Raw genomic sequence first — 72,089 nt, forward strand, 5'->3', positions numbered from 1 at the left:
TCTGTTTCGCAGGCAGTGTTTGGGAAGAGCACCTGCCTCTCCAGTACCCTTTTGCATCAGCAGATCTCCAAGAACTTTACAAAATGAAAATAAATGGAAGGAATGAGGCAGATTTTGGGCAGTTGGCAGGAGCGGATGAGTAGGGAAGCACTGTTGATCAGTGGATCATCCTGAGAAGAGGCAAGCAGGTGGAAGAGCTGTCATGTGAAAACATAGTGTAGCAGGTCCTGGAGTGATATCCAAGCTCCCTGAATCCTCTGTGGCTGCTGCTACTGCTGAAACACACCGAGCAGACATGTTCTTGTGCTGTTCCACCTACAGAGAATAAGCTACTGCTACAAGAAAGCACGTGCTGCTTTCAGCAGCTGTGGTTTCCACAGGAAACCTAAACATTTCAGCCCCTATGTGCCATACAGGTATGACTATGATGCTTTGGGGGTTTCCTCCTCCAATTTTTAAAGAAAATCACTTGTAAAAGCTACATTAAAAGAAAGCCATGAAATCAAGCACTCACATGTTATGAAATGTAAGAATTACAGTTACGCTCTTTAATTCTTTGTCTCTGCATGATACAAACTTTAACTACACTCCACCTGCTACACTTTAAAGAAATATGTTACTGCTTTCCTTTACTGGTAATTTACTAGAGAAAATAATACACTAAACATGAATGACATGTTCAGTGATTTAATATTACCAAAGTAATAATGTGATAAAATACTGTGGCATTACTTGTTTGCTCCTTATACTGTAGCTACTGTACTGTACTGTACTGTACTGCTTTACTGAACAGCACAGAAAGCCTGAAGCTTGAAAGTATCTTTTGAGGAAAAAAAAAAGACATTTAGCCAATAAAAAAATTTATCTCAAAAAAAAGCAAAGGATATTGACTAATTATTTTGCTTTCTTGTCCCACACGTTCAGCTAGAGAAGAGGAGCCTTACAAAACTCATATGATACTAAGCAGCTTGTCTTGTAAACCATAATTGTTAGTTTGTGCTGTTTGATCGCATTTCCCCAATGTAAACAAGGTCCTGATCCTTAAAAGCTCATGAATAGTGTGTCTGTTCATGTTACACACATTTACCATCACAGAACCATACAAAAATGAGTAAATCATTGTTGTTGCAATACCGTATTTCATGTTCTCCCCTCTTTTGTTCCTCTATTCACCTCTACTTCAAATTTTAATTTGTTAGGAAATTATATGCTTAATATTTTCTGGTCTATTCCTGGTGGAAGATGCAAACAGCTACAGATATTTACTGTTCTCTTACAATCTTACAAATTTAAATTTAAATTTAAATCATTATCTAATATCTTGTACCAGGAGAACGGCAGTCTTTGTCTTCAAAGACATTTATTAGAAATATTTCTAGTTATAATGTAGTCATTTGCCTCTTAAGACTAGATTCTTTTGCTTTTTACTAATATCAGGTGGTACTAACTAAATAGTCCTGTTGCCTTTAGCAAGACAACTTAAGGAGAAAATTCCTTTGATACCAGAATGTCAAAACTAGGCTCTTGGTTCTTTAAACAACGATTCAAAGTCATGCTGCCCTTATTGCTGGTCTTCAGTACTAAAGATTTTCTCATGCCTGGCTTCATTTTGACTTCATGGCTAAGGTTTCAGCTAGTGATGCTATCAGACAATAGCAGAATGCAATTAAAAATGACGACTGGAAAAATCCCTACCTCCTTCCAAAGCTGCCAGGTTAGGATAAAAGAAGAGCTATAATACCTACTGTGAAGCAAACACAAGCATTGAAGCTATCAGGCGTATATCTGTATGTTGATTTGCTCATTACTCTTTAGGGTTTTGTTGTTTCAAATGTAAGTTGAGAATGGCTTGGTAGTGTGGCTTGAAAACAGAGCGAGGTTCCACATCTTTTGAAAATTGGCTATAGTATTTTATTTTATTTTATTCTTTTCAACCACAGCAATTCTCTGGAATTAAGTATTGCATTGTCCTATGAATCTCACCAGAAATGACAAGTGTATGCTGTCATGGTCAATACATCATATCTAGTCATTTTGTCAGGGAACTCAGGTATTTTTTGTTAGCATATGCTTCTTCTTCTATGCTATATGGAGGTAAACAATGGTATTAATAATTATGGAGAGAGAAGGGGGTAACTGGTAATAGCAGGGATATCATGGGCATCTCTGTGAGGTGCTAAATTGAACCCTATCAGTGAAGAATAATATTTTGTTAAAGTTGAGATCTGAAGTCTAAAAATCACTTTTGATTAAATTGTAAAATAGTATTTTCTAAGCTGGGTTAAGTTACTTTGAAGTTCAGATACAAGACAATATTCCAGTTACTCTGATCATGTTTGTTGAAGGTTAAAGACTACATACCTCTCTCTAATTGTAACTCACTGAGTGCATGATAGAAGTACTGAATTGGACATCTGCTGCTGTCCTCTTTGCCAGTGAGGCCACTTTAAAAAGCTGTCTGCTGTGCTTTCAAAGAAAACCATTGCTGTGCTTCAGTGCTGAAGACAATAGTAGAGGGCAAAGATGTAACCTCTCGTCTGAACGTTATATATTCATATTACATCTCCTGCAGATGAGAAACTGTCATTGCAATGAAAAAGAAAACAAATTTTTGAGCAGTGAATTCTGAATGATTGTTTCAGTGAGAAATGAAGTGGCAGAACTGCCCAGTCTTAGTATTATTCATTAAGAAGTTTCATTATGGCTGTATCTATCAGCCAACCAACATCAGATCCTCTTGTGCTAGACATTATAAAACCAAGAGCTGTTCTGAAAGTTGGATTATGCAGAAAAACATTTTATACTGCTGAAGTGTGTTGCTTGGAGGAGTGCTTAACTTTGTAACTTTTTTAGTACTAACATTTTTAGAGCGTAATGTAATGGTGTAATATTAATTTCATACAAAAGCTCAGACTATATAGGCCCTGCTACAAAGAATCAGAACATCAGCCAGAATGTGTTGCTTGTTTGTGACTGGAAAGAGCCAGAGAAGAGGCAGAGACAAGTGGTCACAGCTGCAAGGGAAGGGTGGAAAATGCTGACTGAGAGAGACATGAGGAATCTTTCTGGTAGAAAATACACTGGAAGAAAGTTAGGAGTACTGAATAAATACACTGGAAGAAGGTATGTTCTTCCTCAATGAAGCAGAACTTTGTCACTGCCAATTCCAACTCTACCTTGACTTGGTTTTTTGGTGGAAATAATCTGAGAGGCCATGAGTACTGGCTCAAAAGGGGTTTGAGACATTTCTTGGGTTTGGATCAGAAGAAGAAAGAAGATATTACTGGTTTTGCCCTTAAAGTTGTCATGTGTTTGTCCTTCATTAGAAAATAAAATTAAATGACTATGCTTTTTCTTCCTTCCAGCCTCCTATCCAGATGCTCCGCTGCAGATCAGATGCCATGAAGGGTAGGTGTCTCTTCTTTCCAAATGCCTTGTTTAATCTCCTCCTTCCCTTCTGTTCAGTTTCTCTTATACTACAATAAACTCTGGGCTTTGTCCACCAGTCTGTGTGTATATATTAGGTCCACAACCTTGTTTGTAGCTATGATGACCTCTGGGGAGAATATATCACCAACTTTTCATCTCACTACAGGAGTGAAAGTGAGTAAAACACAGTTGTTTTGTCTTTGAGCAATGGATTTTATGAGGAAGTTATCTCGGTAATTAAAAAAACCCAACCCCCTCCGCCCCAAGAACTCTGAATGGCTTCTCTATTAATCACTACAAGGGCACCATTGACTTACCATGTTTCTGAGAGACAAGCCCCTAACAAAGTAGACACAATTTTTTTCTAACTCAAAGAACATTTCATTTGCCAGAGTCTAATAGCTTTCGCTCATAGGTATTACAATAATAAACTGTGACTGAAAAAAGATAATAAATATAGGCCTGCACACCTTTAATACATGACTGAATTTTCTACGTTTACCAAGCTATTTTAAGTGTAAAACAGTACTATTCAGGTCTCTGAAGGACAGCAAGATTGGGCTAACCCAGCCTTCTGACTGATCCATCTGGATGTTAAAGGCTGCTGAGAGCTCATCACTGATGGGGTTACCAAAGGGCAGCTAAGCCACAAGGCGCATCCCTGCTCTTAGTCCATGGCAAAAGTGAGATGAGATGCTAACATCAACCTCTTCCCCTGTGGAAGTGTCTTAGGAAATGTTTTTCTCACATTTGAAACAGCTTATAAGTAGGAATCTGGCCAATTACCCTAGGTCAATCAGTGGCAGCTCATAAAGGCATTGCAAATTGCTATGTATCTGCTGTGACCAATGGATGTCTTACCCACATATCGGGAAGCTGGGCATGGCTTTTGCAGTAGAAATTTGTGGAGTATGGATATGAGTGATTCCAAATTTTTTGCCCTGCTCTGCTGCCGAGATTTGGCTGAATCCTTAGATATACTCCTTGTATAAGTACTAGATGTCATTGGTCCTTCAGCAACTCTTACCTCTTGTCCAGCTTGAGCTGTGGGGTTTTGGGGGCAGGTTTATCTTTGGCAAGACATTTGTACCACAATGACATGCCTGGGCTCTGCCCCTGGACTCGTGTCTGGCTGTGACAGAAATGCAAGCCTTTCAAGCAATAACAATGCCTGAACTTCTCGGATAAAACCTGCAGACACCAGAAAAGCACCAAGTTAGCCCAGCAGGTGAGACCTTAATTGAGAAACAGAAATTCAGCAAAAAAAACTAACCCAAGGCTTTGTTTTGAGATACACAGGAGAGGATGCTGGCACCAACATGCTTACACACTGATATTCAGCTCTTAAGAAAAAAGGCTGAGAAATAAGGACTTCCATGCAACATAAGGTAAAAAAAATCCAAATTAGCCAAGTCTATTTCTGTTAATTGTTATATTGAGGACTCTTCCACGGCCACAAGACATAGTGTATGGCATACAAGGAATTAGCTTCTATTACTGTTCTATCTGTGGCATGAGACTCCTACCATGGCAATCTTCATCTCTGGAGTCAGATGTTCTTCCCCAGGCAGGAGGAAGCCCACATGGGCTACCCACCAGAGTGCTCTTACTGCCAGCATTCAAAATCAGCACCAACAACTGCAGACTACTTATCCACCGCCATTAATCACTAAGGATTGAGAGCAAATATGTAAGGAGAATGTAATGAAACAGGTGCAAGTAAGTGGAAAGTGGGATAAAACACAACAGCACTTTGCCAAAGGTATATTTTGTGAAGCAAACCCAGTACCCTCTGTGAGCAGTGAGGTTCTTGAATAAGGAGAAGGCAGGAGATCCGCCATGACTAGACCTCAGTCAGCATTTGGTACATGATTTCATGGAAAGCTGTTACAGGAGTTGGTGAGGTGCTGCAGAGTGGGTAAGAAGTTGGCTAAAGGGAAATGCCAGAGAGGAAATGCTTCTCCACAGAAAGATATTCCAGAAAGATCAGGCATTATAACTATCTAAAGTTTAACAGGTTCATCCACACACCAAATCATGAGGTGTACTGGTGAAATTTCCTGATGGCAGGGCTGGGAGGGACAGCCAGGAGAAAGGTCAGGGTAGCCTGAAAAAGGGTTTGCCCGAACTTGAAGACTAGAACAATGACCAAAGTTCAAGCACCAAGCAACAAGATTATGTACTTTGGGAATAAACCATAAACACATTGGGTTTGAGGTGTGTAACTGTGACTTACTAGGTAGGACTGAGTGGCATATACTTGTCGGTCACCAAATGAACATCAATAGTGAGAGGACTCAAGGAAATGGCCTTAAGCGGAGACAGGGGAGATTCAGATTAGACATTAGAAAAAAAATTTTCAGTGTTATGGTGGTCAGGCTGGAATAGGTTGCCCAGGGAAGTGTTGGAGTCACCATCCCTGGAAATGTTCAAGGGGCATTTGCATCTGGCACTAGGTGATGTGGTTTAGTGATTTAGGGTTTGCAAGCGGTAGTGCTGGGTGGATGGTTGGACTTGATGATCTTGAAGACTCTTCCAACCTTGATGACTCCATGGTAGCCATGGGAAGGGCAGTGAGACCTCACGGTAGCGGCTTTCACCCCTGAGCTATTATTATTTCTACTGCTCACTGCTTGGGTACATAAGGGACTTTGTGTTCCTTACAACACAAAACTGACATAAGGGCGAATCAGACGAGGCTTTTGGCCGCGTAAGAAACAACCACTAAAGACAGACAGCGCTTCTCAGACTGCGCGGCTGCTCCGGTCTCTACCAACTCCTCTCTCCGGACCCCCAGAGGGGACGTCACTCTGCTTTTTCGCAAGCCCTTTTTGCCCTCGACTCCTCCCGCCTCCCCAGTCAAGTCTCGTCGGAGGCAGGCGAGGCAGGATGGAGCCTGCAGGCCTGGGTACCTGGGCCGCCCGTGCCGCTGTGGGACCCCGTGGGGCCGGGACGCGCTGCCCTCATGGAGCTCGAGGAGCCCCGGGCGACCCCGCGGCGCTGCCCCCGCCGCTGCCCCGCTCCACGCGCCGCGCGGGGGAGGCGGGCCCGCCCGCCGCTCCGCGTCCTATTGGCTCACCCGGGGCACCCTCCGCGCTCCGCGGCGCCTGATTGGCCGAGGCTGCCTCTCTGCCCCGAGCCGATTGGCAGACCGCGTCGAGATCCCGCCGGTGGGGGGCGGTGCTGGGCGGGGGTGGCCGCTCTGTCACCTGCGGCCGGGGCGGCCCCGCCGCGCTCCGCCGGCCCCGCCGGGGCGGCCGCGGCGCCGGCGGAACGGCCGGGGAGAGCCGGAGAGACAAAGAACATGGCGAGGGGAGGAGGAGCCTGCGTTGCCTCCTCCGCCGCGAAAGGCGCTTCGGGGGCGTACAATGCCCGGCGCGGGGCGGGCTCGCTTACCCCCGCCCCCTTTCCCCGCCCCTGTGGCTGGGCCGGCGGGGGGCTGGGCTGGGACGGGACGGTCTGGGCTGGGCTAGGCTAGGCTGGGCTGGAGGCGGACGTCGGGAGCGGGCCCACTGCCTGCCCCAAGTTTCGCCCGGAGTGGGAAAGTTGGGCGCGGCCCGGCGGGGCCCGGCCAGGTAAGGAGCGGGCGGGGGTCCGGGCCGCCTGCGGGCCGAGCCGGGCCGGGCCGGGTGCCCGCTCCGCCCGCAGCTCCCGGACCGTGCCCACGGGCGCCGGCCGGGGCCGCAGGTGCGGCGGGACGAGGCGGCCGTCCCCGGCGGGGGTCAGGCAGCCCCTGGGGCTGGGAACTTTTTAGGAACTTTGAAGGTTACCCGCCCTTGTCCCTATCTGGGCAGAACCGCCTCTGCCCGCGGCACCTGGCCCGAAAGGCAGCGGGGTGCCAGGGCCGGAGCGGGAACCTCCTGAAAAACTCATCCTAAAATCGCGTGGAGTTACAAGCCTACCTGTGGAGAGGTGCCGGGACCGCTGCCCTTATGGAAGTAAAACCCTGCAGCCCGTTTTCCTCTGGCGTCTGCACAGAGTGCGGCTCTCTGCTGGTTTTTCTCAACTCTCAAATGATTCTTTAGCTCTGGTCTTGAATAAATATTGTTCATGTCAGAATGATTATAGTACTGTTGTGAGGCCTTGGTCAGGATTTTAATCCTTTTAGTTTGTACTGAGATGGAGACCTTTTTTTTTTTTTTAGAATAATGATCTGATCATCCAGTTTGAGAGGTGATTTAAATGAATCTGTACTGAGTGTTCCGTTTTTTCAGCATTAATTTTAAGATGTCTTGAGCTAGTTAGCTGAAGTTTGAATTCCCAGAAATGTTTAGAAGTGAAGAGATAAATTGCTGGGCTGCCTAAAGTAATGATTAACATGTTCATAATTAATTCAGTTACAGTGCTGTCCCCCTCTTCCTCCTCCAGATTTATATCCAGGCAACTCAATTGCATATCAAAAGCCTCTTCTCATTTTCATATAGTAAATTATTAGACTTTCAAACTGTTCTTGCTCCTTTTCTTCTCCCTTTCCTCTCACCCTCAACAGCCGAAATGAAATTTTAGGGTAAGTGTCCCTGTGTACTTGGTTAGACACAAGTAATAAAGGTAGCTTAGCAATAGAAAAGCCAGGAGTGTAAATAGCCATTATTTTCTATCAATAGTTAATTAGTTATCATCTTTATATCTGCATGTGTAAGTATTGGATGGGTAAAATTTTAAGATGAAAGCGGCACAGTAGCTCTGGAAGGTACTGTTACACATCACCCCAACTTAAGAAGAATATCTCTTTAAAATGTGTTGACATTTAATTGACCTTTGAAAGTTCATTCTGTTAATCATACTCAAAGCACTAAAGCTATGGTTGACTGATCTGGTGTTCGTACATTCAGCCGTGCTCAGCATATAAATTCTGCAGCATAATTGCTACTTATTGAGCAAGAGTTTCTTTTCTTCTCCGAAAATGAGAAAGTTTTACTTCGCCTCCGGCTGGGTGCTACGGGTAGACCTTGTGAATCCAAATGCTTTTCTGCCATCAGTTGATGTGGCGGGTGCGGCCTCCAGCCAGGCAAGAAATTCCTTTGCTGAAACTGTGGTTTTTTCCTCCCTGAGGCCGCACATAAGGCAAGGTAACCTTGAGGGTTACTTCTGTATCTACTTCGAGTCAAAACACAATGGGGCACTTGGCTTTTTTTTTTTTGTTTTAAGCTCTTCTATACTCCAGCTGTTTGGATGGAGAAGGCAGAGTTTAAAAAGCTTGATTGCAGAAGATACATGCCCCCCCCAAAAATTTGGCTCTTAAAGTCAAATCTGATGCACCCATGTTAAAACATGTACTACCTGCTTTATGGCTGTTGTCCATAGCTTTGTTGTAACTAAAACTCAATACCAAGAATGGAAGCATTACGTGTGAACTCCCCATCAAAATATCTGGGTAAAGATTAATTTCTGCTATGTTCACTTTGTATAGGATAGGTTTCCTGCTGAAGTTAATGTAGTTGGCAATAGTTTTTGTGTGTTGAGATCTCTTGTGTCATATCTTGAATTTATAAGTCTGTCTTTTGCCTCACGAGAAATGAGGGAAATACTAAATGTTAAATGCAGTGTCTGTGATTCCTAATAGATCATTAGCTCTTTGCTGTTACCATTGAAAACTAATTAATAGCTCTTACTCTTAATTATAAATCTACTTATAAAGTTAGAGCCCTGGCAGTGCTGCTGTACTTTTCTAAGCTGTTTTCTCAATGCTGCTTTTGTATGGGAATCCCCTTCCCTGACCATGAAGTCAGATGTGATGTTCAAGCTGCGTGTGCAGCCAAGTAACTGCCCTAACACTGCATAGGGCTGGGAGCTGTTAAAGCCCAGGGAGGGAGAGGGTGTCCTCTGAGCAAGTATTTTCAGCAGGACTGAAAGCATGCAAGTGCTGTGAATACTAAAAAGTGATCCTGTGGTTGAGTTTTGTTTATTTTAGTACAATAGTTACAAGTGCCACATGTGATTCATTTCACTGATTCTTTAGAAAGCTGAGTGAAGATAATAGACCAGCAGCATGTCTGTACTTTCAGTACAGTTGACAGAAGGAGGAGGCAAAACATCCAAGGTAGCTTAAGGGCTGGAGTGTGCAGATGCTTGACCTGCAGCTGCCCTGATGCCTGTAGCCCAGAGTTGGCCCCTGCTTTGCCTGTATGACCTGCAGGGAAAGGCCATGCAAGGTGTCCTCTGGCTACCCCTCAGAGGAAAACGATCAGAGTGTCTCAGGGACCAGTAGGACATGTAGAGAGAGATCTGCTCTGCAGCTTAACTTTTATAGAGGCTTATGTCTTGAGTCTAGCTAGGTAAAGGTGTCAATCCATCTGTATTATTTGCAGTTACGAACATTGTCCCGGAATGAAATGCCTGAGCAGAGTCCCCTTTTCCAAAGGTTCTTCTTTAGGTCATATTGCTGATTTGGGAGAGTGATTCGAATATGGTGCCCTCCCGGGTGGCAGAAGCTCCGGGGCTGAGCCTCTCCTGTTGAAAGCACTGGACAAAACATGGATGGCATTACTACGCAGTCACAGGAATTCAACTGGAGTAATGAAAGCCGGGTTCTGGGTTGTGGCTGAGACAGGTCTAGAGAGCAATTTAAACCTGAATGCTTCTTGACCCAGTGTTTGTGTTGTACAAAAAGGTTTCTGGTGCAGCTGGTCGATTCACAAACTCCTTATTTCATTGGGATAAAGGACAGATCTGGAAGTTGCACTTCCAGAGGCATGTTCTTGCGTTTCAGCAGTTGAGGAGCGAGAGGGCAAGCAGGGAATTTGAGAACTGTGTGGTGGTTTGGTGCTGGTTCAAGCAGTGTTATGAAGGCTTCAGTGTTGGCACAAGTACCCGCTGGCAGAAAGTCGTGTGCTCGGAGGGTAGTAGCAGCCAAGCACGGATGTTTGAAGTTTTAATAATATCTAAAACTTTATCAGGCACCTAAACCCTTGAGGGTTAAGAGGGAGAGTCTTACGAAACTGATGGTTGATGTTCTTTGTATCTGCACTCTGAGGAGGATAATGTGAAGTTATTCACTGAAAACTATGGCATTGCATGAAAGGAATGTAACACCGGGCCATAAATTAACAGGAACAGGAAAAGCTCATTCTGAACTCTGGTTTATTAATTCAACCATTTACATATATAACCCTTCACACCAAAAACAGGTACTGTATAATTGTACCTTTTATAACAACAGAACCTACCACAGCAAATAGATTTTTGCACAGGAAAGTTTTCCCTTCTCTTTTAAATTCAGGTGTGTAGAAAATAATTATTCTCTAAGACTGCTTTTGCCTGTAACACTTCATGTTGAAGTAAAACACATTGATAATGTGGTCTTGATCAGTGTTAGATCCGCAGATGCCTTTCCTCTGTAATCATTTAAAATTTTAGAAGCATGTGCTGGGAGTGCAAGTGTAGACAGGTTTAGTTGTGTTTTAACATACTTGCCGGTCAAGGTGAGCCCAAGCCATCCTAATGTGACATGCCTGACATAATCCCCAGGGAATTAGTTGTTAAGACATTTGAGAAATAAAATCAGGTTTTGCTTCAGTGTTTTTCTTCAGTGACACATGTTCTAAATAAAAGCTTTTGCAGCAAGTTGATTATAAACTTTCTATGAATCTAAGCAACTGAGAGCTGTTATTGGAGCTGTCAAGAGATGTTCTAATAGCTCTAATTTTTAGCTGACTACAAAAGCTATATTTATCCACCAGGGATTTTCCTTGCTAATAACCATCAAAAAAAGGTTTTTTTGGTAGGAAGCCGTTTTATAGGTGTCCTCCTGCTTCCTTATCTGTTTCTTTTCTTTAACCTCTGGGCAGTTATTTCTGCTGTCAGAAGCAAAATGCGGTTACACGACCTGTTTGCATCTGTGGAAGGCTGTGTGGGTGCAGCACTTAGAGTAACTCTTTTGTTACTTAAACTGGAAATTTTGGGGTAACGGTGTGGAAGGAGGATAATTTTAAGTTGCCGATGCCTGAAGTTAACAGTAGGGTTTCTTCTCAGTTTGTGCCTTCTTCCTACCTCTCATTTCTCACATGCGGCTCTATTTTAGCTGTTCCAGTGGGGCTCACTCTGCCTTTTCCTCTTACAGAACTTTCTAGTGTGTGCTTTCTTTGCCATGTCAGTGTTGATTACTGTGTTTTTTGAGCACTTTGGAGCTTCCACAGTGTCTTAACATTTATGCATTTATGCTGGTAAGCCCTCTCTCCCCTTGCTTCACTGCTCAGTCTAATGCTTTCTCCTCACTTTGTAGGACTGAATTGTTCCTCTCTTTTAACTTGATGGATTTTTTTTTTTCCATGTGCTTGTTAGTCTCTCACAGCTTCTACTACTGGAAAGTTGGGAGGAAAGACCTTTTCAAGGTGATGAGGATACAGGTTAACATTAACAAGATTCAGGTTCGTGGCCCTGTCAGTATGATGTCAGCATTTTGTCCGATAGGTCGGTGTTTAACTACAAACTGTGGGAACAAGCAAGTGTTTAGCTACTTTGAGGCTGATGTTCAGTCTCATTCTGTTCCCACATTCCATAAGCCTGGTCACACCCAGGGAAAGGGGAGACTGTTGGAAATAAGTGAAGAATGGGACTTGAGTAGATGTATTGCCGTAGTCTGTATGTGTGCAAAGGTTAATGCATTTGCTGTATATGAACTCTAGTTTCATTCTTTAAATGTTGCTGCCATGTTTTACTTTTGTAGTGCTGTGAATAAATAAGCATTTTCTAAATTAATTTAGCACACAGTGTTGTTAATGAAGTTGCTTTCTAGACACTTTTAGTGGATGTTTTGCTTAACGTAGTACCCAGAAGTTCTCTTGCATCTAGCACTAATTTATGGTTATGTTCAAGTACCTTTAGGACAAGAGTAATCAATGCATGTGTAAGCTGAAGCCATGCAGACTCTTCTGCAACATTTGGGGTTTGTTCACTTTGGAGCACATTAAGTGAAAACAGTGTTGTGGCCAGAGGTTGTATTTGTTTTGATCTACTGGAAATGAAGGACAAGCATTATGATTGTGCTAATTATTTTGAGAGTCTTTATGGTCCAGTTGTGTGTTTGAGCTCTGTACAAGGGAAGGAGTGATGGGAGAGAAAAATGACCTTCCCTGTATTTACAGGGGAGTTGGGATGGGTGCCGTGTCATGGCTATGGGCAAGCAGAACTGACTCCTCAATTAATTACCTGACCCTGAAATCAGAAATATGAGGGTAAACGTGTAGCATGTGAGGTGTGAGTCCCTGGACCAACAAAAGGATCAGAGTTCAAGTGTGTGCTTTTCCCAAGAGTACAGCAAGGTATAAAATATGTTCTCCAGAGAACATATTTTCAGCACAAATTACATGTCCTGAATAATGGACATAAGAAATGTGAGTTAGGAGACAGTTTGCAAAATACAAGATGAAAGCATTCTAAAAATTCTAGGAGGATGTTGGGGCAGAGTTTTGTGTTCAAAGATGGTTCTGGTCAGCCCAAACATGTTTGCTCCTGTGTACAGGGATCTCTGATATGTGCCATGCCTGTAGTGTGTCCCCTGTGCCAGAGGCTTGTTACCACTGCAGCTGTGTTTTGCCTTCCTTTTGAATATGGACAATACAGCTGAATGAGTTGTGTGCTATAGGTAGTTTGATCATGCTGTCAAATTTAAATAAATGTTCTTTGCTAAGCTTGGGATCTGTAATGTTGTGCTCTCGAGTAATGCTGCTCCCAAATAGCCATGAGAAGAAATTATTGCCATTGGGGACATTGCCATTTGCTGGTTCAATCAATATATGCTCTTTATGCTTGTTTTGACCCAGTACATGGTCTTTGTACTTACCTGAAATAGGAAGCCATGAAGTCAAGCGTTCTGTGGTGGCAGCTGGCACAGCAATGCGTACTTAGACGTGGCTTCAGGCTGGTTGCTGCTCCACTCATGGCGCTCAGTTCTGCCAGCAAGGAGAGCAATGCTCTGCACTCTCTGAGCATCATCCATTTCTGCCACCTGATAGGAGAGGACAGTTGAACCTGTTGCATCTTCCTTTCTGGCCGCTAAAGGTTTGTGGGATTCATAGCGATGCCGTCATGGCACTGAAATAGAGAGCAGAAAACAACGCTGTACTGTTTGCTGATTCTGTAGCGAGCGTAAGTAGTGCTGATATCCCTCTTAGCCTTCACTTGTTGCTGCAGGTCGTTGATTGATGGAGAAGATGTGTTTATCAAAAGCATCCTTGTTTCATGTGGTCACATGCAGAGCGGGTTCAAGTACCTTCCAAAGGTGTCAGGAGTGCAAATTGATAAATAATAAACTTTGAGTATATACATTTGAGTTAATAAGTCCTACATCCTGCACTTCTCTTGGTTTTGTTGTGTGCTCATAACTAAGATTTCAGAACTGTCGTGTGAGTGTTGTCCTGCTACTTTTGACTGGTATACTGTAGTTCCCCTTGTGTTCTTTCTATGCTCTTCTCAATCTCTATTTCTGTATTTCTTTGGTTTCCTCCTAATAATCTAGTTCTGTCTTGTGCGTCTGCCCATCCATCTGCAAAGGACTTCTGTATGTCCCTTTTTGTCTAGAATGATTGCATGAATAAATTCCTTCTCCATCTTAAAGGCATAACTAAGAGGACTCTGTGGGGATTTTGCTTTTTTGAAGTGATGCTCAATCTCAAATTTATTGTATGGTTGGTTTTGGTTGTGTAGTCTGTGTGTTTCTTAACATAATAAATAAGAGAAGTTGTTATACCTATCTCTGGGAAATTTAACTACTTCAGTATACGTTCTGAATACTTAATGCTGCCTTAGCAGTTAACCTGTATCTCTTCTAATTGAGAGACAGCTGCATTCAGGAGTAATGTGTCACTTTAAACACATTCTGAGTTTTAAATGACTGCAGCAGAAAAAGGCATAGTTTTAATAATGGTTGTTAAAAGCTATCTGACTTCTTGCAATTAGAACTATGTGATCTGAGCTGCTGAACTTCTGGAATTACAATAACTTCTGTTCATGTATGTGATACGAATTCCTGGAAATCTAAGGAGCAGTCTTTGGCAGAGGAAGAATGTAATTCTCCCCAGAGGTGTGGGTATCTCTCATGCAGGAGATTGAAGTAGGATCAGCTGGTATCCAAGAAGTAAGTTCTTGGGCTTTTTTCTACAGATATATTGCTAGTGAGGTACACCTTAGTAGTCATTCACTTGGATAGATTAAAAGCTGATTAAAATTCTTAATGATTAGACATTGAATTTTGGGAAGAGGCTCAGGAAAACACACTACATGTTGTTCCTGATTTTACCAATAGTTTTGACATCTCGTTCCCAAATATTTGGATATTTTGTATCTCATTTTGGTGCGTAGTTTCAACTGCCTGTCTGTAACTGCCCTTCTTAGCGCTGGGAGAGCCTCCTGCTTCAGGCATTTTAGAGTGAGTTCAAATGCAGTTGGGAGAATCAGATTCCTCTGCAACAGTTGGAGATACTCATGCTGTATCATAATAGCTGTGAACTTGAGTTCATATAAGTAATGTGTGCTTAATCTTCCTGTGCTGCCAGTGACAGCAAGAGGAGGAGTAATTTTTCCCATATTTAATGGTCTTAAAGTTTTTGACAAGCAAAAAAGAAAATGTAGACTACAAAGCTAGTTAGGAAATAGTTTCCACAGGTTGTTTTTTTCAAATTCTATGCAACTTTGAATTTGCATTTTTATCTGTTGGTATTCCAGAGTTAATCTGATATGGTTAAAAACTAATTTACTTGTCTGAGTTTCTATATCACCTCATCTATATTTATATGGAAGATAACAGAAAATGTAGAGGCCGTGGTTTTGAATTCTAGGAACACTTGGAAAGTTTTGGCTGAGTTGCTTTTTTTGTTAGTTTGTTTTTGTTGTTTTTTCTTTGTCACCAATAATCCATTCATCTGGCTTGGAAATTTCAGAAGAGTGAGAGAAAAACAGTTGAAAGCTTTTTTTTTTTAACTGGAGAAGGCTTAAGTGCTACCAGTTCACCCCTTGCTCCTTCTGTGACATGAACTGTAAATTCATGAAGACATTGAAAAGTTAGACTGTTGTTCCTTTTGTCTTACCTTTATTTGTTCACAACCTTACCAAGATGAACATGTCCAAGACTATTCAAGTCTTGGACACTTTATTCTTATAGAGGTGTTACGGAAGACTTTACAAATTAAAAATCAGTGTAATAAAGATAACTGATGGAATTCTCTTGCATAACAGTCCCTACTATGTGATAAAGTGCCACAGTTTTAGATTGACCTTGCTTTGACTTTCATACAGATATAATCTGTTTGATGTGTTTTAAAAGTGGAAAGGAAGCCATACATGGAGTAGAATTGCATATTGTTGCTGATATAATGTCCTTCATCTAATTAATTAAAAGTATTAGGATTTTATAGGCTCCCTACTTTGTCCCCCTTAAAATTGTGGATATTAGCCCAGTACATTTACAAATAAAACGCTAATTTCAGTTTCATGACTAGGTGTAATTAAGGTGAAATATTTTCATTTTGCAATCAGTGCTTTGCATTTGAGGATTTTTTTGTTGGCCTTTTCTGTTACAGTGTGTACATATTGTTTTACAAGATAAGTGTTTTTCTTAGCTGGCTTATGCTAAATAATATAGAACTTGCCAAAATAGGAACTCTTTTTCTTTTTTTTTCAAAAGTATTGTTATAGTAAATGTATTTTCCTGCCATCCTGTTCAGTGTCCAGTACCTCCTTGTATTGTGAAACTTTGTGAAAGTTGGGGACCTTGCTGAGAGTTTCATAGCTTGTCATGGTAGCTCTCCTAAGGAGAGGGTGAGTGGATCCTGTGGCTCTGGTGTGGTATATAGATGCCAAGTGCCAGGAATTTCTGGAATGGAGAGTTGTGCAGCACTGATAAAGTTTGCTTTGTTTCCTTAGTGACTTGACCCATTGAGAAAATGTGATTCCCTAGGAAGCTTTAATAGCTCAAAGTTGGTATTGAATAAAGGGAAAGGCCTCAACGTAATTCTGCATGTTTTCACCTGCTGCCTGAAAGATTAACTTTCTTAACCTTAGTATAGAAAATATAATCCTGAGTTTTGAAAGTGATTTATAGATATCCTTCACACTTATCAGTTTGAATAAATGCACCACAGGCTTCTGAATCCCAGCTACAGTCTTTTCATAATCTACTCATCTTACAGTGTGGTAATTTCATTTGGGGGCAAGAAAGTTTCAAGGAAAAACACCTTCTAATTAGAGTGATATAATCACTCTGCTGGCCTGCTGCGGTTTCATATGACTTCAGAAAAATAGTTGAGTGATTAATCTTTAATTTTCCCCATCATTAACTTAAGAAGGAAATGGGAGATGGAATGGAAAACAAACAGCAGAACTGTACAACCAAGATGTTGTTATGCCAAATCTTTCTGGCTTTTTCCTTTGGTGAGAAGTGCTATTCTGTCAGCTACATGAAGTGTAGCAGCAAATGGTTAGCTCAGAGAATTTGTAGAATCCTAGCAGGTTTGAACTTTACTGGAGCCTTTGCAGAGCTTGCTACGCAACTTCTTGCCTCTTCCTCATAGTCCTCAGTGGCCTGGGTGGTGGGTTTTTTTCCATGGTTTTATTTTGAAGCAAATGCTGCATAAACTAACTTCTAATATCATATAATTCCCTTGCACCCACTTTTTTGTGGGGCAGAAGCCATCCCAGACATTGTAGTGAAATACCCTTAGGAAGGATTTGATTCTATTTTCATGCCAGTCAGTTACTATCTTTAGTTTCTGTGCTGATAAGTGAATTTTATTGTAGAGTAATGCAGTTTTTGTATGAATGTGACAGGATTGGTCAAGTCTCTTGGAGAACAAAACAAACGCAACAGTGGAAGCAAGTTGCCCTTTTTATATGCTGTTATTTAATTCTTACTGGATCTAAAATAATCAACATAATTCTAGAAGTGTAATGCTTGAACAGAAAATATGCCTGGCTGTTTGCAAATGTTCCTCTATTGTACTTTATTTCATTAAGTAAATACTTACGAAAACAGTCCCGTGTACATCTGCGGGCAGCAACATGGCAACAGAAGTTGTAGTGATCTTAACTAACCTGCTTGGAGGCCTCTGCATGTTAATAATATAAAATAAACAGCCAAGGAATGTGTATTGCTGTTGACAGTAAGCGACTGTAAACATCCTCGACTGGAAGCTGTGAAGCAGCAGATGGGGCTTTCAGTCGGATGTTTGCAGCTGCCAACTGCCACAGACTTCAAGAAATGTTTGACACCTAAAACATAGTTGTCTGTTTAAAACTTCTATTTGGTTTGTCACAGACATACGAATTAGGCCAAACTTTTCTACCTACTGCTTAATATTTCTTGTGGTGTCTGTGTCTGAATATCTAGAAGTCATCCAGTCTCTGATAGGAAAAAGCAAAAATGAAATCAGTTCTAAGTTTTCATAGCTGCTTGGTTCTACAGGTTGCTTGGCTTCATTTCTAGACTCTACTAGAAAGTTTTTACAAGATTATTTCACATCTCTATTATCTTTGCAGTGGCTCCTTTAGAATTTGAAATCCTAAGCCATGGAGGAAGCAATCACAGGAGTCCTGGAAACTAGAAATGCACCAATTACAGAAACCATGGAGAAAAAAAAGCATTAAAAAATTATTTTTTCTTGGAAGAGGCCCAACCCTGCACAATGATGGGGACGTCAGGGAGATTTCATGTGGCCGGGTTCACCTCTGACGTATCACAGCATTTCAACTGTTTGAGGTTCAGTTATTCTCGCCCTTCACCCTTTCCTTTCCTTCTCCTTCCTTCCTCCCTTTCAAAAAAAAAAAAAAAAAAAAAGAGAGAAAGTTCTAAAGGCTGATTCATGGATTCATGCTTTTCTAGAAGTCACTTGAGACAATTTCAAGACTCCGGTCACGCCAACTAGGTTTATGTGTGGGTGGACCCTAGTGCTTAAATATGACCCCAGGACATAGAGAACAGTTTATGTGATTGGGACAGTATTTAATCATCATTGCTATCATACCAAAAAAAGAGCACTGAGGTTGTAGCACATAACTGATTTAATTTGATACTGAAAGCACTAGTGTATTCCCTCTTGAGAGAAGATATGTGTCTGCTTGGTGTGTATGTTAAATACCTACGCCTTTGGTAAGGAGAGTTTTGTTGTTAACTTGTTTTTTCTTGTTGTCAGTATCCTTTTTTCTCAAATATGTTTGTAGGCGTGTTTGTGTAAAAGTACGAGAGGACATAAGCTAAACATTAATCTGTCCCTTTACATTCCACGTAGGAGACAGAAAACCAAAGACTTTCTGCACTTTCTGACTTTTTTATAAAGAAGCTAATGTCCTGCTCAGTGTTTTTATAAACATTATTGCCATGTAGGTAGCTAAAACAGTATTTGCAATATCAAGAAAACATGCTTTATATTTGAGGAAACTTCACTAATCCATGTTTTGCAAATAGCTTTCAGTGAAGATTTGTACATTTGCCATAGGTTCAAATTATATTGTGTTTCAGTAAAGCTTGAAGGTTCCTGTTAGGATTAGCACTGTACATCATCTTGCACTTTTATTGTTTGTAGTAAGGTATAAGCTCTCCTGAAAAGGATTTACAGTCTAATTCAAGATCAGTGGCATCAAAGGAGAATCCAGATGATGTGGGCAGGGGTCAAATGGAAAGAGCAAGAGGAAAACCCGGGGGACAGGGGGATGGGCTGAGGAGTAACTGTCTGTGCATTTGTAGGTGGCTCTGAGTTGTTTGCTAATTAAGATGTGGGAAGACAGAAGACATATCTTCTTGGCCAGTTATTTATCTGGCAGCAAATATCTTGAAAGATGATGGCTTAGTTAGATGGTATATGGATTTCAGTTGGATGGTATATGGAAGTCAGGACAGACACTGATGAAACTGCGGTTTTAGGTCGGTTGTTTTTTCCTCTGCAGGCGAAGCAGGTGAAATGGACAGAGGTTTCCAAAAGCCTTTTCTTGCAGAACTAAGAAATACTGAAAATCTTGTAGTGAACTCAGAAAAAGTCAACAAATACAGCATTTGACTTAAAAGAATTGCAAATTTAGTGATGTACTGAGCAAGTTCAGCCAAGTTCAGGGCCAGGGTAGTTGTTAGAGATATGGCTTATGTGCATTGTAGAAGTAGCTGAATTTTTTGTGAGTATTTATGACAAAAAGAAAATTGGAATTACTGTCAACAGTTGGGTTATATTTGTGATGATAGAGGTGGGTGTTACTGTTGACAAAGTAGGACACAGTAATGAACAGAGCTGTGGTTCAACAATTAACAAATGTTTAGATTAGAGCTTCTGCAACCTTTCTGGGCTTAAAACTGGTTTTGTTGACAACTCAGAGAACTTTCTAAGTGACCTTGTAATGCAATTTACGAGACTTGGATGCACTTGAAAAATGCCATCTAGACAGAGGATTCTTGACATAATCTCCTCATCTGGAAAGCTTTGCAATAGTTTTGAAGAGGATTGAGCAATAGGAGAGGACTTGCATAGGCAGAGTATTTAATATCAAAAGCATTAAGTACCTCCTGTGAAGATTTACATATTGATAATATTTGTGCTTTGGCAGGAAATTCTTTTAATACCCATTCTATTACTCTTCTTCCTGAATTACGTACTGTCTCAAAGTTCAGCATGTTTCCTGTTGGAAAATGTAGTAGTATGTTGGGACTGTTTTCTCCAGCCTCTAATCTCACTATATGCATATAAGGAGTTTTCTTCAAGAAAAATAGCTTCAGACATGTAACCTGCTCTTCCACCAGCTACCTCTTAAAACCCACTAGAGCTAAACTTCAGAAGGATTTGTGGTGGTTTGACCCTGGCTGGATACCAGGCACCCACCAAAGCCACTCTGTCACTCTCTTCTGCAGCGGGACAGGGGAGAGAAAATATAACGAAAGGTTCATGAGTTGAGATATGGACCGTGGGAGATCACAAACCGAATACTATCATGGACAAAACAGACTTATCTTGGGGATATCAGTTGAATTTATTACCTGTCAAAATTTGAGCATAGGGTAATGAGAAGTAAAACAAACCTTAAAAACACCTCCCCCTTACCCCTTCCTCCTTCCTGGGCTCTGTGTCCTCCCTGCCAGTGGCAAAGGGAGATGGGGAGCAGGGGTTACAGTCAGTTCATCACAGATTGTTCCTGCCGCTGCCCAGGGAGAGGAGTCCTTCCCCTGCTCCAGTGTGGGGTCTCTCCCACAGGAGGCAGTTCCCCATGAAATTCTCCAGCATGAGTCCTTCCCACAGGCTGCAGTTCTTCACAACTACTCCAGCATGTGTCCCATTTCATGGGTTCCTGTCTTTCAAGAACAGCCTGTTCCAGTGTGGGTACCCCCAAGGTCACAAGTCCTACCAGGAAAACCTGCTCTAGCGTGGGCTCCTCTCTCTACAGGTTTACAGGTCCCTGCCAGGACCCTGCTCCAGCATGGGCTTCCAACGGGATCACAGCATCTTTTGGGAATCCACCTGCTCTGGTGTGGGTCTCTTGCACAGGCTTCAGGTGGATCTTTGCACACCCACAGGCTTCAGGGGAATCACCTCTCCAGTGCCCAGAGCATTTCCTCCCCCTCCTTTTCCACTGACCTTGGTGTCTGTGTAGATGTTCCTCTCACATATTCTCACTCCTCTCTTCTCTGAGCCAAATTACTTCAGCACAATAATTTTTTTTCCTTCTTAAATGTTATCACAGAAGCGCTACTACCTTCTCTGATTGGCCCAGCCTTGGCCAGTGGCGGATCTGTCCTGAAGCTGGCTGGCATTGCCTCTGCTGGACATGGGGGAAGCTTCCAGCAGCTTCTTACAGAAGCCACTCCAGTAGCCCACCCTCCCACTGCAACCCCTGCTACCAAAACTTGACCACACAAACCCAGTGCAAGTCTGTTGGAGCAGTGGTCCTCATTTTCTGTTTGGGGTCGAAGCTGGCTGCTAACTTTGTCTTAAATGCTGCTGTATGCCGGTACCTGTTGAGGTCACTGTCCCCCTTGGAAGACAGGGTTTGCTTTCAGGCCCTGGCTTCCAGATTTGGGTAGGTCAAGTCAAGCCCTCTTCACCCCTCTACTGAATTAATGGATATATTCTTAAAAAATAATCTATCCAAAAAGAATCCCTGTTTGAAAGGGAAGAGCAGTTCTTGTCTGAGAGGTCTTGGTTTTGACTCTGCGGAAGTTCTGTCTGCAGGCCAGGAAGGAGGGAAGGAAAGGAGGAAAGTTAGGAAAGTTGACCAGCACTACTTATGTGTGTATGCTGTTTATGGAAATCATCTTTAAAATGATGGGGCAGCTGTTGGAAAAGGCACAATCCCTCTGCCTACATATGCACTTGTTATGAAGAGAATACAGTTGATGTGAATGGAAAGCTTTCAGTACAGAGCTGCTGTTCCTACTCAAGCCACACTCAAAAACGTGTATTGTTCAGATATGTGCTTTAACTCTGCTTAAAAAGTGACATTGTTTAATAGCCATGTTTCTTGGGAAGTTTTCTTTGTTAATTTTATGTGAAATAGGCATTAAACAATGTGCTTGTTTTGTTTAAAAACAGAGTAAAAGAAGATGAACTAATCCCGTATCTCCTACAACAAACCTGAATTGGAAATGATGATTCTTCTGAATTGAATTAGGCATAAAACTCTTTTCCCTTCAAGCAGTTATTTATAGACCAAGATGCATGAAATCACTCTTTTTTTTTTCCCTACTGATGTATGCAGGCTGGTTTTGTTTTTTTTTTTTTTTGTGAAGCTTCAAATAGTTATTATGAAACAAATAAACGAACAAAGGATATGAGAAGGAAGCCACGTGCAGTGGAGTGACATAGTGTTTTGCCAGATGATAGCTTGAGGCATCTTTCTAACTGTGGATGTAAACATATCTGCTTTTATTTAACAATACGTCTCCTAATTTAATATGGGTAGCCAACATTTTGCTTCAATTCAGGCTTCCTGTCATAGGCACTTGATTTTTCTGGTGTGTAAATTGGAAATAGTTTCTGTAACTTTGTCTTATGTTGCTGATGTATTTTTCCTCCCCCCTCCCTTGTATGCCCTTTGATTAAATACATACCTCCTTTCACAATGCAGAGCATAGAAAATTAATTTAAGAGTTTCTGCATATAACAAGGCAAGATATCAGTGGAAGAGAGGGATATTGGCCATAGCAGTTTTTTTGCAGTCTCTTCTGTGCATTCTAGTGTCTCTCAATCAATAGTTGGTCCTTCAGCATCTACCTGGAGGAGCTCCGAGCTGTTCTGTTCTCTTCATTCCACTCCATTTTTTTTCATCTTGTGTAAGGACAGAGGATTTGCATTTAGCTGTACAGGATGCTGTGCAGAGATCACTTGTCTCTTTGCTTTCACCATATCACTCATCTCCTTGCCTTCCCTTGATTCACCTTAATTCACTAGATGCAACTTAAACTGCTTGCTTTTGTCTTGAAGGCCATCGCAGCGAGTATATGAAGTAGCTCCCACATCCAGTTGTCCTGTAATGCTATTCTCTGTTACTGACCTGAACTTTTTTAATCTTTTTCAAACTTTTTTTTGCTCAGTCTAACAAATAAAAGGCTTATCAGTCAACAACCTTTCTTAAATACTTTGTTGTAGTAAAAGCTTTGGGAAGAGTTTCTGCACTCTGCTGAAGGCCCTAGCCTGTTAAGAGATCTTTTTTACAGTAATATTTATAGTACTTTTTATTTTCCTCTTGCCCTCCTCACCTTCTGTATACTTTGAGAATAGGCTTAATATTTTGCAGTGTTGACTTTGCAGAGTTGATAGCTGTATTTCTGATGTGTGCTGCTATTTCTGGGGAAGTTGTCTGCTTTGTTCTGTGCATGAGTGAAAATGTTTTACTTTCTCCAGAGAAGTTTTCACCATTCTGCATAATAACTTGTTTATCCTTTATGTTTCTTTATATATATTTTTATATATATATACTTGGAAGTTATTGTATTAAGAAATTTCACTATACAAGGCTGATATACTCTGCCTTGTATTTTTGTTTGTGTGTGTGTACATATGTGTATACACATGCACATACCTGTGTCAGGGAAGAAGAGACAAAGGAAGCTGTGCAAATGGCTCGTTTTTTTCCACTCGTTGCCTAGATGTGCATGCTGAGCAGAGTAAAGCAGCCTTGCATTCTAGAATTTCTTAATACAATTAGTTTCAAGTGTTCTGCTTGTAGTTTATTTATGATATTATTGCATGGAATATGTGCTCATCTGAAGCTCTTGCTCAAAAATTAGTGGCTTTAAAAAAATAAAGCAACTGAATACTTAGTCTGTTTACATTAAGTAAAAATGCTACTCTTACTTTAGAGTAAGGATTTTACTAGTGCGTCAGCAATCTAATTTATGGAGGCTAGAGTGAGCTGTGGAGTTCCTCTGTTTTGGTTGTTGAAAGCTATGTAACCTTGAAGCTTTTCTACATATCATGCGATTCTGGGATTCATAGCAGTGATTAATTCTATAACTATAAATGTTCATCAGTAACATCCTGAAATGTTTTCAAAACATACAGAGGGGTTTTTGACAGCTTAAACTAAGCAATGGTGTAATAGTAGAAAGCCTGTGTGAGACACATTTACTTACTATCTCCTTGAAATTGTACCTCCTATGAGAGTTTTTGGTCTTTCATATGAGTAGTGATGTCTCTTGAGACACTCCAGCCAGTAATTGGAGCTTCTATGTGAAGCATGGAAAGCAGTGAAAGGAAAGAAACTAGCTTAGGTCCCAGACTTACAGGGCAAGGGCAAGACCCAACTAGCAACAGTGGGGAAAAGAGTATGAAGTGGCACTCACATGGCTCTGCAGCATTGGCACAATGTTCTGCCTGCTAAACCTCCTCCAGCAGCATCCTCAGAAATACTTAAAAGACACAGGTCAGACCCATTTGAAATGGCTATATGTATTCTGCTTGTTAGATGAGGCCCAGGGCTGTGGCCCTGTGGATGTACAGTTCTGAGTTCTCTGTGGCTCTAGATATGGTATAGCAGCCATTTGGCAGGTCACATTAATACAGGTCTCTGTATTAAAGGTTATTTGCTTATTTTGTGAGCAATTAAGCTTCTTCACAAAGAAACAAATAGGAATTAACATTCAGAAAATAAATATGGTGGTGTCTTAAGGTGGAAAACCACTGGATATCTGATTTCTCCATCCCACAGTGTGTTTATGTGGTTATCATTACCTTTGAATCCTCTCTGGGGATCCTAATTGTTCATGAAAGTTGGTAGGAAATACCTATAATACGGATTCATATTGCTGAACTTACTACACTTAACTACTGCTGTAGTTAAATATGTCCAAGCTGGACTGTTTTAGGCTTTTAATGAGTAAGGAGAGGCCCTTTTACAGGACAGTTCTATATGATTTATTTTAGATATGAATTTAGGAATGGCATGATTTATCCCCAGTTGCCCTGCTTATTTCTTTCCTTTAGCTTCAAAGTCAGTCTAGGATGACTACTTCGGGTGTGGGTATCGTGGCTTATAGAAGTCCGTTTCCTCAAAGGAAGAAATTCAAAAGGTAGAAAGCTTTTGAACAACACAAGGGGAAAGATGAAATATGAAAGGAAAAAAATGTAATGCTTCTGAATGGCTTACAAAAATCTTACTGGTTGTGGATGAATCCACAATCAAGGGAGATAGCAAAGATAAAAATGTCTGAGAATAGAGGTGGAAATGGCACTTAAAAATATTCTTTCCCTTCCTCCTGGCACAAGAAATCCCTAAATAGATGTCTGTCAGCTTTTATTCCATGAATATAAATTAGCAGATAATGAAGCAATGTATAAAATTAGTAAGAAAATTACATGGATGGAGGGAGGACAGCTGGACAGTCAAAGAAAGAAAGATTTTTATTAGAAACAAAAGTAGTTTTAATGTTGGTGTTTCATGACCAGGTAGTAGTCAAAATTATAGAGCAGTGCCTAAAGACTATATTCTATAGATTTGTCAGGTATGTGGTTAAAAAGCTGGATTTTAGTCAAATGCAAATGTTGATGGCTTTCTTTCCACTTTAACAGCCAGGGGGATGTTTAACAACAGCTATGAAAATAGGACATAGCTTAGAAGATGCCAGTAACTTGTATCAAGGAATGCAAGAGGAGTAATATAAGAAACTCTGTGGATTGCTAATCTAAAATTAGAGTACTTCAGATTACAGATGGAAACTAAGTTGTGCCAGGGCTTAACTGGGTGAGTAGAGTGTACAATTGCTTATAGACTGTCAGCTTAACGTGGTTTTGCACAGAAATCCTGAAATAGGACTTGAACCAAAGTAGGTAAGTGGAGTAGGTCCTGCTGGGAAATTTATTATGTTGTCTTTTTATTTTATTTCATGTTAAGTCAGGCAGATTGATAGCCTCATACAAACACTAGCCTTTATGATGGTTTTCAGGATATTGAAGATGGCAACCCAAACATCCTGATAAAATTAGCATATCTGAGGGATAATAGTTTGGTGAACAGATTTAAAACTATCAGTGAAGAATCATCACTGAGCGGTATGTTTCCCTGGAGTGGAGAGGCTTTGATTCTTTCTCTTCTCTTGGTTTATTTTTTTTGTTGGTTTATCTAGAAGAATCCACGGGTATTCCTCTAGATCCATAGTTGTATCTCTTAGGAAGCAAGTTGGTACTGTTCACCTTGAATGCAACCAAAATATGTATGTATACACTTTTAGAAACCAGAAATGTTTATATGTGAAAAAGTATGTTTATACTTGATTTTTCTGTTTGTGAAAAATGCATTATAGGTGCCTACTGAATAATGGGTTAAAGGAGTTTTAAGAATATGTGCTTTTAAAAGGCAAAGGAAAGAATTATATGAATTGCTATGCCTCCAAGATGAATTTATATTGTAACAGTCAGGAGATAGAAAAATGACACTATGTAAGCTTGAGCAGTATTTCATATTTTTCTCTAGCAGTATGTGCTTTGAGGATAGTTGGACCATGGCTATGACCAAGTACGTAGCTCATCTATTGTGAGGTAGTGTCAGGAGATGGGGGAATGGAGAGGGTGTGAAGAAGGAAGGACTTGCCCAGGAAAAAAAAAAAAGGGAGAAAAAGCAAGCTAGTAAAGCTGAAAATGTGGAATGGACAAACAATGGAGAAACAGTAACAAAATGTTTAAAACAAGTACTGCAGATAATGTTTTTGAAATACTTCAGTATTTTCACTCCATGTTTTGAGTCAAACCATAGAGCATGATTCTGTCAGGCAAGCTATGTCACCAGTGTATCTCTGATGCATCTGATCAAAAGCATTCCTGCGTGCCTCACTGACAGGGTGGAAGCAGAGCACTGACTGGCCCTGTGGGGAGTGAGGGTAGGGACAACAGCGTGGGAGGGATCAGCCTTTAACTAAAGGGGTCCTAAAGGGCTGTAACTTTGTGTTTGAGAGAGAGAGAGATTGAAGGCTTAATCTCTTCTGAAAATCAAGCCTTTAGGATTTATTTCCATGCAGTCAGCAAAGAATGCTGAGTTTGTCCTAAAACGTAGTTGTGCTGTTTTGACTCCTAAAGTGGATCTTCAGGGTCATCTTACAGCTCGTGTTGGATAGTATTTTTGAAAGGGGCAAGAACTTGGCTATATAAAAATAACACAATGAAAGTGTCGTTTGAGAGTTCAGAGAGTTGTCTGGTCTCAGACCTGAAGTAGCTGTGCTATGGATTACTTCTAGCACTTCAGCATGCAACACCACTATGAGCTGAGGTTAATATATCACATTCCTAAGTCAGTCAGTCTCTGATTCATCTTTAAGTGTTGTTCCAGGTCTTCAAAGTAAGCCAAATTCTCTACAGCAACAAATGTTTCTATTTCTCTGAGCATATTAAATAAGTAAATAAGTCCAGCAAAATCTAAATGCAGTTTGGCAAGCCAGGATAATGCTGGAAGTACTTGCCAAAATTGCCTTGGCAAAAGCTCTTCTGTTATCAGTAGATTTGGAATAAAATGTGACAAAATCTCAGCTCTCTCTCCCTGGGAACCTTGTGACTCTCTTAAATATCCCTGCTATTGGGTGGATTGTGTGTAATGAGTATAGCTATAGAAGCACAGGGTGCCTGGTGGTTTACTTGCACGGTGTCCCTTATCTCTAGCTGTGAGAACTGGGTTATATCTGCATTAGCAGAATCATTCCAGTGCTTGTTAAATAAATGGGAAGGAAAACAGAACTACTTATGCCTGTAAACGTGAAGGGATAATATTTTCCCTAGTGTTTAAAAGTTAATGGTTGTTCTGTCCCAGTCCGGCCTTGGTGAAGGTCTGATTTCTGTAGGCAGAACACAGTCAGGAGTGGTTCAGGGTTAACAGCCAAGAAATTAATGATCTTCTCTTGGAAACAAATCCCAGAAGATGGAAGAACCAAAAAAATTATGGAAAGAAGGCTACACCAATACCCTCCAGTGTATTGGTTTTTTTCTTGTGGTGCTGGTAGTAGCACAAGTAGACATTAGATGCTACTGTTTCAGTGTAAGCTGTTTGCTAGCAGTGGGGAGTAAACAGTTTGGGGCATTAGTTAAGCTTTCTAGGCATATGTGACAATATGGAAAATAATATTTTTACACGTTGTTCGAACAGTAACCACGTAAAGAAATATATATAGATGATGGCAAACAATAGCATTTGGGGCATGAATAAGTTACACTCTAAAGGGAGCAAGAAAACTGCCATAGAATTTGAAAGTTGTCACATGTCTTGTTTCCTCTCCTATTTATTTTTGAGTTTTGAATTCCTGACCTGACAGAGCAGAATATGCAGGCTGTAGCAAGATGCTGATGTGGCTGGTGATGATGCCTAAGATGGATGTTCGAAGCAATTTAAATGCCAGAAATTGGACAGCATCTCCCTCTGGAGGTCTTTAAAGGCATCCTCATGCAAGGAACTTGTACTTATTTTAGGAAGACTGCATCATTAAGTTCCTAAACCTTGGAATTATCCTGGATTGGTTAAGATCAGGTGGTAATTTCTAACCTCACCCTGCATGTTCGGTAAAAGCACAGTATATGACAGAACCAGACTGGTCACTGACTGAATGGTAGAACTAACCTGTTCTGTATGAATGGGTTTTATGCACCATACTAAAAAAAATTAAGACAGTTTATGCAGACCAGGTTATATAGAAGTTCTTGGCAAAAAGGTTCTAGACTAATCTCTCAGCTAGTGAATAAGGGATCTAGAGAAGAAATTACATTTGGCTGCTTCTGTAGAAAATGGGACCCTAAAGTAGCGACTGCAAAGGCCAAAACTCTTACATAGCACCAAAACCACAATAAAGAACAGTCTAAGAGTATTCTAAAAGTGATAGCTAAGTTCTTGTCAATTGTCAAAAGAATAAAGGATGCATTCTGTTCATGACTGATGAATTTAAGTTTTATCCTTTTGCACCACATTTCTGTGCTCTCTGTCTTCCTAGTTGGTGAAAATCTCCTTGGTACAGTCAGTGGGGCCTGGATAGTAGCCCTCTGCTCACCTACCTAAACCTAGTGCCAATTAGGATCACTAAAGTGTTGGTAAAAATTCCATAAGGCCACTGGAAATGAAGTAAAACTCTCAAGGTGCTTAAACTGACAGCCGATACCTGTGTCTAGGTACCTGAACTAATTCCAAGTGTCTGCTGTAGGATAAGCTGAGTTTTTCTGTAGGCTTTTTTGACTGTAGCAGAAGCTGTGTCTTTATATAGTTTAGGTATCTTAGAGAGTTGAATACTACCGTAAATGTCTTTGTCTTATTCTTCTTGAATCTGTAAATAGACGGGCATACCTATTTGGATAAAACCTGTGTAAGAATTTCTCAGAAGAATCAGGATTTTGCCTGACAATGTAGAAACAGCGTATTTTTTTAATAGATCCATGCAGTGTTACATTGTGGTGAAGTGTTGACAGTGTTCAAGGCTAATCTGGCATTTCATTCCCAGAGTAAGTCTCTTTTCCCTTTAGTAGGTCTTTCAGGATTTAACATGGCTTTTATGCTTTTTGAAACTAGATTGTCCCTACTGTCTGTGGATGTTTTTCTCTAGATCTGTGCAGAAAATGTGGGAGCTTTATGAAGTTGCTAACACTGTGTTTGTTCTCTATCATCTGACAGTCTAAAGACAGAAAGCTGAAGGGTTTCAATTTCAAGATGGATCAAGTGGAGCATATTGGAAACCTGTAAACAAGAAGTCTGATCTCCCCTCTTTTTCCCCTTAAGTCTGCACCATAGCAACTATCTACACAGAAGGATTTTATGTCTTGTATGAGGAAATCTGTAAAGAAGCCTTGTTGTTCTTTTGTTAATTTCTGTCACAAAGATATTTTATACGAATATATCTAGTGCTGTCCTGGAAGGTTGAGTGTTTCATTCCTGAGAGGAACTGACTGCAGATACCAGCTTTGTTAACAGATCTTATTTTTCTCTTACATTCCCTTCCATGTCAGTGTGCTGAGCTGAGAATCCGATTGTAAACGAGATGTGAACTCATATTGAAAATTAACATGCAAGTTTCCTAATCTGAGCATTTCTCTTTTTCAAAAGGAAGATCTTCATGTTCTCCACATGTTAGTAAAATGGAATTAGAGAGTTTTCACATGTTAGTTAAATGGAATGAAATTGGTAGCTTTAGGAAAAGGAGAACACGACAGGGTTTGAATAACTAAAATTTGGTACTTGACACATTTTTGCCTCAGGCATTTTGCAGTTGCTGCTTGTGAGAACAGTGTTATTTTGGAATGATTTGGATCTTCTGTCTGTATCACTGATGTAAGAGTGGTTTAGCTCTTATACTGCTGAGTGGACATACATTGAGAGGAAGAAGGAATAACTGTTTCTCATTAAGACACAGACAAAAAGCTGCAAGCATAAAATAAAGGTATGGAAATAATCTTCCTTGCAGTGGTGTCAGCTGAACCCAGTTCTAAGCCTGTCTACTACTTTTCTGTGGTTATACATGTGTCTTTTTTCCACTGCCAACTTAGTGTTTGATGTTTATGAAGGTGCTCACACAGCGGGGCAGAAGCTTAGATATTACTACCTGGGTACTTGCCTTGAGGTGTGTGTGGTTTGCCTTGTGTTCAGAAGTGCTTATTGTCTACAACTCCTCTTGACTATGTAAATGTACTCATTCATCATAGCTAAAACAGATTTAAAATGTTTCTAGGAAAGGTGTTGGTGCTTTAAGTCCCTAAAGCTTCTGGCTCTTAACTGTCTGATGTCTTAGGACATGGGTGACTAGACTTGGTCATATCATTGTCAGTGCTTCTTTTGTAGAGAAGTTTTCTAAACTGGTGGCAGACCGCACTTGCTGGGTGTACTGACTTAAAGGTAGTGTCATATGCATTCTCCTCCATGAAAGTTATAGAACAAGCCAACACTTCTAACTGCACCTGTAGAGCGTCCGCTGTCTGTTTTGGATACTAGTGAGGCATGTTTGCTCCTAGAGATTCAATAGCTCCTGATAAAACACGTACAATTCAACTTGTAATGTACAGATAAAGCATTTTTGCCTTAGAACCAAGTAATTTTTAACTTTCCAAAGATGTTTCTGTGGTTGCAGCAAATCTGTTCTGGCATGTGAAGTATATGAGTAGAAACAGCATGTGCTAAAATTGCATCATGAACTAAATCAGGGTTGTGACATACATCATATATTAAGAAATAGTTTGCATTGAATTTCCTGAACTGTCTTACAGAATATCTTACAGAATATCAGTTGATTACTGAAAAGAACATCTGAAGGTATAAATTCTCTAGTTTTCATTGTAAGCAATAAATCATCACTTTGATTTGATTGCATTTTGCCTCATTGCTAATACTCTAATTTGCTGGAATTGATTTGTGAAACCATTTTTCTTCTCCTTGGAGAGAAATATCAGCTGGTGGGATGAACGATTCTTTGAGCTGACCAAAAAAGTAACTAATATACCTTGAATGCAGTCATACTTGGAGGCTAGTATATATTATAGGCTTTTACTATGTTTTGTGTCAGCTCTCATTTTATTTTAAGCCTTCAGACACTTTAAACAATAAGAGTAAAATAAGGTGTATGCTTTCAGATCTGATTAGAGAAATTAACTGTTGTTGCCATAAATTCTAATGCAGCAAACTTGTGTCAACATTCTGTCTTTCTAAAGAATTCGAAGACACATGATATAAAATTGAACATCATTCTGAAGTGATAAATCACAGAGTCACAGAATATTCTGAGTTGGAAGGGACCCACAAGGATCGAGTCCAACTCTTAAGTTGGACTTAAGTGAAGGGCCTGTACGGGGATCGAACCCACAGCCTTGGTGTTGTTAGCACCATGCTAATAACTTCCACCAACTGTGGAAGTGGAGATTGAATGAAGCATGTTGCTGAACTCTGCCTAACACATCAGTTCCCTTAGTAAGAACTGTAGAATTGCAATGCTAGTAAAAATTATCTCTAGAAAGGAAGTACACAATCTGCTTACATCCCTTTGTTCTCCCTTTAATACTTGGTAGACTTTCATTTCAGGAAGTTAAATGGGGTCTTTCTGAAATAACTAGCTGCCTGCCCTCATCTTTAACCAGAAAGGGCACAGGCAAACTGTAGGCAGTTGCTGGCTTCCTTGCTTTATTTATTTATTTTTAAATTATTTTCTTTTTTTTTTTCTATGCTCTTTCCAAACTTTCCTGGTGTTTTAAGAGTTGGGAAAGAAAATGAAGCCTCTGTCCACTATTTGGTTGGGTCTAGAAGAGGTTTCTTGCAAATTAATTTTGTAAGAAGTAGCCTGCTAATTTTTGTACACAGAGAAGATCTGGAGGTGAGTAGCACCATTTCATGTTTGCATAAAGATTCACAGCCCTGAACAGGGCAACAGGATGAGATTTACCAGCTTCAATGTGGGAGGAGGCATGGAAGCTTTAAAAAAATATTATTTTCATTGCCAAGCCATTTACTTACAAAAAGTCTTATGCTAGAGCCTGTCTCTGCCCTTATCTTCTGCTGCTGACCCTCAAGTTTCTTCCTTCCTGCTTCTTGGATGGAGCCTGGATATTCACGTTGTCTCTGACACTTCTTTGCCTCTTGCTTCCTACCACTTGTGTCTGTCATAGTCCTCAGGCAGATTGTAGAGTGGAAGTGAGGTAAAAGCAAGAAAAAAATGTGATGCATTTTTCTCTTATGCCTGCTTGCCTTGTCTTATACCTTGACCATATGATGTTACAAGTTTGATTCATAGGCAAAATGGATGCTGAGAGCAGCTTTCTGCTCCGTTCCTGTGTTAGTAACTGTGAGATTGAAGCCACTTCAATTACCAGATGGACTGGGTTTTCCAAAAGTTATAATTCTCATGAACTTCTTGAAACTTAGAGTTTATATTTATATATCCTACTCTTGGATTATAATTTTCTGTATTTATTTGTTTAAGTACAGGGTACAGGGTGTACTATTTTGATGTGCTATTTTTGATGATCACTGTATTGTTCCACTTCCTTAAAATAAATAAAATAAAAATAGACTAATACTTAGTAGCATGCTAAGTGGTGAAAGGTTGATACTAATTAAATCAGGTTGTCAAAGTGCATGTGTGAAGAATTACAGATGGTGCAGAACCTTTGTAAATGCTTCAGCTACCCTTTATATTTTCATGAAGTTGGGGCAATCTAAAGTTTTTCAGTGTGTTTAAAAAAATTAAAGCAAATCCCACTACAAAAAAGTGTTCTTTTATATTGAACCCCTTATTTGTACATGTGTAAGTTAGGCAGCAAGAGGAGAGGTGGGGAAGGAAATACAGAACTGTTGCTAAATTGGTACCTTTCAGTTCCTTTGTTCAGCATAAGATTTACTTTAACCACAGTAAAATAGATATGGTTTTTAAGGAAGCCTTCATATAAAATAGCTAAAAAAATTGTATCAGCATTTGACTAATGCTTAATTTACTACTTTTTCATGCAAAAAAAAAATTCTGCTGCTTCTTTTTTCCTTCAGACTATTTTTGTTCCAAAGTATTCGAATCTCTTCTGTTGGTGACATTGCTGTTTTTGTAAACACTGTCTATGGGCTGGCTCCAGGACTCTGTTTGTTCTGAGCAAAAGTTGGGAGACTCCCTTCCAACAGAGGAAATGGGACGATGTGTTAAGCTTTTGCTGGAGATTGTTCACATCCACAGAAGCTATATCCTCTGCAGGAAAACAGGGCTTGGATCCATGCCACAGCGTGTCCGTGATGTTAACAAGTGGGAGAAGCTGTGTGTTCATTGCCTGCTTCAGCAGTAATCTGCTAATTCAGGGAAGGGGTGAGAAAACAAAGTGAAGTTTGATAAAATTTAAATGTGACACTTAATCCTGTTAGCACAGAGAGGGAAAAGCTTTTTATGTGGAGGAGAGAGAGAGGAGCTGTTGAATTTACCTGAAATCTATGCATCGGGAAGAACCATATCAAATGGGATCTGGATCCATGCCTTGTTTCAAATACATGTCTTTGCCAAACAGAAACCTCAGCTGAGTTTCTGTAAAACTGAAGCCCTGCTTGTTCTCAACCTGCAGCAGCTGTTGTTTAATACAGATGAGCAACTTGATCTTCTTTGGTTGCTCACATACCATAGTGATGAGCCTCTCTGAAATACTAATAAAGAAGTTTTAAGTTTACTGCCTATTTAGGAGAAAAGAAAGTATGTTTAGGTGAGATTTTTTTACTGTCTTTATGGCCAAGTGGTGAAATTATTGCTGAAAAAGTTTTGGGTTTTTTTCAGTTTCAGTATTGCTGCTTCAAGTAATGACTATTGCTGCTCTCAAATTTTTATTTGGTGTTGCTGATTTGTCAGCCTGAGACTAAAATGGTTTAAGTGACTTCATAAGTTGTCAGTCAGATGTTCAGTGTGACTGCAGCATGTTGTGGTGCCAAGCACCATGGTTTCTGTGAAATCTCTGGAATAGTTCTGGATCCATATATGTAGATTAACCTATCCATGAATGGTTGGAGCGTCGGGCGAGGCAGCGCTGGTGCTGCTGGTAACCCGGTAATACCAGTTTGTTTCTTAAATCTTTTAGTGTAGGCAGTGTGAACAGGAGGACAGTGAGGAAGGCTGGGGACTTGGAAATTGCATTTCTGTTAAAACAAGGTATAAGAAAGCACAAATGAGGCTTAACAGAAACTGTAACATGGGCAGCAGAGTCTAACCTCATGTGATACTGGAGGTAGAGAAGATGTCTTACTAAGGGCAAAGATAATTGCAAGCCTTGATAGGCCTTAGCCATGACAATAGCAGCTGTTTGATTCAGCTGAAAAGGGGCGGGTAGCCCCGTGAGGATGTAAAGAGATGACTTCTTAGAGTATTCTTTCTGGCAGTAGTTTTCTGAATGTATTGTAGTCACAGCAAGATTTTTGCCTTTCCTTCACTGGAGAATGTTGTGTGAAAGCAAACCTGGAAGAGGAAGAGTCACTGGATGAGATGGAAAGATAAGGATCAGTTGAAAGGACTGTAATTTAGATTTTATGCATAAAGAATCTGCAAAACTAGGTGTTTGGCTGGGTCTGTGGAGTTGCGAGTATTAATGATGTGTTTGAGTTGGCAGGTATGTTTTTCTTGAACTGATGGAGAAACGGAAAAAGATTGCATGTGTGCCATTGGACACAGATTTGGAGTAGAGGCAGTCTTCTGGGCCATGTTCACAGTGGGGGCAGGTTTTTTTTTTTTTTAACTGCAAAGTAGACCTTCCAGAGATTGAATGGGCTCCAGAAGAGCTTTTAAGGATCTCCACTTTAAAAACAAATTTAATATCTTCTGATAGGGAAGGAAGGAGTAGCAGAATAAAAGAGCTGGTTCTGGACTGTCATAGAAAAGATGATTGACAACTAAAAACACACAGGGATGGAACAGGGCAAATATCTTTGGACTTTGGCAAGAACACTGTTAGCTAAGTTAACCTGAAGAAGATCTAGGATGAAAATAGGAAACTGAAATTTAAGGCAACTACTGTGCTTAGAGATGAAATGAAAATCCGGGTATTTAGTGAAGAATTGAGTGATCTAGGGTGAGGAAAATAGCTCAAGGATGAAAATTCCCTAATAATGCATACTTTTCCATTAAACTTATTTGTAAATCCTTGAAAAGGGGTTTTCATTAAAAGGAAATCAACCAACAAAACTATTTTAACATGTTTATAGTAACTATAAGCTGTTAGCAATAGGAAATGCTTTCTGCATTGCTTAATTCTTTTTTGTGAATTTAATAGAACTCTTAAACCAACAGCAGCAAGAAAAATTGAATATACAAGTGTTTCAAACATTCTGCCAAACCTTATTCCCATTTGACTGTATAAAAATGACAGCATTTCAGGTTGGCAAATACCGTTTATTAAAAGCATCTTTATCTAGAACCTTTTTCATTGAGGAAAAAAGATTCATCTACCATTCTCCATTTGCACAGTCATTGAATACTGCCATGTAACTGTTGAAATGCCAGCCTTTGTCAAAGTCTCACAACTGGAATGCCATTTGCTGCAGTTGATTCAGCAGCAGAGCTAAATACTTGGTGGGTGCAGGGGAAATGTTAAAGGCTAGCTGAACATAGTTCAGGTAATACAGAGAAGGATGCAAAAACCCCTTTGAAAGTCAAGGGTGAATTTTAATCTAAAGATTTTAGGAAATTAGGTTGTGCTAAATAGTAAGTAACTGTAAGCTTCTTTCTACTGAAACTTTGCTGCTGATGTGAACTCCTCAGTAACTTTTAAGTGCATCTTTGCAATTTTGCTCCTGCAGAAGCTGAAATTCTTCTTTACCTTCTTAAAACTTTGATTTTTAAGAAGCTAGATTTCCCAGGGCATAGTGTGCAAGCTGGCTGTTGAGTCATGTACTCTTGATGTAATGTTCTTGAGATTTCCTAAATAGAGAGTGACTGGAATAGTACTTGTCACCTGGACATAGCAAGTTCAGAATGAGCAAGTGGCATATGTAAAACTTAGACACTTGGGTTTGGGTTTTGCATGTTCTGAATGTGAAAAAAGTGGGGAAAAAATGAATTGCAGAAGAGCTGTTGTAGAAACAAGTGTTTACGTGTAGAGAATTTGAGGGAGAGAAGTTAACAGAGAGAAACTATGAGCCTCAAGGGCCTTTGTTACAATTAGAGCCAAGATCATGAATTAAAAATTCCAATTTAGAGAGTGCACATAAATTACCTCTTGTTTTAACCTGACAAAGACCTGCAGTTGTATGGAACAAAATAGGAATTGTGAAAGGTTTCCTGATGAAACTCAAAAGCAAGGTGAAACACGCTTGTAATTTTTATGTTTAATTAAGCACTTAGTCTGCTTTGCAACAAAACTTGCCTTCCCTCTTTAGTGATTAGATTCCTCCAAGAGAAACTTCCGATACTATGTGGCTCACCTGAATTGAAAGGAGGTTTCAGGGCTTAGTTTAGACGAAATTAGAGGCACTCTTCCTTTGGACTCAATTTGGATGCCATTTTAAGTGGTTTGGGGGTTTCCCATGAAGCAATGTACTTCAGCTTCAGTTTTTGTATTTGCTACTGCTCAACTTATAGGTAGTTTGTACTCCATATCCCCTTCCAAATTATAGGAGATAAATCTTCCAGGATTCTGTCTGTCTCTCTGCTTTTTATATCTCTTTTTATATGAATATCCCAAGTTATCCAGCTGTCTATGTTAAAAAAACATAAATGCTCAAAAAAAGCCTCCGTGTATCTGTACTTCTGTTGCCCTTCCAATTTTATTCAGCCTGAGATATGAAACCCTGCAAAGGAAATCTAAGAGTGCGGTTGGTTTAATACTGAAGCTGAAACCTCAGAGCTGTGCTAAAATGACCTTATAAAGCACAACAAAGATATTTCAGTAAGTTCTCTTCCTAGCCGTCTGCCTAAAGCGTTAATTTTCTGTTCACAGTTTTTAACTTAACACATTTCTTTTAATTATATTATTTTTAAGTTCTTTACATTGGACCTAAGAATATACCACTGAGTTGATTGCATTTGGTAAGAAAATACAAGAGATTTTTGTAAGATTGTGCAACAAGGCAGTATTAAAATTATAAACGTAATTTCTTACATTACTCTTATACCTAAGAAATGAATTGCAAATGAAGTTTTCATGATGTAAATATCCATAGGTCAATGTATATTGCTTTGCTTACCTGCATATTTCACACAAAATGGGAATCAAAATGTCGCCAACACCCATTGGTTCTACGTCAAGCAAAAATTTTAAGTTAGATTTCCTAATCACTTGACGGTTCTTTTCTGGTATTTCTACAATTTCTGGTTCTCTAAATACATGTTTTTGCTTCAAAGACAGACCTGTTGATTGTGGTAGGACAGAAAGCTCCATCTATAAACTAGCATAGTTGAAAATACTTGCTGAAACTAAATAATCTAGATTATGTTTGGGATGGGGGAGTGGTTTCTTTCCTTTTTTGATTGTTTTTCATTTGTGCACCAATGGTCTAAAGTAAGTTCTGCTCTTTATTTAAGTAGCCTGTGAAACTTCTCTAGTTAACAGTAGCTAGGTGTGTAACTGAATTCGGACACGAAGCAGCAAAAATGTTTTTATGCTGAAACTAATTTCTACCATCAAGAAATTTTAGATTTTGATATTTATTTGCATGAAGAAGTGAGATAAAGGGTGCTGTTAGAAGTTTCGAAGCAAAGTCACCTCATCTGGGGATGCTCTGGAGACACTTTGCTTTGCAACTCTTGTCAAAAATCAGAGATGGGGAGAAGGTGGAGGGAGCCTCTGCTGCAGCACAAGGACAGAGATGGTAATGCTTGTTTTGCAGAAAAGCTTTATTTAGCTTAGCAACCTGACTGCTAAATATTCCCTGACACTTTGCAGTATAATCTATGGAGACTAAAGCTATTTGGGAACAGAGGGAATGGGAATGTGTGGGACCAAGATGAATGCCATAGTTAGTCTGACAAGCATGAGGAAGGAAAGCATTGAACCTTACGTAGAGATTTAGTATCAAGTTGGTTCTTGATGTCCTGCAGCAGTAGAAATTTATGCCTATTCTTACAGCTTTGTTGCTTGTTTTTTATTTCATGTCGATAACATGCAAATGAAATATGTCAAGCCCTGGGGCTGCTTCTCTGTATGAAAGGGAGGCTTTCTATTTCATATGGCTCTTTCCATTCAGGACTGGTGGCAGGGCTGGATTTGTGTACCTGGACAGTTGTGGGAGATGTTAAATAAATACCTTTATCAGCTTTGAGTAGAGGGTCGAACTAGTAATTCTCTAGGCTGTACTGACATCTGGTGGCAGTTTATATATTTATATGGTATTTGAAATATTTTTCATTCAAAGATGTCTAGAATCTGCTTCCTTTTGTATTTTGATCTATTCCACTGTATTTTGTGGCTTCTGTGTTGTGGCTGTTCTTCTCCCACTGTGTTGCTTCTGACTCTCAGGGAAAAAAAAGTTTAAAATGGTTGAAACTAATCTCTCTTTTACACAGTTTAAACATATACTGACTTTGATTTCAGATTTTTTTCTTGTGTTTGTGTTATAGCAGTTATGTGAAAAAGGAAACTTTATTAATTTTTCTCCCCTCCCTTCAAAGAGTTTCAAGGCTCATGAAGACAATGAATGGGATAGGTTTCTTTCTTTGAAGCTGATGGCAGATGCAGCTGCTAAAGGAGAGCACCAAGATTCACCTCCATTTTTAAGTCTTCCCCATCCAACAGTGATGCTGGTGTTCCTCTTTACATTCCCAGATTCTCTTTACATTCCATTGTTTCCACAATGGAACACAGAATATTGAGGATGGGAAAAAACAGAATTCATCATCCTGGGCTTGAAGTAATCTTAGAACCATGCTAGGTTTTTTTGGAGAAAGTTGGACCAGAAGTTGTTCACTGAAGCTGTATGCTCTTCCAGGAGCAGGCAGGTGAGAAGGTAAACTTGGCAATTTTGAGGGAAAGGCTGCTTTATGTACAAGGAGGGCAGCAGAAGTGGGAGATTTTTAGTCTTCACGGCTACCACACAATGAAGACACCTGAAGGGGGATCTAGCTAAGCTTGAAGGATGCCTGCCACTTTGCCTGCTCCTTCCCAAGTCCAAATCTCAATTCTTACTTCAAACTGACCTGGCTGTTGTACTGTAGAAGTTACTGTCTGCTTCTAGAGGAGTGGCTGTTCAGTGCAAGACTTAATTTGGGAATATCTCCAAATGTTAAGATCACACAGTCTTTACTCCAGGACTCCACCAGGCAAGGAAGGAAGAGTTTTAAATACATTGCAGTCTTCACTGGGCCTGCTGCTTTTTAAGCTGTTTGTATTCAGAAGGGGCATTCAGCACAAGTATTTGGCCCCTCAAATAAGTCACTGCAGGTAGATGAGGTAGTCTCTTCGTAGGTAGATTAGCCTTCCCTGTGTGCATTATAGATTTTGAAGAAGCTTTTGGAGACTGTTTTGAACTTTTGTAAAAGGCAGTGTAAGAGGGCTTAGTATAAAAATAGTGCCTCATTAGTTTTGCTAATGGCATAATATCCCTAATGTTCAGTGATACTCTCTGTCATTTTAATGGTGTGTCTGTTGCAGAGGTAGCAGAAAGATTAGCTGTTTCAGTGGGCCACAAGTCACAGAAAGTAGCATAATGTCAGCTCATCTGACAAGGCTGTAAAGGTGTTAGACCTCACAACATATATATAATTTTCTCCCTGTTTACAAAGAGGGTTATTTTTCTTTTTTTTTTTTTTTGGTCATTTGCTGTTGAGTGATATAATTGAGTGGTTCAGACTATAACAAATATTCTGTAAAGTGAGCAGTGAGTAATTTGCTTACATTGGCACCCAACTTCTTGTCATTACAAGAAATTAAATATCTAACTTGATAAAAAGGGAAGAGACAGGTTTTCTATTCAGTCCCTCTCTTTTGTGCCCCCTTGTGAAATGAAAGTGAATGAAGGAATGCAATCTCTTTATAGTGTGGCATTTATTGGGCAATTCACAATCCCTTCTTTCTAGGTGATGGCAGGGCAGTGCTTCAGTTGGGTTTTGGGGTTGTAGGTTTTGTTGTTGCACTACATTCTTTTAGCAGTTGCTTCTTTCATAACTCTGTGTACTATATTTTACAGTCATGTCCCTCGAGTGTAGGACAGTGAAGCCAAGGGAGGGAGAGCAGGTTCTAAGATGGGGTAGATATCTGTATCACTAACACCTTGCCTCTTGGAAGTCTGGGGGAGGAGGTTTTTTTGCAGCAGTAGTTCATCCTTACTATTCTGGTAGCTTTGCTGAGACCATGATCACCTGTGTGGCTATCTGTGCAGGTAGTGCCTGCCCTTAGATCCTTCAGCTGCAGGATTTTAGCCTAGCTTTGTGCAGGACTTGCTGGCAAATCAAAAGCTTTATTTTTTCTCAGACACCTGTAGAAGTACGTGCTTTGCAATGAAAGCTGAGGCAGGAGGGTTGCTGCTGTCTGGGTACCTAGACGCAGATGAGGAACTGTGCCTAGCAAGTGGTAGGCATCTATTTTGGCAAAGGAGTGTGACGTATGTAACTTCTTACCCCTCCCCAAGTACGTCACCTTAGACGCATCTTTGACTTCATCAATACTAGTAAAAAGAAAGTAGTCAGCTCAAACGATTTGAAAGTCAAAGGGAGTCAGTAGAGAAGCAGTAGAAACACAATGAACCTGTGCTTGAAGTCATCATTTAATTGCTGTCATGTTCTCCTGTTGCTTGTTTTGACTGTAGGCCCTTCAGAATAGGAATTAGTATGTTGAGTATAAATGAAATTCTTGCCAGAAGATTTCCTTAAATTGTTTGAAGTTATGACTGACTGGTGCACCTTTCAGAAGCACATCTGCAATATGTATGTAAAACTGACTTTTAAAGTCCCATGTCATTTGTGTCATTCAGATAAATGCTGGAGCTGAAGAATATATAATAAGTTGCAAAAGTGTTTGGGATTCTATGATTCTGTGAGACCATAATATATTGCTTAGTTTTTATTCTGATTTTTTTTGTTTTGAATTTCCAGATTGTTTTTCTTTCATGTATTTATTTCCCTGTCACTGCATCATTTGCCTTGACAACTCTTCTTCCTTTGTGTGCTGACAGTATGTTGCCTGTTACTGCACTGGCTCTCATAAGTTTTCTTGCATATGAAGCCAACAGCTCCAATAGTTCATAGGCTTATTTTGAAAGCAGCATTTTTTCCTGCTATAGAAAAAAACCCAAAGCAGACAGTTTGCGTTTTTTTCTTGCTACTTACTTTTTGGCAAATATACCCATGCTTTCTGAATTTGCATATTTGGGTGGGTTTTTTTCTTTTTCGGACATACTGGAGAGGGGTAATTTTTTTGTTTCCATTATTTTCTATTTATTAAACTTGGAAAAATGGTTTCAGTGTTAGAGTCTATCATAGGTTTATATTTTCCAAGTCAGCTGTCTGATTTTAAGCCCTGAAATTTGAATTGTACAGGAAAAGTAATAGTAAATAGCGATTCTAACCAACAGTAATAAAAGATGCACATCAAGATGATATCATGATTGATCATGTAATATAAAAACATTCATCATAGCCATAAGAGGATCAAAATAGGATCTGTTAGCAATAGAAATATCAGATGCCTGTCAGCTAAAGATTGAGAGTGCTGTGGTAAATTCAGTCAGGGACTACCACAGTATTTCGACTTTCTTTTGTAAAGTGCTGGTGCCTTCTGCAAATCATACTTAAACTGGAAAGCCTTGAATGAGCAATGTAAGGTGTCTAGCTGCAGTTCATGTGGGATTTCAAAACTGGCCCTGCCTCCACCAGGCCTGGAACTAGATGACTTCCTGAGATGTGTTCACAAGTGGGTTATTCTGAGATTTACTCCTTTTTTTTTTTCTGAAAGAGCAGCTCCATGATTTTCTTTCTGCACTTTATGCTTTTGTTTCTACAGCTAGATTCATTGTTGAGCCAACACCAGGCTCTTCCGTTTCTTGCAGTTACCTGGCACTCTGACTGGTGTGGCTGCTTTATTAAAGACTGGGATTTTCCTCTTCTGTTGTATGCCTTAGAGAGATCCAACCCATGGACCCCATCAACATGAAATATTGGTGGAGTGTTTTAGGAGAAATGGATCTTCTTCGTACAGAAATAGCATAGGTCGTTTAACTGCTGACCAGAGAGATGATTTATTGAGGACAGACAGCTTGAGAAAGGAGACTTTTGATTCTTTCAATTTTTGCCACCTTTGCCCTTGAAGTCCATATTATTTTATAGTAGACTAGAAGGTGAACATGATCTCTACCTTCAGATTTATTTCAACTTTTCAGGCTCCTGCAGATCTCTAGGCCTTCTTATGCATGGTCAAGTGGGGTGTGCAGTTACATAGTCCCCTCTTTCCTGTTGGGTATTTTGGTGTTTTTTTTTGGTTGGTTGGTTGGGTTTTTTTGTTTGTTTGTTTTTGGGGTTTTTGGTTTTTTGTTGTTTGGTTTTTTTAATTGTTTTTTTTATTACTTTTTTATTTTGTTTGGGGTTTTTTCCCTTAGAGGTGATGCATTTAAGGAAACCGAATACTTAATCATCTTCTGAGAGGAAAATACATCTCAAACCTACCTAAACTGCTGTTAACAGTCATATGTTGTTATTTAATCAAACTCTTCAATTTAACAAGCCATGTCTTTAAACGTATTTTTTTCCTCATAGTATTCAAAAGTGTCCCAGAACCATCATTCTTCTGATAATTAAAAGTACACTAGATATTGTAGGCGCTACTATGAGCCAGCACTCTAGATACTGCTTTTAAATTGTCTTAAAAACTTCAAGTCCTTTGAAAATTAAATGATGGCTTTTACTTGTGGAATGCAAAGACCATTTTTCTGCTTGTTTGTTAGATTTTCTGTGTGCACCCATTAAAATGGTGAATTCTCTGTTTTCTGCAGGCACAACTTCAAGACATTCAGGAATACTTTGGAGTGAACTGGCAGTAAGCCTTGCAATACAATGGTGGCAGTAACACTGGCTGTCCTCTGGAGATGCTGAAGCTCAGCTTTATTTTGAACTTCTTTCTTAGACCTTCCAACTTTTCCACAAAGGATTTAACATTGATTTGGATTCATATGGTATACAATAGTCACGGATATGGATTTTTTCTTCCCGTCACTTGACATCTGCATGTTTCCAGCAGTCAGTGAAGGAGTCAATATGAGGTCTGCTGACATTTGGTCTGTTTTCCAGAGCTCTGAGTGACAGGTATTGTAAACATCCTACACTCTCAGCTGTGGAAACTAAGAAAGCTGGGAGAAGGCTGTTTACTCTTCCTGCCTTGGAAATCGTCCAGAGAGCAAGGATGGAATATTGTGAGCTCTGTGTTGATTGTATTTCTGACAACCTGTATTTCATACTTTACATTATGGTGTCAGTAAATGAATTATGGCATTATGTCATGTCATCAGTGTCTTGTGTTCTGACCAGAAGGGCCTTATGATGTGCTTTGGCTGCTCTGCTGGCTTGAGAGAAGCTTAAATAGTAGCCATAATGCATTACAGTACTTTCATTCTTAAGCGGTGATTAAAACAGACCTGTAACACTGTTTATCTATAGGTGGTGGTACATAAAAGTCACAGTGTGGACATCCTCAGGTTTACACATCAGTAGTGTATTTAATCAAAATCATCCTTAAAAGGTTGGTTCTTGTTTCTAAAATTTACTCAATTCTCGTTTTCTACCCACAAGAGCTAGAAACAGAGGTTAGAAGGCAAAACAGTTCTAAGGGGCTTCAAATGTCAGTTTCTTTTCAAAGAAATTCAGATGTCAACATTAAATTAACTTAATTAAAGATACAAAGGTATTTACCTTATGTTTTCCACTTGCTGTTCCCTTCCTCTTGGTCCCCAGACTGTATGATTCTTTGTACTTTGTCCTGGCATCTTCCTCTTCCTTGTGTTTTTTTCATTCTATTTGCTGTTAGCCAAATAGAACTTCCCAGTTTAAATATAGAATAAGCTGGAAAAAATTTTCCTTTTAAATCTAATACCTGCTGGCATGGTCTAAATATTCATAAAGTGAGTTTTGCAGCTTTTCTTAAGCAGTGACTTTGGCAGAAAAATATTGTTCTTCTCTTTTATCTTTTTTCTCATTTATTGGGGGGACCACACCTTTTGGGCTCTTTAAAAAAATTTTTATAATACAGTTGAATTCAAAGATCACTTTCTGTTCTTTTGCAATAGCATTCTTATGTCTTCAGATCCTGCTGCTTCAGCTTTTTAGAAAAGGTTTTTAAATATAAAATCTTCTAAATAAGGGCTCTTACAAGAGTTTAAGAAAGGTTTGGAAAGGGATGGTAATGGAAAGACAACAGGAGAATGGTAAAAGATCATGTAAGGATTTGAAGTAGTACTTATACAAAATGGACAAAAAAAATTCAAAAGAATGCAAACTGTTATACAGAACTAAAAAAAAGGCAGTTATTTGAAGCAATAATTATTTTTCAGTCTCTGGCTTGCCTTCCTTTTGGAAGAGGGAATTGGAGGGGAAGCCAGAGTCACAGGGCCTGTTGGAGCGCTGTAGCCAAGGACTAAGCTGATGAGTAAAAGAAGGTCAGGGTCTGGCTATGTAGTAACAAACACCAGCTTTTCAGGTTTGTGGGGGTTTAAGTCATGATTTCTATAGCAATTTCTAGGAAAAGCAAAATTAGCATCTTAAAATGATCATTTTTAAGGAGATATTAGCTGTTCAGACTAGTCAAACGATAGAGGGTAGCATTTCCTAATGTACATGGTTCCCCTGGCAGAGAGATATTTCTGAGGGTGATGGAGCACAGTTACGTCCTCCACTGCATGACAGTACTGGTTGTAGACTATGCTGTCGAGGAAAGACAGCCTCCTGAAAGAGAACTTTCTGAGTTTCTGAAACGTGGTTTTGTATATTATTTTTATTTAGATTTGCTTTGGGTTTGGAATCATTATTTTGTGTAAACTGAAGAAACCGCTCTATACTTAGCACTACTTCTGCATTTAATAGTGAAATTCCATCTTCAGTTTCATCAGTGTAAGTCGGGACTGTTGGAGTTTTTCTTGTACATTCTTTCTTGGCCACACTTTCCTGCCCTCGTGCTGACAGTTTGTTTAAACTGCAGGCTAATTCAGTGGCGTGACCCCACTGAAAACTAATAAGCAAAACAGCTTTTATGTGGATCAGCTGACTAATGGCTTATTCCACCACTGTGCTGTGGTCTGAAATGCTACTGAAAATGCTAGTTCCTTCAAATATTCCTTCCTCCTGAAGAGGAAAAACAGAGTTTATTTTAAATAGATTATGTAATCCTAAAACAATAAAATGGTGAAATTACAGGATTTTTAATATTTTTCTATTTTATTTGATATTAAGTTATTCTTTGATGCTCTCCAAACACAATTGCAAGCATGGAGCTAAAATAAATTCAGATAAAATTGTTTTAATTAAAATGTTTCATTTCTTGAACACCATTTATGCTTCTCTTCAAAAGATTTGTTTGTAAAGTCTAATAACTAAATTGTTTTGGTAATAGGGAGCAACTGGTTACTTTGCTATGTTCAGACCTTTAATTTAAAGGTTCCTCTGATGTATTTGCACCATACTAAGCACTGTATAAATTGCATTATTTCTAGATCACAGGTTTTTTTCCCCCAGGTATCACTTGCCAAGCCAGAGGCAAACATTATGAACTTTTCTTTGGTTAAACTCAGACTTCAAAGAGTTTAAGATTCTTCCCAGTCTATCAATTAAATAGAGAGCTTTTCCATTGTGAAAAAAACAGAATGGGGCTGTTTCAAAAGCCTGTTGCCAGTAATGAGCTTTGGATTGGGTCCATGGACAGGTAATCTGGATAGCTACCACAGCAAGTCATCTGTGGGAAATAGCTGATTGTAGGCATGTTCTTTTTTTTTTTCTTGAAGGGTGATCCTGCCAAGATGCAAGAATGACTTGTTCCAAGTGATTCTTGGCACTACCCACAACAATATTATTCTTGCATGTTAAGCTCAACATGATACAGTAATTGTGTTTCTGTTATTTTTTGTTATGAGGAAGAAGAGGATAGTTCTTATGTTTCCTTATATCTAAACTTGAATTTAGGTATTGTGGTTTTCTTCCTCTAAACTCTTAACAGAGAGATGAAGTAGATTTTTTCCCCTTCTTTGTTTTTTGTTTGTTTTGTTTTTTTTTTTTAGCTATATTTTTGATTATGTGGTCCCTCAAGGTAATTGCTGAACATCCAGTTTTGCTAATAGAGGGAGCAACTGTGGGAAGAAAGAATGCATGGGAGTACTTGGGCAGAGCTGTTACTTGTATGGAGATTGCAACCTTGAGGTTTACAAGTGAAATATTAGAAAAACGTATTAAAAGTTTCAAAGAGCTGCTGGTGAGGGAAAGGAGGGGTAAAGGGGGACGAGAGGTCACTGACTTGTCATCCAAAGAATGAAAAGTAATATACTGTTGATTTTAAGTGTAAACACTTCCTTGATGATGCAATGAAAGAGAGCAGCAATTTTCCTTAATACTCATACAAAAGTCAAGTAATGTTTTATGCAGTAAATCTCACTGTCACTGATTCTAATTTAGTACAGGAGAATTCAAAAGTCTTTGACAAGCTATTCTACTTTGAAGACCTATACCTAAATTGAAAAAGGAAATAACAGTTTGCTTTGAATGAAAAAGGAGAAGAAAACCATATCATGTGGACTTCAGTCATAATTCCCCTGAAATGAGAGAGGGAGTTCTAGATTTGAATTTTCTCTGTGCTGTGATTGAGATAAAAACATGTAAAAGCAACTGTCCTGCAAAATGCAAACAGGTGTGAAACATCTGCAGTATAAATATTCATTCATATGCAAACAAACATTTTTTACAGTTTAAAAATACATGAACTTAAATCTGAGCAAATACTTTGATTCAGGTTTTATTCAAAATTAGGTTCTGTTTTTAAAAAAAATTTTAATATAAACTGATTCTTTTAAAAAAGGTGTTTAATTAAACAGAATGCAAACACTGAAGCTAGTGTTACTCTTATGTGAAGTTTTCGCTTCTCATCAGCTCTGGGCTCCATCCAAGACCTACTTAACTACAGTTAAGCTTTTGTTTCCTTGGTTTTGACCTTTGTTTTTAAGAATGTTAGCAAGAATTAAATGGAAGTAGGCTTTCGTAGCAAACACTTCATATAATAAGCAAACTTCTACTAAACAGTGCAGACTACAACTGCAAAGCTGAGGGCTTGCATATTTTAAATAGTGTAATATGATAGCTAAATTACACCTTATTTAAGTCTTCAAAGGAGAAAGTAGAGTGAGGCTGTGTTGTGTAAGCCTTATGTTTGCAATGCTGTTCAGTTTTGTTCCTGCAGTTAATAGGGAATTTTTGGTTGCTGGCTTGGTGCTGTTATTAAACTGTTAAAATAATCCTGCAGAGAGCTGGGCTCTAATCCTGGCTTGTTGTTCATCAGACTCATTGCAATGAAGCGTATTTCCCAAAATCATACCATCACAGGCTGGTTTATCTCATTGTGTTCCAGCCTTTCACTGTGATTTAGATTACACTGCTCGCTTGTATTGCTGGGGAGCAAAAAGGATGTGCAGAGTTATCGTAAAGGCTTCTGAGAGCTCCTTGTGCTTCTGTTGTGATGCCATCCTCCCATGGATGCCAAGTCAGCATACAGAACTTCTGCTAGTGGTCTTAAGTATGTGCTTGCAGGGCAGCCCACAGTTTGTACAGCTGTACCCAGGCTGCTGAGTTATTGAGAGCTGCCCAGCTATAGCAGCGTGAAAATCAGCTCCAAGCCATCCTCATTCTGCTTTGAGACCCTGGGTATATTCTTAAGCTATAGGAGGGTTCAGCTCACCTTTTTTCATTATTTAGTTCAGGAGAAGTACACTGAGCATTGTCACCAACCAGGGATTTCTGGGCTCTCCATCATTTGAAGGCTGCACTTCTCTGGTTGTTTCTGTATAGCCTAAAGCATCTGCTGGCTCAGGTGTTCTGAAAATAGTGCTGCTAAAATAACTCAGCTCTGATGGGCAAGGAATAGGTTGATGTTGACAAATGAAATAATTTCAGGATCTGTGAAAGTCATGTTCTGTTTCTTGGCTAGAAATAGATGGCTCTGTATAGCTATGAACTTTGTAAGTAGTTGAACTTTGTGCAAATTGCCTAACTTGCAAATAGTTGTTGAAGGATGTTGGGATGCCACTAGATTGTGCTTAGTTCACAAAGTACAGATGAAATATGCATGGTGGTAGATTTTTTTTTTTCTTGCCAGTGACCATACTCACTGCATAGATATTAATGGAGTTGCTAATTAAAATCTTGAAGCTTGACTATGTGCAGTTTAATTTGAGGTATTAAAAGACGTGGAGATGTGGCACTTAGAGACATGGTTTAGTGGTGGACTTGGCAGCATTATGTTTATGGTTGGACTTGATGATCTTAAAGTTCCTTTCCAACCTGAATAATTCAATGATCCTCTGATTCTAATTGATGAAAAGCTACAATATGCTTTGTGCTGCCTGCACGGAACAGCAGATCACATCTAAATTGAAATAGATCATGTTTTATTGCCTTGGGGTAATTGTGCATAGCGTACAGCTTTTGAAATTATAAATGACAAAACCAGTAGTCTCTGTTGCCACTCAGAGTAGGTGTGTGTCACAGCATATAGAGTTGCAAAAACAGGAATGACCAAACTTGTCTGTTCTTCACTGAAGTTGTGACACTCATTAAAAGTCCCACAGCTACTCGTGTTCATGGCTAGAAGTCTGTGTCAGTCTGGGGACCCTGACCCTTCTAATGATGATTGCAGTGCCTCCCCTCTGACCCCAGGAAAGGGCTCTCCAGAAGATATTTATTACCTACTTTCCCTGTTGAAAGTGAGAAATATCATGTGCTTTTTGTGATCAGCCTTGCTGAAGTTTGCATGCTCTAAAATTCCCAGCAGGTAACTAGACTGAGGGGAGCTTAGTGATTCTGTATCTTGGGAGACAAGCTCAATGGCTAACCAAGATCTATTTTTTTGATACTTCCATTGGCAAACTTCATTCTGACAGTGTGTTTTCAGCTATACTTAAATGTTTTTCTCTCCTGCAGAGATGGGAGAATCTGTTAGCCCAACTGCTCTGCAGTGAGACCTTCCTGTCCTTGAGTTTGGAGGTCTGGTTAGAGCTATGTGAACTTGCCATATCCTATGGCTTGGTTAGGATAGGAGAGGAGGAGGACTGAAACTCGGAGGACAAAAGAAGTTTGGTGGAAAATATCTGGTAAGATTTTTCTATGAACTGCTGAGCTTCTCTAAGTAGGGAAGAAAAAAGATCAAAAATGAAGACTATTAAAGACAAATTGATGTCTGAATTGTCAGTACAGGAAACTTTAGAGGCAAACTGAATGGAAAGTTTTCCCCCGAAGTCTCCAAGGAACTTCTAAAGACAAATCTAAATGGACAATAGCATGGATTTATGTCTTTGTCTACAGGAACAGAATAATTATTGGCAGCCAGAAAAGAAACTCCGGGTTCTTGGCCGAAAAAGAAAGAGGTCTGGCTCAGAGAATAGAACTGAGTTGTTTTAAGGTCTTTCCGGGGCAAGTGTAAGGTTTTTGTATGTACAGTAGGGCAAATTTGTGAAAATGCAGAGGTGGGAGATTAAAAACGTTGCTTAGTACTTGAAAATATGTATACCTGGATTTGGTTTGTTTGAGTATTTCTGCAGGCTCAAATGATGTCTGAATATACGCCAAATACATTTTTTACAGCAAGCAAGGTAACTACCTATAAAGGAATATAGAACTTCCCACTTCAGATTGTAGTCTGCAACTTAATTTTAAAAACAAGACTTATTTTGAGTATTTTAACAAAAATGCCATTTCTGTTTTGCATCTTAATCTGAAATGAGAGGAAAGGTAGTTGATGCTGTCATCATCTCCCAGTTTGTGCAATCTGAAAAATATATGTGGATTTCAGGTGCATAAAAGTTCACAGTGATTTCTTGATTGCTATGGGGAGTGGTTTTGGTTTTTTGGGTGGGTTTTTTTGTGTTTTGGTTGTGTTTTTTATTTTTCTTTTTGAGTAGATAATGCTGTTCTTTTGATATATTTGATGTTGCTGAAATCATCTAAGGCAGTATTAGGCTGGTTTTACTCCCTTCCTTTCCTCTCTATCTAGTCTTTATTTGTGTCTAGTGAAGCAGAGGAAGTAAGGATTTTGCTTCAGTCCATCTGAGTCAAGATTCCTGTGCTGTGCAAAGATTTTTGGTGAGGCCTTTGCAGGCTTTTGTGGCTGGTACTAAACCAGCAATTAGTTCTGCAGGATGTGAGAGTAAGTCACAGACTGCATGCTCTGAGGCTTGTGCAGAGTGAGATCCTGGCAGGGCAGTGGCAGTAGACTGGGCTCTGCTTCCTCAAAGCCTTCCCCTTCAAGCTCCTTTGCTGAACTTTAAACAAACTTCACAGGTCTATTCAGTTTAATTTCTCTTCAGATTGACCAGAAAGATGGACAGATGCATATGGCTGTCACCAGTAAGGCTAGTTCACATGGCATAGCAATCTAAGCTGTTTTTTAATGTCTGCTCTTCTGAAGAGAATTGGAACTGAGACATCAAAAGGTAAGCAGGGGAGAGAGCTTCACTTTTTCAAGAAAGAACATTGCCTTTTTTGTTACCTTGCTCTGGGGACTTGCCTGTATGTGGACTTATTCTGAACAACTTTCCCCAACATTTCTGTGAATAGAACAGATATAATAAAAATAATTTCATTTTAAAATCATTCATTGCATCTGAAATGTGTACTCTGCTTTAGTAGTAATAGACAGCTTTTAGGCTGAGAAAAGTTCTTGACAATTTTTTGAAAACAAAATCTTTTTGTGGAAATATTTTCTACTTCGAATGAATTTTTGAGAAATGTACTTCAGACTCTGGTTTCTGTGTGAACAGCAAGGGCAGACCTGTAGCATAGGCACTGGGACCCAACTGGCATCACAGAGTCACAGAATATGCTGAGTTGGAAGGAATCCACAAGGATCAGCGAAGTCCCACTCCTGGCCTTGCACAGGACACCCCAAGGATCACACTATGTGCCCAAGACTGTTGCTCAAACACTTCTTGAACTCTGTCAGGCTTGGTGCTGTGACCACTTCCCTGGGGAGCCTGTTCCAGTGCCCAACCACCCTCTGGGCAAAGAACCTGTTTCTAGTGTCTAACCTAAACCCCTGACACAACTTCAGGCCATTTCCTCAGGCCCTGTCACTGGTCACCACAGAGAAGTGTTCAGTGCCTGCCCCTCCTCTTCCCCTCATGAGGAAGTTGTAGACTGCAATGAAGTCTCCCCTCAGAATCCTCCAGGCTGATCAGACCAAGTGACCTCAGCCGCTCCTCATACGGCTTCCCCTCAAGGCCCTTCACCATCTTCATTGCCCTCCTTTGGACACTCTCTAAGAGCTTAATATCTTTCTTACATTGTGGTGCCCAAAACTGCACTCAATGTTCAAGGTGAGGCCACCCCAGTGCAGAGAAGAGCGGGACAATCCCCTCCCTCAACTGGCTGGTGATGCTTTGCCTGATGCCCCCCAGGACACGGTTGGCCCTCCTGGCTGCCAGGGCACTGCTGGCTCATATTCAACTTGCCATCGACCAGGGCTCCCAGTTCCCTTTCCATGGCACTGCTTTCCAGCATCTCATTCCCAGTCTGTACGTACATCCAGGGTTGCCCCATCCCAGGTGCAGAATCCAACACTTTCCCTTGTTGAAGTTCCTATATTGGGTGATTGCCCAGTCCTCTAATTTGTCCAAGTCTCTCTTCAGGGCCTTCTTGCCTTTCAGGGAGTCAACAGCCCCTCTGAGTTTAGTATAGTCTGCACACCTCTTAGTTCACAAATGAAAGCAAATCTTGAAATTAAATATAGTTGTTGTATACTGTGAGGACCTTGACATTCAGCCTTTTCGAGAGTATATTTTTCAAATTAAATCAACCTAATTTCTCATTTCTTTAAATAGAAAAACATCCACTTACATTTGGGATACAATTTTCATATGGGGAAAGGAGTCTGAGGAAAAAGAATCGATCAAGGTCTGATCATGCACAAAGTAGAGAAGCATTTTTCAAAGGGCCAAAAGGTATAACTTAATCCTTGCTGATGCTGACAGTCCTGTAGTGATCAACATTCAACAGACAGGGCTATCATCATGGCTGGGCTTCGCGAACGAAGATTTGGGAAGGGCTCTACCCACTTTTCTTGCAAGCGCGTTGGTGGCTAAAAAGGCGAGAAAGGCAAGTCCGGTTGCAAAAGACACAGCAGAAAGACTCCTTAGAGGGTATATTCTGCAAGGCTCGATTCTTTCTGCGTTGTCTTTTCTCCTCAAGGGTGATCCTGCGTGCTTTCTCAAAAGCATCAGCAGCGTTATAAATGGTGTGTCTCCAGGCCTCCCGATTAGAGGCCAGAGTGGACCAGTTATGGTGATCAATATGCCCGAGGCTGAGTTGTTGCTTCAGGGAGTCCTTGTATCTTTTCTTCGGCGCTCCTCTCTTGCGGCAGCCGGAGGCAAGTTCACCATAGAGCAGGATCTTAGGGAGGCGGTGGTCCTTCATCCTGGAGATGTGCCCTGCCCAACGCAGCTGCGTTCTCAGTAACATGGCCTCAATACTTGTAATTGCTGCCTGTTCAAGAACAGATGTATTGGTCACATAGTCTGACCAGTGGATGTTAAGGATTGTACGGAGGCAGCGTTGATGGAAGCGTTCTAGGAGACGCAGGTGGTGGCGGTAGATGACCCATGATTCGGAACCATATAAAAGAGTAGACAGCACTATGGCTCTGTAAACACTGATCTTGGTGCTTTTCTTCAAGTGTTTATTACGCCATACTCGTTTATGGAGTTTTCCAAAAGCACTATATGCCTTCGCTAACCTATTGAACTATACTCTTCTGATATTGTGCCTTTAAATGTTTCCTCCTCTGGAGCAGCATTTTGGAGGTAGCTCTGTGTGTCTATAAGGTTCATCCACTGCTGTGGTGTAGAATGTGAGCTGGCTGTGCCCCTGCTGGTCCCTGGGGTGGCTGGTGTGAGGGACCTGAGGCAAAGCTTTGAGAACGGAGCAGCAAATAAGTTTAATAACATGGATTTATGTTTCAGGATTTTTTTTTGTCACTGGAGGCTGCAGGACTGACAGAGGTGGGGGCTGTCTCTGCTGCCTCTGGAATGTTAAAAAATAATAATAATAAACCAGTCTTCAGCACTGATGTTGCTTTGGTATGATGCAAATTTGCTCTTTTTCTTCAGCACTCTGTTCTCCATTCAGCTAAAATCCCAGCCGACAAAATTAAAAGAAATAAAATTATTTCCTCAGTTGTCCATGAGGTCTGTTGTCTGGACAGACAGTGGTACAAGGCCATGGGGCTAGCTGGCCTCCCCAGCTACCACGCAACCTTGCTCTGCCAAGGGACTCATCCTCCAGCTTGAATACATCGGGTAACTGCCTTACACTGCTGTGAGGAGAAACTGTGAATAATTGGAAGTAATGATCTAGTAATAAAAGTCAGGTTTTAATGAGTGAGGACATAGCCTAGCTTAATAACTCCTGTTTTCTGTTTCAGGTTAGGAAAAGTGATTCCCTGCTTCGCTTCAAGGTGAATGCTGTACTCTGCTTTATCTCCTTGCTTGTTTAGTATTTAGACAATAGATAGTTAAGGAAGTCTGAAATATTTTTTTGCAGCTAGCTATCCATGAATTTTAGCAGATTTGGCCTGTTTTTGAAGAGTTTTGATGCAGAGATGTTTACAACAGCTTCCAGAAAGGACAGGACTTGCCTTTGTGAAATTCTTCTCCATGTGTCAGCATCTGTGTATCTTGGCCTTGCTGCTATTTGGTCTGTAGGTGTCAGAAACTATTTTTTTTGCCTGTCACATCCGTGTTTCTGGAGGTAGGGAGAGGGAAGACCTCCAAACCTAGCGGAAGCACAGAACTCTTTAGATGAAGCTCCAGCTCCAAGCTGCACAGCTGGGGAGACCAGTGGTGGTCACATCTTACATGTTGTTTGCTTTTTTCAATTTATTTTTGTCACCCCACGGGTACTACCTTCTCTGTCCTGCTATATTCTGGAAGAAATCTTTGAGGAAAGACAGCAAAGGACAAACTGATAGCATTATGCCGTCTGAGATGGCTTTTTAAGGATGGTATGAGACTCCAAATCATTCCTTTGATGCAAGAAAGATAAATGTTTTATTTTGAAGAAAGGTGGTGGATAACTCTAAACTCTGGGGCTTTCCCATTTTCGTTTATTTCCCATTTTCGTTTTTCATTGGGCAATAAAGACAGAATGCTGGGGACCTATGGGTGGCTTAACTTTTTACAGTTCTTACAAGAAAAGATCAGAAACGGGCAAGGCTTATTAAATTTGTGTTACAAGAAAGCACCGTGTGCTGGCTTGTCTGTCACTGCAGTCACTATTTCATCCATCTGCCCAGGTTTTCTCTCTGTATCTGAGTTAAACAATGTGATTGTGTTGATTTCTTCCTGCAATGTGGGGAGTTTCACTGGACAGATACTAGACCATTCAAGGTCTGATCATCTTTGTCACATGAATAGGGGAGAGAAATGCCATTCTGAGTGTGTGCCTCAAGTCTGCTGACTCACAGCTGTGACAGGCAGTGGGAAAGCACACTTGACTCAGGCTTAGCACCCTGGTCTTACAGCACAAGTACTGATTTATTTATTTTTTAATTGTAACTCATGATTGTGCAACGGTGGTTTTTTGTTTGGTTGTTGTTTTTTTTTTTAATTCCTCTTTCAGGGGCTCCAAGCTTCTGCTAAGGATAAACAATCAAATATTCTGGTGAGTGCTGCACTTTAGGCCTTCACACCTGAGTATGGACTTATTAGGGGAGTGACCAGCTCTGCTTGAGCTGTGAGCGTGAGACACTTTTAAGTAAAGGGGGGTGGTTAGAAATCAGAAGATTAGCCTTGTGCTATGTTAAGGCAACTGTAGGACCAATAAAATCAGCATTCACAACTCAAGAAAATCTGGAATTTCAAAATGCTTGCTGTATCAACCCAGGCATGACTTGGCAGTAATTGCTGTAGGATATCTAAATTAAGGAGTGAGGCTTCTGTGGCGGCAACTGTTAGGAAAGACTGCAGCGCACATCAGCTCTTCCAGGACCCCAATGCACTTTTACGTTTAAGGGGGAGTTGTTGGCATTCAGATCCTCACATACAAGTTGCTGAGATTCTAAATCAGCAAAACACTTTTAAGCATATCCTTAAGCACTTTGTTGTTGATGAAGGGGAGATATAAGTTCTCAATTATCTGTGCTGAATCAGGGTGCTGGGAGGCTTCTTGAGTGTCTTTTAAAACACTTAAAACGCTAGCTGTGCCCTGGAATGCAGGGTCTGAGAAGCTGCTGCCCTACCCTCTCTCTAGCTGCATTTGTTCTCTGTGAGTATGCTCACTAACCTTCAAGTAACTGGTGCCTTACATCTGACTCTGGGAGAATTTTGCCTATCCCAAGTGCTTATCAGTTTAGAAGAACAGGCATAATGCTGTATTCAATTTTAACTGGAGCACTTTTGATAACTGTCCATCTTATTCAAATTCTGCTGAGTGTAGGATTATTAAATAATGTGAAAGATAAATGGAGGATGAAGCCTGGAGGGGAACTGACTGTGTCTTTTATATGTTTGCATCTGTATCATAACCAGGTATTGGTAGATACTTCAGCTCTATCAGCTCAGCTAGCATGTTGGAGTTCGCCACAGGAGCAGAAAAAGGGAGAAAAGCCCCCCACACCCCCTCCCCAAAGCAGCAGGCAATTGCAGCTGTTCTCAAGGAGAAGGTTTGTGTCAGCAGATCTTACACAGCTATGCTCAGAAAGTTTGTGTCAGCAGCCATAAAAGCTGGCCCATCAGCATTTCTGTTTTATTCCATACACAAAATGCATATTACTGAACAATCATGCCAAAGGCAGGGAATGTTTCTTGATAACGCAACTTGGAAGTAGCATCTCCCTGTGGGAGCAATCATGTCACGTGCCACAGAAGTCTGTGTGGGTTTAGATGCAAATCCTTGTTGTTGGTACTTCCTGTAAGATTGTGTTGGGAACCAAGTCATTTCGTGTCACATCTTGGCCAAGGTAGTCTCGGCCTGACCCAAAGTTCATGGAAAGTAGTGAATTGCTTGTAATTCTAAAAAGCTCTCAAGTGTGCTCCCCAAAAGCCTATTTATTAGGAAGCTTGGTGATGTTTAGATTTTTGGCTTCCTAAGTCTTCAGAGAATACATAAAACACACACTGATTTCAGTGTGTAGTTCAGTCTAGCTGTTCTAAAGGGCAGGATGGAGAGCTGGGGTGAATTTTGAATAAAAATTGATTTACTGCTTTAATCTATGTTTATTGCTCTATCTCAACCACTGTTTAACTGTGTTTTGGTTCCATTAAGAAGGATGTTTTATTCTTCTTTTGTCAGAAGTCAGAGTTCAAAACAAATGTTTTATTTAATAACTTTAATGGAGGAACAGAAATGGGGTTTAATTTCACATTTTATTGAATGAACCCTGCTCTTCTCTCCTATGAATAGGCAACAACTTGCTGCACAGTCCTCATCTCTGCTTATTGGTAAGCACAAGTTCTTTAAGAAACAAACCAAAAAAACCCAAGCAAAGTATCATGCTTGGAGTACTTAAGGAAGCAGGAGACATGGATCATAAAATCGAGGCACTCGTGGATTTGCTCTCTGTCTGTGTACAGGGGTTTGACTAATTAATTGCATGAGTCTCCAAGTCTTATTTCTGATAATACATACCTCTGTTTGGACATGGGGACTGTGATGATCCAAATCAGTGTGGAAATTGCTGTGATGCTGAGATCCACCTTGCCTACTTATTGGTTGTTACCAGTCTGCTGCTGGAGCTTACTGCTGCCAGTCCCTCAGCCTGCCCAGCAGATTTTATAAGGCACCCAATTCTTTTAAGCAGCCCTCGATAGTATTTATGGTAGATCTGGATACCTGTGTGAGGCAATAAAGGGAATGCAAGGATAAGGTGTGCTCAGAAGTGTGCTGCCAGGCCACTGGTGCCAGGTGATAACCTTCAGCCAGGGTGCAGAGTGTCACCATAACACCCCCCCCCCCCCAAAAAAAAAAAAAAGGAAAAGAGAGAAAAAACCCCCACAAACTCCCACTGCCAATAGCAGTAGCAAAGTCTGTTGCAAGGGCATCTGACCACAGCTGAAACCAGACTTAAGGGAAGACACTGTCTACTTAAGAGCTAACATCAATTTTAACAAAACAGTGCCAAAGGATGCAAGGTATGATTTCACAGAGTTGCAGTTTCTCTTTTCCTTTCTCTTTTCCTTTCTCTTTTCCTTTCTCTTTTCCTTTCTCTTTTCCCCTGAAATCAAGACACTCAGAAAAGAGAGAAAAAAATCAAGCCATTATGTGTGTTTTCTGTTTTCTCCATGGACCTTCTACTAATATGGTATTCAGGCAAATACATGAATACAACAGATTTTACTGTGTTGTGTTTATGAGAGAATGACCCAATTACTAATTTGTAGCCATATATGAAAGCGTAATACTGTTTCATCGCAGAAAATGAAAACAAATGTCCTGAGGAATAGCTGTGGGTCTTTCTGTATAAGCTAAAGCATAATTCTTTAGTATATCATGCCACCTTAAATACCTTCCTACCACCTAGCAACTGAGTTGATAGTCATGTCCAGTGTTAGTTTGTTTTCTCAAAACCTCCTCTACAATAGTACCTGTAGTGGGTTGAGCCTGGCTGGATGCCAGGTACTCACTACAGCCGCTCTCTTACTCCCCTCTGCAACTGGACAAAGGAGAGAAAAAAAAACAGTGAAGGATTCATAAGTTGAGATAAAAGCTGGGAAAGGTCACTTACTGATCACCATCATGGGCAAAACAGACTCAAAGTGGAGATATTAATTGAATTTATTACTAACAGGGTCAGAGCAAAAGGTGAGAAGTAAAATAATCTTAAAACCACTTTCCCCCTACTCATCCTTTCTTCCATGTTCTCCCTCCTCCCCCCAGCGGTGCAGGGGGACAGGGAATGGGGGTTACAGTCAGTTGTTGCTTCTGCCACTGCTCAGAGAGAGGAGTCCTTCCCCTGCTCCCGTGGGGTCCCTCCCACAGGAGACAGTCCTTGATAGACCTCTCCAGCGTGAATCCATCCCACAGGCAACAGTTCTTCCCAAACTGCTGTCCCGTGGGTCACTCCTCCATGGGGTGCAGTCCTTCATATATGAGCTGTACCAGCGTGGGTCCCCCACAGGGGCCACAAGTCCTACCCGGGAAAAACCTGCTCCAGTGTGGACTTCCCTCTCCACGGGCTGCAGGTCTTCAGCAGGACCCTGCTCCATCTTGGGGCTCCCACAGGGTAACAGCCTCCTTCATGTGACCACCTGCTCCAGCATGGGCTCCTCCATGGGCTGCAGGTGGGTCTCTGCACCCCGATGGTCCTCCATGGGCTGCAGGGGCACAGCTGCTTCACCATAGTCTGCACCACGGGCCGCAGGGGCCCGAGCTCTGGCACCTGGAGCACCTCATGCCCTCCTTCTGCACTGACCTTGCTGTCTACATTGTTCCCATGTTCTCACTCTGCTCTTCCCTGGCTGGAATTCTTCACTGTGCAGTAGCTTTGTGTTCTTAAATATGTTATCACGTAGGTGTTACTATCACTCCTAATTGGCTTGGCCTTGGCCAGTGGCAGGAAGTCCATCCTGGAGTCGGCTGGCATTGGCTCTATGGGAAGGGGAAGCTTCTAGCAGCTTCTAACAGAAGCCGCCCTTGTAGCCCCCCCCCCCCCCCACTACCAACACCTAGCCACAGAAACCCACTACAGTACCTTAGTGGCTCTAATGTGCAGGATACTATGTGCCTTCTCTCATGTAGGTTCAGAGTCCTGCACTGGCCAAGAATGTTGGTAGATACCACAAATGTTTCCATTACCTTCCTCATCTGACTACATACCTTCCTGCAGATTATCTAGAAGGTAGGATGTCCTCTCTGCATTGGTTAATGGTATCCATGAGGTGGGTGAAACTGGAGGAGAGAAGCTCCTGAGAATTTTTAATCTTGTGATCCTTCAACAATTCAAGTAATTTTAGTGACTCATGAAAAGATAACAGGCACCAACTCTTTCTCTTTGAGAAACCCCTCTAGTTGCCTAGGAGGGAGGAAAGGAAGGGAATCAGTTACACAGAATCACAGAATATGCTAAGTTGGAAGGGACCCACAAGGATCATCGAGTCCAACCCTTAGCCTGGCACAGAACCATCCCCAAGAGTCACACCATGTGCCTGAGAGCATTGTCCAAACACTTTTTGAACTCTGTCAGGCTTGGTGCTGTGACCACTTTCCTGGGGAGCCTGTTCCAGTGCCCAGCCACCCTCTGGGTGAAGAACCTGTTTCTAATATCCAACCTAAACCTCTTCTGTTACAACTTCAGGCCATTCCCTCGGGCTCTGTCACTTGTCACTCAGAGAAGAGATCAGTGCCTGCCCCTCCTCTTCCCCTCATGAGGAAGTTGTAGACTGCAATGAGGTCTCCCCTCAGTCTCCTCCAGGCTGATCAGACCAAGTGACCTCAGCCACTCCTCATATTACTTCCCCTCAAGGCCCTTCACCATCTTTGTTTCCCTTCTTTGATTCACTTGGAAAGAAGTCACAGTTTCCTCTCTATCCAGCCAACCTTGGTGTCTTCAAAAACATTTTTTCCTAACACAGAGCTTAAACTGGTATTTTTTTTCAGTTTCAGCCCTTGACGCAAATACAACCAATCCCAGTGGAAATATTTCTCTTCTTTTCAATATTTTTCTTCTGTGAATATTTATATAGTTATCTAGCTCTTTTCTTTAATTGTTCTCCCTTTAGGCCAAATAAATTTAGTTCTTGTTATCTTATTTTCAAATAAGTATTTTTAAATAACAAAGCAGTGTTTAATATATTTTAAAGCAGACAACATAATGCCTCTGAGATTTCACAATAATTTCACAGTTAGGCTTTAGAAGACAATAGTGTCCATTTTACTAAGATCAGTAATACAATATTATTAATTAGTCCCTTGTCAGAAGTTTTTGAACATTTGAAATAATAACTGTCTTTTAAAAGTAATTTACTCTGTGTTACTGGCATATAAAAGCCTATTGTCAGACTGTACATAAATTCTCCATCCTGTTTTAATACTAACTAAAATGGCAACTTGAGTGTTTAATTTTTAAACACTGAGTTAATTTTTCTTTAGCTTGTTAAAACGCTGTGAAATAGCTTGGAAACTTTTGTGACATCTGACACTGGATTTCATAATGCCTGATGAAAGGTGTTGCATGTTTCCTCACATCCTGCTCTGGCAATGTTAAAGCTATTCATTCTTTAGCAAGTTGGGCTGAGAAGTCCAGGCTTATCCATCTATTCCTGAGGGAACTGGAAGATCCAGGGGATTATAGGATTCAGAGGTTCTTAATTTCTAAAGCATTTGTTTGAATTGCTAGTAACTGAAAAGTTTAATATACTAAATATATTTGCAAAGCCTCTTACTTAAAATTTGTATACCAAATGGATGCAGGACTTGAAGGAATACTAAGTAAGTTTGCAGAACGTACAGAACTGGGAGGGACTGTTGACTCCCTGAAAGGCAGGGAGGCCCTGAAGAGAGACCTGGACAAATTAGAGGACTGGGCAATCGCCAACCATAGGAAGTTCAACAAGGGAAAGTGCCGGATTCTGCACCTGGGATGGGGCAACCCTGGATGTACGTACAGACTGGGAATGAGATGCTGGAAAGCAGTGCCATGGAAAGGGACCTGGGAACCCTAGTCGATGACATGTTGAATATGAGCCAGCAGTGCCCTGGCAGCCAGGAGGGCCAACCATGTCCTGGGGGCATCAGGCAAAGCATTGCCAGCTGGTCATGGGAGGGAATTGTCCACCCTGCTCTGCTCTGCACTGGTGCAGCCTCACCTTGAATATTGTGTGCAGTTTTGGGCACTGCAATATAAGAAAGATATTAAGCTATTAGAAAGCATCCAAAGGTGGGCAACAAAGATGATGAAGGGCCTTGAGGCGAAGCTGTAGGACGAGCAGCTGAGGTCACTTGGTCTGTTCAGCCTGGAGAAGAGGAGAGTGAAGGTAGACCTCATCATAGTGTACAGCTTCCTCACAAGGGGAAGAATCGGGTGAGGCACTTATCTCTTCTCTGAGGTGACCAGCAATAAGACCCGAGGGAAGGGCACGAAGCTGTCTCAAGGGAGATTTAGGTTGGATATCAGGAAAAGGTTCTTCACTCAGAGAGTGGTTGGGCACTGGAACAGGCTCCCCAGGGAAGTGGTCACAGCATCAAGCCTGACAGAGTTCAAAAAGTGTTTGGACAATGCTCTCAGGCACATGGTGTGATTCTTGGGGTGTCCTGTGCAGAGCCAGGAGTGGGACTTCACTGATCCTTGTGGGTCCCTTCCAACTCAAGATATTCTATAATTCTATGTATCCTTCAGTGAGATTTTCAGTCAGCATTCTCTCCTGAAAAAGTCACATAAAAGTTAATGTAATTACTAGAATTTGACAGAATTTATGTCTTAGCTCAATAATACATTGCTACCTATTTGATTTGTTCATTGTATTTTTTACATACAGGATTGCTAAGACATTATCTGGTAGTGTATATAGATTTTCTGTTTAGCTCTGATTTGTAGATATTCTGTTGAGATTAAAAGTGGTAGTGGTGAGGATTGGAGGTTTATCACTGCTTCCTCACTAAGATCTTGACTACCACTGGTTAAAACTTCCAAGTGCAGTTCAAGACAGAGTTACTGTGATGACTCCAACATGACCAAAATATATTCTGGACATGGATCTTTCTAATGGTTTGACCAATAATTCAGCTTCGCAAACTCATGCCTTTGGTTCCAAGCACTGTATAGTTTAAAGCAGGCTCATAATGAGTGATGGAAATTTACCTTTTCCCGGTGACACTTCTGACACATTGCCAATATACCTAGTTTAAATTTACTAAGCAAGTAAGCAATAAAATAAAGTCTACAGAGATATATAAAACTACAGTTTCTTGGATTTACTGACAATAGATGCATGATGAGTATGATTAAGAGGCACTTTATGCTGACTTTCTAATAACTCTCTGCTAAAATATGTATTTCAGGCAGTTCTGTCAGCTTTATTGGTACTTTTTAATTTTGGTTTAAAGATTTTTATCAGATGTGATTGTTTCCTTGGGGGATTATAGAATGGATAAATTTCTCAAGATGAGAGAGTTCCTGTGATTAATTTTTCTTGGGCTCTGTTGGTTAAAATGAAACTCCTTACCAATGTCTGTAGTGTTTTTTACTCTGAATTCTCCTCTCAAATTTTCAGTTTGATTTAAAACTACTTATAGCATAGAAAATATTTCCTTTCTGTATGAGTGAAGGAGGGTCTGTACACTCCACTGTGTGGATATAGGAAGCCTTTTCATTGTTGGAAAGAAGCAGGACTTGAATTCCCATAATTTTGTTTGTATTACAACTAAGTTTAGCCTGTGATTGTGCTGAAAGAAGCTAGAGACTGAAGTCCTCTGTGAAAACCTGCCCTAAAACTAAGTGTACATTATTTTATCTAAATTTTCAGCTAAAAGTAATTTAAGCCTCATATCTTTAAAATAAGTATTAAAACCATGTTCATCTTGCCCATGACATAAATGTGGCTTGCTTGTCCAGCACAGGCAACTGCTGTGCCTGGTCTATCTGGCTTCTTGCTTCTGGTCCGAAAGGGCACTGCTATCTCATGGCTTCCGTGTCACACAGGTCAGCCCTGTGTAGACATAACTAAAGACCACCTCTAGTGTCTAGAAAGACTTCAGAGAAGAAAAACATAGAAGACTAAATTTTACTACTACTTGGAAATGGGTGGGTGAAAGTTGATACAGAGTCTGGTTTAATTTCTTGTAAATTACTTTGACTTTCCAGTAGTACCTACTCTGGGCTCAGTTCAGATCCCCAAGCACAGTTATTTACTATATATCCTGCCTCGCCTCCAGCAGCTGCTCCAGAAGATTCTGTAAAATCCTGTGTCCTACCTCCCAGCCTTGTGTTGGGTGTTCTGGATCAAGCTGAATCAATCTCCAGGGTCTTTTGACTATGTCTGCCTTGACTTTACAAGTAGTTCACACACCCAGCTCACAGGTAGACATGATTAGGTGTCCAGTGCTAGCCAAGATCCCCTTGTGCCGTCCTCCTGGTTCCTAACTACTACTCCAAAAAGACACTGGTCTCACAGAAGTCTCATGTCATATCTGCAAATCTGCCTGAACTCAAGAGTGTCTCAGCAGTTTGTTTCATCTAGAAGCTTGTGTCAAAGCAGAGGGCCCTGCTCTGTCTGTTGATATGAAGGTAGCTAGGCAGGCATACTGACTCTGAATCCATGCCTGGGGAATTGTGGCAGGATAGACCCACCCTGATAAGACCTAAAATCCAATCAAGCTATCATGCAAGATCAACTGCTGGAGCCAGGGTGTTGTCTTGGTGATAATTATGCTAAAACCATCCTGGTTCACCAGACTTCTGCTTTTTGAAATCTGATTTGACAGATAAACTGGTAGCTGGCCTGCAAATGTGTGACTAGCAGTCAATCAGTTTATATTATAGAAGTCCAGTCCCCTCTCATGCAGTCAGGTTCTTCTGACATAACCCTTCTTGAGGTGTATGTGTGAAGATTCCTCCCTTGGCTGGGAGCACCCTCCAAGGATACTCCTCGAGGCTGAGAGAAAGAGATCTCCCCATGAGCGTTGGTATGGGTGAGTTACATCAAATCTCTACTTAATAATTATTTCTTTTTGCTAATTTTAATAGAACTGCTTCAATAATTGCTTTGTTACAGTGCACTGTACTACTTTATATTATACTCTACTGGTAGATTTTTAGCATTTGTATTGTGCAGTAAATAGTTCTGATTAAGATCTTTTGTCTGATCATTTGTAATAATAAAATATTCATTTTATATAAATATTCTCATTTGGCCAGTCATTAAAACCTGCAGGACAAAAGTGGTTCAATCACACCTCTGTAATTCCTTAAATTTAAACTATTGACATAATCCGAGGCTAAAATTGGATCCAGCCTCACCTAGACTCCTCTCTGAGAAGGGGTTTAGAAAGCAAGGCAGTCCTTTCTGCACCTCGTGACTCAACAGCAGAGCTTTTTAATAACTCTGTCTAAGCCTTCCACTCCCACCCGCGACAGGAATCCACTATCTGACAGAGCTACAGCTCACTAAACTATGCTCAACCTGTTTCAAAATCACCCATTAATGAACTCGATGACTATGTGAAGCCATTTTATGTGAAATTCAATGTGGATTAGTTGCTTAAATATTTACTCCGTTTCTCAGGGTAGGTTATGGCATATGCCAAGTTCCACTTTGCTGCTGCTGCTACACTACAGCAGCACTTATGCATGCTAGCCTTAAGGTTAATTGAAATTTTTCTAGAACGGCTGCACTAAACCTGCAATATAGACATAGTTACTTTACATGGAACTGTCTTGTGAAGGAACAAGATTCAGGATGGGAGAGGTTCCAGGCATGGAGAAAAACATACAGCAATTGACAGGACTTCATTATATGGACCTTACAGTTATTATATGGACTTTACTGTTATTATGTGGTTTCATTGTACCCACACTACACAGTGCACAGCCTGGGTATGCTCGGGCTTGCCACGAGTTTTGCCTGCTCCCTGCTTCCCCGCTCCCCTCTCTGATAGGCTGCAGAAGCTGCAGAGAGGAGACAGTTACCATTCGCCCTTTCCTTCCCCGGTTCCTCCCACGTTCCTCCCCCTTTGCCTGTGTCCCTACCCCAATTTGTTCCCCCGTTTGTCTGTCTCATGCTCCATCCCATGTTCTAGCCCTTTCCCCACCTGAAACCCATAAAACCTCTGGACACCTCAATAAAGTATTCAATTTGCACCTCTACCTTGTCTCCGGACCCGTCAGTGCTGTGTCACGGCCCCATCCCCCCTCGGACCGTGGCAACTGCCTGTACTTCTTGAGCAATCCTCAGAGCCCAATAACAACACCCATTTCCTCTTTGTGGCATCAGAACTTCCCTGGAGAAAGTGCCATGGTGTTGGCCGTGGGCTGACTAACCAAGTGTACAAGACTGTTGCCTATGAGTACATTGTGAACTTTGCAGTTGTATGGTGATCTAAAAGCTGACTCCTTTTTTGTTCTCTTTGTCATCCTGTCATCCTATTATAGATCTATATGCATACCCACACATGCATAGCCACACACACACATATATATGCACACACACACTGTAATGGGGAACGTGGGTGGCTGTTCTCATCATTCTGTTTGGAAAGCTAAAACTAGGCTTTTGGTGTTAAAAATGGCATACGGTGCCCAGAGCAGTAGTTCAGCTTTGCTTTCTTTCCCTGTTTGCTGGGTAACCATAGCTACTGCACTTTCCTTAGCAGGAGCAGATTTCTGAGAGATTCCTTCTTGCAGAATTAATGATGTAATTACTTTACAAATACCAGCAGAAAGCTTCTGCAATGGAAGTCCAGTTTCTTTTCCTGGCTTCAGCCTGTTTCCTGGCATATCTGCTCAAGCTATGAACAAAACCTGTCCCTAGTTTGCTCAGTCGCATACTGTCACACCTTTACTAATTTTGGTTGCCAGGAGCACCTGACACCACCTGTTCCTAATCTAAAGAAAATAACCAGTGGTTCTGGCTTCTGCTATGTTGACACTCAGCCATAAATCTTAATAGATTGATTATCCTGAATTGGTTTCTCCAGTTATTGGGGATGCAAGTGTTAAAAAAGTACATGCCCCTTCATAAAAAGCATGGGAGGATTTCAGGTTTCCTGCAGAGGAGGCAAGCTAGCAGGGGAGAATAAATCATCACAGGCACTGTGGTACTGATGATTTGTATTCTTGTAGCACATATTCCTTAGTCCTGAACAGACACAAAATAAAAGGTATTCCCCTACCCTAAATGATGGATAATCTTGGCATAACAGAAGGAAAATAGCAGATGGGTGTAGATGCATGGGGGAATACAGTCAGCCTGGGTCACAATGATGCAGCCTTAGCTTAGCAACTGTCTAACTTCAGTTGAATTTTTGAGGTTTTATGACTTTGGATCATTTCAATACAGAAATATGACATAAATGCTGTCAGTGTGCTGTCATAAAATAAAAGGAAGGAATGTTTTGTAACATTTCTAATAAGTAAGGAAAGATGGTTTTGTTTGGGTTTTTTTGTGATACCAATTTGCTATGTGGTTCTTCTGTGAAAAACTCACTACTGTAGTTGCCACAACCTACCTCCAAACTACTACACTATCATGAAAGTAAAAAACTAGGCAAGGATGATGCCTTACAATAGGTGTCTAGAGCTTTGCTACTGCTGTGTACTCCCATTTCAGTGAGAGCAGAGAGGCTCAGCTAACTAGCCGTGAAGAATCTACTTTACAGCAGGGCAAGTAATTTTTAGGCTTTCTGAGCTGTGTTGGTTAGGTTGTCATTGACTGTGATATACCTTGTTGGATTCCCTTGGATATCTCAGATGTTACCACACACGTGAATCACGGCCTCTTCCCCCACTGTCTAACAGGGAAGCATATGAACATGGTGTACAATCTTCATTCAGGTAACCTCAAGCATTAGTGTAAGAGCAGCAGCTGAAAGAATGGCTTCGTAAGTATTGGAGGAATGCTCAGCCTAGATATAACATCACACTAAGGACAAAGAACTCAATATGAGAGTGGAAGAAAGCTGATTTTTGCTAGCTGGGCTGAGTAGGCAGAGATCCTACAGAGCATGTTCTCAGTTAAATTCTTTAGGTTACTGTTTACTCCAACAGCTTGTCAATGTGTTATTCTTGTTCTGAATGCAGTTGGGTATGTCACATCAAACTGAACACTGTCTTTGTACCCAGTGACTCAGCTTTGCAGGGAAGAGGTGCAGCAGGAGCTACCCCTCAGGGGGCAGTGCTGTGGGCATTTCTGTAGCCTGTGCTGGTGTCAGCCTGGGTGCAAACCTTCTACATCTGAAGAAGCAGGGTCAGCTCTGCTGCCAAACTCTGTGGTCTGTGCCCTCAGGACAGGGCTCCGGTGCTGATGTGAACTTCATGTGTTGCAGGGGAATAGCGTTGCACAGGATGGGTGATGATATCTCCTCCACCTTTGCCTGATGGGAATTCAAGGTAAACCTCGGGGCTAAGAAACCAAGTGATCCATCCCCCAGTCCTGCACCATCTGCTTGCAGCCCACTAAAGTGAAGGCACACTACTTTCTCAGTGTTACCCATCTCATCCACCTTCCCTTGCTATTTCTGTTCAATTTTCACATCACTTGGTTGCATTTTGTCTTAGTTTCAAGCTAGTTTTGTAGGTGAACAGTGCTGCTGTACTGCCATATGCTATGTGACTTTCGCAGCAGTGCCTGCATGAGCTGAGATCCCGAGTGAGTTACTCAAGGTTAGGGAAGTAGCTGCCATGGCTTTGTACAGGGGCATGGCACATTAAGTCCTTGATTGGGACCTGTGGATGTTAGTTTAATACAAGCAATGACTGGTTCATTTACAAGGAGAATGAGAGTGATGCTGCTGTTACGAAAAGTAGGCATAAGGAAGAATGTAACTTTTGTTCACAGCTGAAGCTGTATGATTTTTCTAAATTGTTATATCACTTAATTTTGTTATCTGTCTCGATTCTAGGGTGAAGTAAATGCTTTTAGTAGAAGAATTTGTGGTTGTTTTAATGTATACTTCCTTTGCAAATGAGTAGAAAGGGTCAGAGAATGAAGAAGCAGCATTACATTAGTGTGTAAAGTGTATTATAAGCAGAGATACCTAAGGAGGACCAGAATTGTCTGTACTACCATGGAAAGAAAATACAATTGTATTAATGTCTGATTATATTTGAGGAAAGTAGGAATACTTTGAACAAAAATCTCAAATTTTGGTTTTTAAAGAACATTAGCTACTAAGAGATGTATTGAATTGTGTCCGATTAGTCTTGTACAGAGCATGCAGAAATTAAATTTTTGCGGTTCCTTGCAGAATGTTACATTTAGCCTTTCTGGTGTTTTTATGCTATCTCAGAAAATTGGTGCAACAAAGTTTGAATTTTATAGGTATAGAGGTAAAGTTGTTCTATAGATATTTTTCCTTAATACACCTGTTTTACAGAGCAAACCACTAATGAGATAGCTTTGTTCCAATATACTTCAAAAATATTGGGCTTTTATTCGGGGTTTTTTTTGGTTGGGTTGGGGTGGTTTTGGTTTTTGGGTTTTTTGTTTTTTTGTTTTTTTGTTTTTTTTAATAAAAGATATGATCCTTTGGTAGTAGCTTTGATAGAATTTAACTCTGAGTAGCCTTCTCAGGAAAACTCAGTGTGTGCACATATTCAGATTAAACTATGAAGGATTGAAACAGTTTACTTCTTTTTAAAAAAAACAATGTAACTATGGAAACATGGCAAATCTATTTTTTAAAATCAGAATTATTAGAATCATATATGTTGGAAAAGACCTCTAAGATCATCAAGTCCAACCATTAACCTAGGAATGCCAAGTCCACCATTAAACCATGTCCCTCAGTGCCACATCTACACATCTTTTAAATACCTCTAGGGATGGTGACTCAGTCACTTCCCCAGTCAGCCTGTTCAAAGATGCTAAAAGAACTAAGTATGCTAAGTATGATTTTTTTTCTTCCTGGGAATAAAAGTGTCCACTTGTTTACAGGAAGGATAAAGGCTTTTGTAACTTCCCTGAAAGTATGCAAGTAAATTGCATCAGAAAGACCTTAAAGCTTGTGAAGCAATGAAGGCACTCGTAGATAATGTAATGTGAAGCAATTCTTGTAATGATCACGTGGAGCAGCAGCTCCAAAGTATAGTGGTCTGGCTGGGATAGAATTAACTTAATTCATAGCAGCCCACATGGTGCTGTGTTTTGGATTTGTGGCTAAGACAGCGTTGGTAACACATCAGTGGATCAGCAGTGCTTGCCCAGCATCAAGGTTTTCTTTTATCCCACTCTGTCCATCAAGGAGGAGGTGGGGGTACACAAGCAGTTGGCAGGGGACACAGCCAGGACAGCTGACACAAATTGGCCAAAGGAATGTTCCACATATGCCATCATGCTTAGCAATAAAAACTGGGGTACAGGAAGAAGAAAGGACAGGGGGGTGGCTTCCAAGGTGGCCAGTGTTCAGAGACTGGCTGCGTATCAGTCTGCCCATGGCAGGTGGTGAGAGACTAACTTCCTTTGGTTTACTTGGGTTTTTTCTTTTTCCTTTACCTTTTAAACCATCTTTATCTCAGTCCACAAGTTGTCTCAGTTCTGTTCTTCCTGTATTCTCCCTGTGTTCCACCGGAGTGGGGAACACAGGGAACAAGCAGCTATGTGGGTGTCTGATTGCTGGCCAGGGCCAATCCACCACAGTCCTTTTTGGCACCTGATGTGGAGCTGAAAGGGTTCAAGATGACAGGTTTGATCAGGGTGTGCTAGACTGAGTTTACAGCTGTTATAAATATTGAGCTGTTACTTGGCAGGCTGGTACTTGCTCTTGTTAGCCTCGATGATGGCTTATTAGCCCCCTTACCTGCTCCATTACTTTTGCCCTTTGTCTCTGTACATTGGATTCCAGAGCTTGTTAATGGCTCCATTTGGTTTTTGCTGCTTCCTGTGTTTTTTATCATTTTGTTTTGACTTACCTGAGAAACCTATGATAAAAGCACTGTCCTGGAGCCAAGTCTGGTATTTGGCCCTTGCATCACTGCCTCCCAGTTTCTGGAGAACCATTTTATGGAGACAGCAGCAGTTACACTTTCTTCCTCTCCTCTAGGAGCTGCTTTGTGGTGAGAGTGAAGAATGGCACCTCCATCTTCTTCTCCAGGCTAGAATGTTTCCATCTTATCAGTTTCACAGAATCACAGAGACAATGAGCTTGGAAAAGACCTCTGAGATCATTGAGTCCAACTTATGACTGAACACCACCATGTCAACTAGACATGTTCCTTAAACACCTCCAGGAATGATCATTCCACCACCTCCCTGGGTAGCACATTCCAATATCTAATAACCCTTTCTCCAAAGAATTTTTTCCTAATGTCCAACCTAAACCTCCCCTGAAGCAGCTTAAGACTACCTCCTCTTGTCCTATTGCTGGTTGCCTGGGAGAAGAGGCCGACCCCCACCTGGCTACAACCGCCTTTCAGGTAGTTGTGGAGAGCAATAAGGTCCCCCCGAGCCTCCTTTTCTCCAGGCTAAACAACCCCAGCTCCCTCAGCCTCTCCTCATAAACTTACACCCCCCACCTTCACCAGCTTCACTGCCCTTCTCCAGACACACTCCAGCACCTCAATGTCCTTCCTGAATTGAGGAGTCCAGAAATGGACTCAGTACTCAAGGTACGGCCTCAGCAGAGCTGAGTACAGGGTCCTGCTTCCCTGGTCCTGCTGGCCACACTATTCCTGATACAGTCCAGAATGCTGTTGGCCATCTTTGCCACCTGGCTGAACTGCTGGCTCATGTTCAGTGGCTGTTGACCAGCATCCTCAGGTCCTTTTCTGCTGGGCCAGTTTCCAGCCACTCTGCCCCAAGCCTGTAGCACTGCATGGGGCTGTTGTGACCAAAATGTAGGACGCGGCACTTGGTCCTGTTGAACCTTGTGCTGGTGGTCTCAGCCCATCTATCCAGCCTATCCAGGTCCTTCTGAAGAGTCTTCCTACCCTCCAACCAAGATCGACACTCTGACCCAACTTTGTGTCATCTGCAAATTTGCTAATGGTGGACTCAGTCCCCTCATCCAGATCATCAGTAAAGATATTCAGCAGGACTGGGCCCAACACTGACCCCTGGGGGACACCACTAGTGACCAGAGGCCAACTGGATGCAGCACCGTTCGTCACCACTCTCTGGGCCTGGCCATCCAGCCAGTTCTTTACCCAGTGAAGAGTGCACCTGTCCAAGCGGTGGGCTGTCAGCTTTTCCAGGAGAATGCCATGGGAGATGGTGTCAAAGGCTTTGTTGAAGTCCAGGTAGACTACATCCACTACAACCACAGCCTTTCCCTTATCCACGAGGTAGATGACCTGGTCATAGAAGGAGATCAGGTTGGTCAAGCAGGTCCCATAGACTTGTGAGCATCTAAGTGGCTCAGCAGGTCACTCACTGCTTCCTCCTGGATTACAGGGGGTCTATTCTGCTCCCTGTCCCTGTCTGCCAGCTCAGGAGGCTGGTTATCCTGAGGATAACCAGTCTTACTCTTGAAGACTGGGGCAAAGAGGGTGCTAAGTACCTCAGCCTTTTGCTCGTTCTTTTGGTGGCTATATTGCCCCCTGTGTCCAATAAAGAATGGAGGTTTTCCTTTCCCCTCCTTTTACTATTAATGTGCTTATAAAAACACTTTTCATTATCCATTATCCTTTACAGAAGTGGCCAGATTAAGTTCTAATTGAGCTTTCGCCTCTCTAATTTTCTTTCTGCATGTCTTTCCTGAGTTGCCTGCCCCTTTCTTCAAAGGTGATACACCCTCTTTTTTTTCCCTGAGTTCCTATGAAAGCTCCCTGCTCACCCAGACCAGTTGTATTCCCCACTAGCTCATCTTTCAGTACAGGGAAGGCCTGTTCCTGCTCCTTCAAGATTTCTTTCTTAAAGTATGTCTTTCTTAGAGTATTTCTTGAACATCCCTACACAATCAGAACTGTCATACAGATATGGGCTGTGAACCTGATTTTGTCTTTTTGTATGGGCAGCTAGATGTGACGCAGAGGTCTGCCCTGAAGCAGCTGATCCTGGGT

At 40.8% G+C, this 72,089-nt stretch overlaps 1 long non-coding RNA gene across 1 annotated transcript; it reads left to right on the plus strand.

The window, feature by feature from the left end:
• The first annotated feature begins 6,892 nt into the window (after positions 1–6,892).
• LOC113974583 lies at positions 6,893–43,712 on the plus strand. The gene is made up of 2 exons (XR_003536590.1): positions 6,893–7,004; positions 43,204–43,712. It is a non-coding gene; the product is annotated as an uncharacterized LOC113974583 (long non-coding RNA).
• Positions 43,713–72,089: the final 28,377 nt, after the last annotated feature.

The sequence above is a fragment of the Neopelma chrysocephalum genome, unplaced genomic scaffold (assembly GCF_003984885.1).
Source record: "Neopelma chrysocephalum unplaced genomic scaffold, ASM398488v2 Primary Assembly neopelma1_23b, whole genome shotgun sequence".
Lineage (NCBI taxonomy): Eukaryota > Metazoa > Chordata > Aves > Passeriformes > Pipridae > Neopelma > Neopelma chrysocephalum.